We start from the raw sequence: 72,089 nt of genomic DNA on the forward strand, positions 1-72,089 counted from the left end.
ACAGGATTAACACATCTGTATACGTACAGGATTAACACATCTGTACAAAAATCGAAGTACTAAAGCATCCAAACTCTCAGGATGGGGGTCGTTAGTGCCCATAGATCTATCTTTAGGATTCGCGTCAATTAGGGGCCAGTTCCCTAATTCTTAGGTTACCAAGCTATAAGGGGGTGATATCTGGTATAATAATTCAGTCGTAGAATGTTTTTAAGTACTCGTGTCTATTTCGTCAAACATTTATAAAAGCAGCGCATGTATTCTCAGTCCCAAAAATATATATTGCAAAAGCATTTAAAAATAGAGCAAATGAAACTCACAATAATGTATTTTGTAGTAAAAATACATATGACGACATTGAACAAGTGTAGGGTTGGCCTTGGATTCACGAACCTATATCATTTGTGCATATATTAAAACGTATAATCGTAATCGAACAAATATATATATATATATATATATATATATATATATATATATATATATATATATATATATATATATATATATATATATATATATAGTGGTTCAATCCATGGATAAGCACTAAATGGGGTACAAACTGGATAAGTGAATATGGACCTCACATTTCATATTTTTACAATTTTGTATTAAAAAACGCAGAAGGGTAGTATGGTCTTTTAATAAAAGTCCTCAAACAACTTCCCATTCATCACTTGAGCACGCATCTGATACCATCGTCTATATCGTCTCCTTCATCTTCCAGATCAATTCCACCTCTGATGACTTCAACGAAACCTGCAATCATCAAACAATCACTGCTCGATGGCTCCTATGATTTGTTAACGGTAATTTCTGCAGCATCAACTCCCGACGTTGACAAGAGAACTAATACAAAGAAACCTTAATTTAATTTTGTTTCTTACTGCCGACGACCGTGTTTTATCGTGGTATATGAGATCTGAATGTATTAATTATGGTTATACGTATGAATCTCCGCTTCCTGTTGGACGTTTAGTTGTTCAACTCGCCGATAAAGCTCAGGTTATTTTTAATTTTGTTTCTTACATGATGAATTTGCAGAATATGTTTATTTCCCCTTCTAATTGCTTCAATAATTGTATATATTTTGTGTATTTGTATGTATGTTAGGTTATATAGGTGCTAGGGTTTACTTGATAAAATTGAAATTGAGAAATATTTATGTAGTTTAAGCCTTACTTTAATTATATATGTTTCTGTTGTTTCAATTAAATCAATTAGGTCACTAACTGAATCTGATATATGCTTTTGAGGAGATTAATGATATGCTTCTGAGGAGAATAATGATATGTTCATTTGATCGGAATCTAGGGCTGATATACTCTAGTAATCCCTGATTGTTTCAGAATCTAATTGAGTTTTGAATCTATAAGAGAGATCATTTGTCTCATATAACTCATATGGAACGGATATTGACTATTTGACTTATTAGATCGTGAGTTTGTGTGCGATCATAGACTAAAATATACCAATCACTTGCACCCAAAATAGGCATATAATTCATGAACTTGAGCTGGTAGAAGTAGAGAACTTGAAATAAACATCAGTAAAGATAACGAGAGGTTCGACTTAGTCAGGCTACAAGGCATCTTTCTAATGTCGCTTGAAGATCCCAGTCGTTATAGGTTGGCGGCGGCTGGCGCTTGCTGAGGTAGATTACTATAATGATACCACTTAGGGTAAGACTCATATCAATTAAATGAATACATAGGGTGACATACCCTTTATGCCATAAAATTTAACATTAAGTAACTATTGTTCTATTTTGGTGGCGATAGATTATGTGTTTTTGTTATTATATTGATTGATAATTTATATTGTTACTGAAGCATCGACGTCACTGAATTAATTTTTATATGCTATGCGTTAAGGTTTTGAGGAGGGACATCCCATGGGAGACCTACATGACAACTAAGCTGATCACCGGAACATCTCTTCAGCTATTAAGACGCTATGACAAAAAGTCTGAAAATGAAAGGGCACCACTGCTTGAAAACGTAAGCCTACACCTGCTTATGCTCCTTCTCTTTGCTAATACCAAAACAGTAAAGTGGTATTATACTTGTTAGATTCTCAATTTCTATTTGTTTAGATATTTGTTTGAAAATAATGCATCTCAACCTTAACAAGCCATTTCTCCGTAACTAGTCTTTGTAGGCTAAAATGAACCCCATATATATAATCAATTTCTATCTGATTTAAGTGTCATTGAATCATTGTTGCAAGTGGTTTATTAAGAGACCCTTGTTGGGGATGGCACATATATTTCTTCTCTCTGTGTTCCCAAGCTCCCTGTTGCAAGACTACCATTAAGATTTTGTACTTATATTGGCTTAAGATTAAAATTAAATGATAAGTAACGTACGTTGCATGTTGTCACTTATTAATGAATTTGGTACTCAAGAATATATTGTATGACTCACATTAATCAGTTTAAAAATTTCTGATCTCTATAGTTGTTGTCACATAATGAACATATATACTAAATGTCACCACAAATTGTGTCATTTTCAGTAGTAGCAGCAACATCAATCGAAGGTCGGGAGCAGCAACAATCGGAGGAGGGGAGTAACAGCAGCAAAAGCATCCCAAGGCCGAAAGCCGAAAAACATCGACTAAATGCAACAACAAAGTTCTGCCGCAACGCACTAAGTAGATCAGAAATGTTTCAAACATTTTAAAATAATTATGCATCTCCTAATTTTTAAATATATGCAGTTTTTGCTTAGAAAGAACAAATGTGATCAACCATAGGTACGTAACAATTTACTACCTACAATACACTACACACCACATCACCATGTCAGTTGTGTTTAGATGTCATCAGAGGTTGTTTACTATGGTTCCGTAGCTTCATTGTTTAACTATATATGAGACTCAGATGCTTACTTCACATTTATACATCATAAAAGTTACAGTATATTTATTGTTTACTTCCACAGGTTAGTCATTTGAAAAAGGGTTTGCATCCACCACCGGGCCTTAAACATGCTCTATTTTCATGGTGAATTTCTAGGTGTCGCTATTAAGACACGTATCATTACCATTGAATACTATCATTCACAGTAAGTATCAAACAGGTTAAACATAAAGTTTGGTTGAAAGGTAAACGTGTTTTAACGGTTTCAGTGCGTCAAGGGAGGTCAAAGTCCATTTTGGTTGCAACTGGGATATATGTCAATTTCTTTTTTCTCAGTTTTATGCTCCTGTTGTCATCAATTGTCTATTTTACTGGTCATGCAGTTATCTGCATGATAGAGGAGCTGATTTAGTTCGAAGAACCGTGCAAGGGGAAAGATATACGGATGAATGTTCAATTTTGAAAGTAATCCACTATTTTGGGTGATTTCACGTTTCAATCTGTTTCGTTGCAAGCTAACCATTTTTAATTTTTTATTTTACACGTTTGTTCTATTAAAGATAAAGCAGAAACCTACATACCTATTTATAAAATGCAGTACTTTATTGGTTGGGAAATCTAATCATAAAGATGTGAAAGATAGCACGAGTTGGTTATTCAAGTTGTATTACGGAAAGAGGATGTTTATGGGATTCTGTTGCATAGCTTGTGAGGTAGTTTGTTCATATATTTTTTCAGATTTCTTAATACAATATGTACGTAAACTGAATTTCTGATTTGCAGGTTCTTTACATAACTTTGTTTCTCGTAGCAAAGGAGTCTGCAAATATAACCGAAGTAAGCTTAAACCTTTTATGGTGAAGGGGCTTATATTTAACTTATCAGGGTTACATTTGTCATTTGTCTTTCAATGAATAATTAGGTTCTACTGGCTGCTGTATAACAAAGTATAGTATATTCTGCATTACTTGCTCTGCTTCTATTTGGATGGGCAACCAAGCAATTAGTCAATTTTATGCAGGTACCATTATTGTTTTCTACACTAGTTTACACACCTTGAATTGTCTTCATTTAGTGATCTAGAGGTCGTGCTATAATATTTACTTGGTTTTCACCATATGTTCACTGATCTTGTTAGTGGCAATTAGAGAATTAATGATATTAATGTGGTATTAAATAAAAACAAAAATAATGCAATATATGAATATATTTTTTTTGTTTTATTATTATTATTTATTTTAGATTAATATGCATAAAAATGCTCTCCGAATCTATATTTTTATAAGCCAAAAACATTCGAAATCGTTCAAAAATTGGTGACGAATGATAAATTTATCATTCATCAAAACGAGTGATGAATGATAAATTATCATTCATCACCAATTTTATCCTTCATCATTTTTTTTCTTATTCATCATTTTTTTTTATCATTCATCAGTTGTTTTATCATTCATCGGGTATTTTATCATTCATCGGGTATTTTTATCATTCATCGGGTATTTTTTTATCATTCATCGATTATCATTCATCAGCTATATTTATCATTCACTGCATATTTTTATCATTCATCGAATATTTTTTTTATCATTCATCACGTTCTCCGATAAAAGATAAGTGTTTTTTATATGAATGACAACAATCAGGTGAATGATAATTGTTTGATAATTGGGCATTTGGTCTAGTGGTATGATTCTTGCTTTCGGTGCGGGAGGTCCCGAGTTCGATTCTCGAAATGCTCTATTTTTATTATAAAAGTAATCATGATAACGGTTTGATGAATGATAATGGTTTGATGAATGGTAACATTTTGATGCACGATAATTGTTTTGTGATGAATGATAAATTGATAATTGTTTCCTTTTGAATGATAATATTTTTTACTTCTAATTGACATGTGATTGTTACAAAAACTTTTATCATTCATCATATTTGTTTTCTCATTCATCTTATTTTTATATCATTCATCAATTTTTTTTTTATCATTCATCATATTTTTATAAATAATAACTGTTTGATGAATGATAACTTAGATGGATGATAACTTTTTCCAATGAATGATAATTGTTGCTTTTATGAATCATAACTGTTTGATGAATGATAATTGTTTGTTGAATGCTAAATGGTTTAATGAATGATACTCATTTTGTGATGAATTGTTATTGCATTCTTATGAATAATAATTGTTTTTAAAAAAATGATAACTATTCGATGAATGATAGTTTCTTCTGATGAACGATCATTGTTTTTCTGATGAATGATCATTGTTTTCTTACGAATGATAACTATTTGATGAATGATAAATGTTTTTCGATGAATATTATCATTTTCTTTATGAATGATAATTGTTTGATTAATGATCATATTTTAATGAATGATAATTCTTTCCTGATGAATGATAATTCTTTCCTGATGAATGATAATTCTTTTAATGAATGATAATCATTTTATGATTAATGGTTATTGTTTTCTTTTGAATAATAACTTTTTTTTTTTAAAAATGATACCTAGCTGATGAGATAAATTAGATGAATGATCATTGTATTCTGATGAATGATCATTTTTTTCATACGAATGATAAGTATTCGATGAATTATAAAAGTTATTTGATAAATGTTATCATTTTTTATGAATGATAATTGTTTGATGAATGATAATATTTTGATGAATGATAATTCTTTTTTGAGGAATGATAATTATTTCTTGATGAATGATAATTATATCATGATGAATGATAATCTTTTTAATGAATGATAATCATTTTGTGATGAATGGTTGGTCGTGGTGGGTGGTGGTAGCTGGTGGTGGTGGGTAGGTAGATGGTGGGTGGTAGTGGTGGGTGGTGGTGGGTGGTGTTCGTAATGGTGGTGGTGGTGGTGAGTGGTTGTGGTGGTTGGTTGTGGTGGTTGGTGGTGGTGGTGGTAATTGGTGGTGGTGGTAATGGTTAGTGGTGGTGGGTGGTGGTGGTGGTAGTGGGTGGTAGTGTTAGGTGGTGGCGGTTGGTGGTGTTGGTGGTGGCGGTTGGTGGTGGTGGTGGTGGCGGTTGGTGGTGGCGGGTAGTGGTGGATGGTGGTGGGTGGTGGATGGTGGTGGTGGTGGATGGTAGTGGTGGTTAGTGGTGGGGGGTGTGGTGGGTGGAGGTGATGGTTGATGGTGGTGGTTGGTGGTGGTGGTGTGTGGTGGTTGGTGGTTGGTGGTGGTGGTGGAAGGTGGTGGGTGGTGGTGGTTAGTGGTGAGGGTGGTGGTAGTGGTGGTGGTGAGTGGGTGAGGGTGGTGGTTGGTGATGGTGGTTGGTGGCTGGTGGTGGTGGGTGGTGGTGGTTAGTGGTGGTGGTTGGTTGTTAGTGGTGGTTGGCGGTGGTTGTTGGTGGTGGTTAGTGGTGGTTGGTGGTGGTGGATGGTGGTAGTTGGTGGTGGTTGGTTGTGGTTGGTGGTGGTGGTGGTGGTGGTGTGGCGGTAGTGGTTGGTGGTTAGTGGTGATGGGTGAGGGTGGTGGTTGGTGGTGGTGGTGGTTGATGGTGGGTGGTGGTGGTGGTTGGTGGTGGTGGTGGAGTGTGGTGGTGGGTGGTGGTGATAGTGGTGGCTAGTGATGGTGGTTTGTTGGTGGTTGGTGGTGCTGGTTGGTTGGTGGTGGTGGTGGTGGTGTGGTGGTGGTGGTTGATGGTGGGTTGTTGGGTGGTGGTGGTGGTTGGTGGTGGTGGTGGAGTGTGGTGGTGGGTGGTGGTAGTGGAGTGTGGTGGTGGTTGGTGATGGTTGGCGGTGCTGGTTGGTTGGTTGGTGGTGGTTGCTGGTGGTGGGTGGTGGTGGTGGTGGGTGGTGGGTGGTGGTGGTGGTTGGTAGTGGTGGTGGTTGGTAGTGGTGGTGGGTGGTGGTGATAGTGGTGGTGGTGGTGGGTTGGTGGTGATAGTGGTGGTGGTGGTGTGTGGTGGTGGTGGTGTGTGGTGCTGGTTAGTTGGTGGTGGTTAGTGGTGGTTGGTGGTGGTGGTGGATGGTGGTGGTTGGTGGTGGGTAGTGGTGGTTAGTTGTGGTTGGTGGTGGTGGAGTGTGGTTGTGGGGTGGTGGTGGTGTGGTGGTGGTGGTTGGTGGTTAGTGGTGGGGGGTGGTGGGTGGTGGTGGGTGGTGGTGCTTAGTGGTGGGTGGTGTGTGGTGGTGGTTTATGGTGGTGGTGGTGGAGTGTGGTGGTGGGTGGTTGTTGGTGGTGGTGGTGGTTGGTGGTGGTAGTGGTGATTGGTAGTGGTGATGGTGGTGGTGGTTGGTGGTGGGTGGTGGTGGTGGTGTGTGATGGTGGTGGTTGGTGGTGCAGGTTGGTTGGTGGTGGTGGTGGTTGGTGGTGGTGGATGGTGGTGGTTGTGGTTGGTTGTAGTAGGTGGTGGTGGTGGGTAGTAGTGGTAGTGTGTGGTGTGGTGGTTGGTGGTTAGTGGTGGTGGGTGGTGGTTGTGGTTAGTGGTGGTGGGTGGTGGTGGTGGTGGTGGGTGGTGGGTGGATGTTGGTGGGTGATGGTGGTGGTGGTGGTTGGTAGTGGTGGTAGTGGTGGTGGTTGTGGTTGGTGGTAGTTGGTGCTGGTTGGTGGTGTTGTTAGTTGGTGGTGGGTGGTGGTGGTGGTAGTGGTAGTGGGTGGTGGGTGGTGGTGGTTGGGTGGGTGATGGTGATGGATGTGGTTAGTGGATAGTTGGTGGTGGGTGGGTGGTGGTGGTGGTTGGTGGTGGTGGTGGAGGTTGGTGGTTAGTGGTGGTGGGTGGTGATGGTGGTGGGTGGTGGTTGGTGGTGGTGGTTGGTGGTGGTAGTGGGTGGATGGTGGTTGGTGGTGGTGGGTGGTGGTTGAAGGTGGTGGGTGATGGTGGTGGTGGTGGTGGTGGTGGTGGTGATGGGTGGTTGGTGGTGATGGTTGGTGGTTGGTGGTAGTGGTGGTTGATGGTGGTGGGTGGTGGTGGTGGGTGGTGGTGATGAAGGTAGTTCATAATATGTTAACTACGGCACCTATATTGTCATTGCCTGAAGGGAATGATGATTTTGTGATTTATTGCGACGCATCAAAGCAAGGTCTCGGTTGTGTATTAATGCAACGAACGAAGGTGATTGCTTATGCGTCTAGACAATTGAAGATTCACGAACAAAATTATACGACGCATGATTTGGAATTAGGCGCGGTTGTTTTTGCATTAAAGACTTGGAGGCACTACTTATATGGGGTCAAAAGTATTATATATACCGACCACAAAAGTCTTCAACACATATTTAATCAGAAACAACTGAATATGAGGCAGCGTAGGTGGATTGAATTATTGAATGATTACGACTTTGAGATTCGTTACCACCCGGGGAAGGCAAATGTGGTAGCCGATGCCTTGAGCAGGAAGGACAGAGAACCCATTCGAGTAAAATCTATGAATATAATGATTCATAATAACCTTACTGCTCAAATAAAGGAGGCGCAACAAGGAGTTTTAAAAGAGGGAAATTTAAAGGATGAAATACCCAAAGGATCGGAGAAGCATCTTAGTATTCGGGAAGACGGAACCCGGTATAGGGCTGAAAGGATTTGGGTACCAAAATTTGGAGATATGAGAGAAATGGTACTTAGAGAAGCTCATGAAACCAGATACTCAATACATCCTGGAAAGGGGAAGATGTACAAGGATCTCAAGAAACATTTTTGGTGGCCGGGTATGAAAGCCGATGTTGCTAAATACGTAGGAGAATGTTTGACGTGTTCTAAGGTCAAAGCTGAGCATCAGAAACCATCAGGTCTACTTCAACAACCCGAAATCCCGGAATGGAAATGGGAAAACATTACCATGGATTTCATCACTAAATTGCCAAGGACTGCAAGTGGTTTTGATACTATTTGAGTAATAGTTGATCGTCTCACCAAATCAGCACATTTCCTGCCAATAAGAGAAGATGACAAGATGGAGAAGTTAGCACGACTGTATTTGAAGGAAGTCGTCTCCAGACATGGAATACCAATCTCTATTATCTCTGATAGGGATGGCAGATTTATTTCAAGATTCTGGCAGACATTACAGCAAGCATTAGGAACTCGTCTAGACATGAGTACTGCCTATCATCCACAAACTGATGGGCAGAGTGAAAGGACGATACAAACGCTTGAAGACATGCTACGAGCATGTGTTATTGATTTCGAAAACAGTTGGGATCGACATCTACCGTTAGCAGAATTTTCCTACAACAACAGCTACCATTCAAGCATTGAGATGGCGCCGTTTGAAGCACTTTATGGTAGAAAGTGCAGGTCTCCGATTTGTTGGAGTGAAGTGGGGGATAGACAGATTACGGGTCCGGAGATTATACAAGAAACTACCGAGAAGATCATCCAAATTCAACAACGGTTGAAAACCGCCCAAAGTCGACAAAAGAGCTATGCTGACATTAAAAGAAAAGATATAGAATTTGAAATTGGAGAGATGGTCATGCTTAAAGTTGCACCTTGGAAAGGCGTTGTTCGATTTGGTAAACGAGGGAAATTAAATCCAAGGTATATTGGACCATTCAAGATTATTGATCGTGTCGGACCAGTAGCTTACCGACTTGAGTTACCTCAACAACTCGCGGCTGTACATAACACTTTCCACGTCTCGAATTTGAAGAAATGTTTTGCTAAAGAAGATCTCACTATTCCGTTAGATGAAATCCAAATCAACGAAAAACTTCAATTCATCGAAGAACCCGTCGAAATAATGGATCGTGAGGTTAAAAGACTTAAGCAAAACAAGATACCAATTGTTAAGGTTCGATGGAATGCTCGTAGAGGACCCGAGTTCACCTGGGAGCGTGAAGATCAGATGCAGAAGAAATACCCGCATCTATTTGCAGAAGATCCGTCAACACCTTCAACAGCTTAAAATTTCGGGACGAAATTTATTTAACGGGTAGGTACTGTAGTGACCCGAACTTTTCCATGTTTATATATGTTAATTTAGATTGATATTTACATGATTAAATGTTTCCAACATGTTAAGCAATAAAACTTGTTAAGACTTGATTAATTGAAATATGTTTCATATAGACAATTGACCACCCAAGTTGACCGGTGATTCACGAACGTTAAAACTTGTAAAAACTATATGATGACATATATATGGATATATATATAGTTAACATTATACTATGATAAGTAAACATATCATTAAGTATATTAACAATGAACTACATATATCAAAACAAGACTACTAACTTAATGATTTTTAAACGAGACATATATGTAACGATTATCGTTGTATATACATTTAATGTATATATATCATATTAAGAGATATTCATACATGATAATATTATGATAATATAATAATTTAAAATCTCATTTGATATTATAAACATTGGGTTAACAACATTTAACAAGATCGTTAACCTAAAGGTTTCAAAACAACACTTACATGTAACGACTAACGATGACTTAACGACTCAGTTAAAATGTATATACATGTAGTGTTTTAATATGTATTTATACACTTTTGAAAGACTTCAATACACTTATCAAAATACTTCTACTTAACAAAAATGCTTACAATTACATCCTCGTTCAGTTTCATCAACAATTCTACTCGTATGCACCCGTATTCGTACTCGTACAATACACAGCTTTTAGATGTATGTACTATTGGTATATACACTCCAATGATCAGCTCTTAGCAGCCCATGTGAGTCACCTAACACATGTGGGAACCATCATTTGGCAACTAGCATGAAATATCTCATAAAATTACAAAAATATGAGTAATCATTCATGACTTATTTACATGAAAACAAAATTACATATCCTTTATATCTAATCCATACACCAACGACCAAAAACACCTACAAACACTTTCATTCTTCAATTTTCTTCATCTAATTGATCTCTCTCAAGTTCTATCTTCAAGTTCTAAGTGTTCTTCATATATTCTACAAGTTCTAGTTACATAAAATCAAGAATACTTTCAAGTTTGCTAGCTCACTTCCAATCTTGTAAGGTGATCATCCAACCTCAAGAAATCTTTGTTTCTTACAGTAGGTTATCATTCTAATACAAGGTAATAATCATATTCAAACTTTGGTTCAATTTCTATAACTATAACAATCTTATTTCAAGTGATGATCTTACTTGAACTTGTTTTCGTGTCATGATTCTGCTTCAAGAACTTCGAGCCATCCAAGGATCCGTTGAAGCTAGATCCATTTTTCTATTTTCCAGTAGGTTTATCCAAGGAACTTAAGGTAGTAATGATGTTCATAACATCATTCGATTCATACATATAAAGCTATCTTATTCAAAGGTTTAAACTTGTAATCACTAGAACATAGTTTAGTTAATTCTAAACTTGTTCGCAAACAAAAGTTAATCCTTCTAACTTGACTTTTAAAATTAACTAAACACATGTTCTATATCTATATGATATGCTAACTTAATGATTTAAAACCTGGAAACACGAAAAACACCGTAAAACCGGATTTACGCCGTCGTAGTAACACCGCGGGCTATTTTGGGTTAGTTAATTAAAAACTATGATAAACTTTGATTTAAAAGTTTTTATTCTGAGAAAATGATTTTTATTATGAACATGAAACTATATCCAAAAATTATGGTTAAACTCAAAGTGGAAGTATGTTTTCTAAAATGGTCATCTAGACATCGTTCTTTCGACTGAAATGACTACCTTTACAAAAACGACTTGTAACTTATTTTTCCGACTATAAACCTATACTTTTTCTGTTTAGATTCATAAAATAGAGTTCAATATGAAACCATAGCAATTTGATTCACTCAAAACGGATTTAAAATGAAGAAGTTATGGGTAAAACAAGATTGGATAATTTTTCTCATTTTAGCTACGTGAAAATTGGTAACAAATTTATTCCAACCATAACTTAATCAACTTGTATTGTATATTATGTAATCTTGATATACCATAGACACGTATACAATGTTTCGACCTATCATGTCGACACATCTATATATATTTCGGAACAACCATAGACACTCTATATGTGAATGTTGGAGTTAGCTATACAGGGTTGAGGTTGATTCCAAAATATATATAGTTTGAGTTGTGATCAATACTGAGATACGTATACACTGGGTCGTGGATTGATTCAAGATAATATTTATCGATTTATTTCTGTACATCTAACTGTGGACAACTAGTGTAGGTTACTAACGAGGACATCTGACTTAATAAACTTAAAACATCAAAATATATTAAAAGTGTTGTAAATATATTTTGAACATACTTTGATATATATGTATATATTGTTATAGGTTCGTGAATCAACCAGTGGCCAAGTCTTACTTCCCGATGAAGTAAAAATCTGTGAAAGTGAGTTATAGTCCCACTTTTAAAATCTAATATTTTTGGGATGAGAATACATGCAGGTTTTATAAATGATTTACAAAATAGACACAAGTACGTGAAACTACATTCTATGGTTGAATTATCGAAATCGAATATGCCCCTTTTTATTAAGTCTGGTAATCTAAGAATTAGGGAACAGAAACCCTAATTGACGCGAACTCTAAAGATAGATCTATTGGGCCTAACAAACCCCATCCAAAGTACCGGATGCTTTAGTACTTCGAAATTTATATCATATCCGAAGGGTGTCCCGGAATGATGGGGATATTCTTATATATGCATCTTGTTAATGTCGGTTACCAGGTGTTCACCATATGAATGATTTTTATCTCTATGTATGGGATGTGTATTGAAATATGAAATCTTGTGGTCTATTATTATGATTTGATATATATAGGTTAAACCTATAACTCACCAACATTTTTGTTGACGTTTTAAGCATGTTTATTCTCAGGTGATTATTAAGAGCTTCCACTGTCGCATACTTAAATAAGGACAAGATTTGGAGTCCATGCTTGTATGATATTGTGTAAAAACTGCATTCAAGAAACTTATTTTGTTGTAACATATTTGTATTGTAAACCATTATGTAATGGTCGTGTGTAAACAGGATATTTTAGATTATCATTATTTGATAATCTACGTAAAGCTTTTTAAACCTTTATTGATGAAATAAAGGTTATGGTTTGTTTTAAAATGAATGCAGTCTTTGAAAAACGTCTCATATAGAGGTCAAAACCTCGCAACGAAATCAATTAATATGGAACGTTTTTAATCAATAAGAACGGGACATTTCAAGAACCATACACCAAACTAAAAGGTGTTTTACCTGTACTCTTTTTGAAAGTAGTGCGATGTGCCCATAACACATTGGGTAATTCATCTACCCAACCAGTTCGCTTTTCACATAACCTCTTTTTAATACCGCTGACAATATCGCGGTTGGTTACTTCGCACAGTCCATTGGCTTGCGGGTGCGCCACTGACGTAAACTTTTGTATTATATTTAGATCAGCGCACCATGTCTTGAAAGGATCTTTCGCTATTTGTGCACCGTTATCGCTAACCAATTCTCGCGGAATACCAAACCTGCAAACAATGTATTCCCAAACAAAATTTCGCACTTGCACACCAGTAATAGTGCGAACCGCCTTAGCTTCAACCCACTTAGTAAAATAATCGATTGCAACGATGAGAAATTTAACATTGCCGGGCCCTATAGGAAATGGCCCTACAATGTCAATAGCCCATTTATTAAATGGCCACGGCGAATTAACGGGGATCATGTCATGTCGCTGCATTCGATTCTGCGGAGCATGCCGTTGGCAACTTTTACAGCGTTTAACAATTTTAGCTACATCGCGGTATAGGGATGACCAAAAGTATCCCATCCGCATAATTTTTGCTGCTATAGTTTTGTAACCAGAATGCAGTGCATAAGTACCATTATGTACTTCCTCAACAATTATTCCTGCCTCGATTGGGCCAACACATCGCATCATTGGTCCGCAGTATGATTTGCGATATAAGATATTATCTTGAATGATATACATTGGCGCTCGCTCTCGCACTAAACGAGCTTCGCGACTATCCTTTGGTAGAATATTACTGTAGGATTGGCTCCATCCAGTTTGGCTGTTCTTCTATAACAGATGCAACCATCAAGTCACTATCTATCGACTTACTTGGCAATTCTTCAACCCATACTTGCTTTTAAAAATGCGAAAAAGTTAAAGCGGCTAATTTGCTTAAAGCATCCGCTTTCTTGTTTTGACTTCTTGGCACTTGCGCGAGTTCAAAATGTTCAAAACGCGCTGCAGTTTCCTTTAATAACTGCAAGTACTTCTGCATAGAAGGATCATGTGCTTCAAAAGATCCGCTAATCTGATTCGCTACTAGCTGCGAATCCGTAAATGCACGCAACTTAACAATATTCATTTTTCGCGCAATATTTAAGCACGCGAGCAATGCCTCATACTCTGCCTCATTGTTTGTTACGTCAAAATTAAACCGCAGAGCATAAGTATGCTCCTCACCGCTTGAACTTGCCAAAACTAAACCCGCACCTGCACCTTCTGCACACGAAGCACCATCGGTAAATAAATCCCAAGTTTCGCCGTGTTCAGGTTTTAATGCGGTTCGCTCGTTAATCACCTCCAACTCTCCAGACAGTTCAGCGAGATAATTCGCCATAACTTGTCCTTTTTCAGTGCTACGCGGAAGGTAAGATATTTGATAAGCACCTAATTCTACTGCCCATAATGCGAGTCAACTAGATATCTCTGGCTTTGTTAAGACTTGCCTGATTGGCAGATTAGTTAATACATGCACCGGATGCCCTTGAAAATATCTTCGTAGCCTTCGCGTTGTTAAAATGAGCACATACACAAACTTTTCAATCGGCGCATAGTTTATTTCACTTCCCGTAAGAGCTTTACTAACAAAATACACTGGCTTTTGTATTTTGTTCCTTTCCGCGATCAAAACTGAGCCAAAAGCTTCGTTTGCTACTGAGATATAAAGATAAAGAGTTTCGCCATAAACCGGCGCTGTTAGTGTAGGCAAAGTTTTTAACAACTTTTTCATCTCTTGAAACGCAGATTCTGCTTCGCTGGACCAAACAAAATTCTTTTGCTTCAAGCAACCTTTTAGGGTTTTGAAAAATGGCAACTGCCTTTCAGCGGCTTTAGACAAAAAAAGCGTTAATGCTGCTGATTTGTCCGTCAAACTTTGCACTTCCTTAACCGTTTTTGGCGCGATCATATTTTCTATGGCCGCGATCTTTTTTGGATTAGCTTGAATACCTTGTTCTGTAACAAGATATCCCAAAAATTTCCCCTCCGTTTCGCCAAAACTACATTTTAACGGATTAAGCTTCATGTTTATTTTTCGCAACTTGTCAAATGTTTCGCGCATATCTTCAATGATTCGCTCTTGCGTCGTGCTTTTGATGACTAAATCATCTACATAAGCTTCAAGATTACGCCCTATTTGTTTATCAAACGCGGTATCAATCAACCGTTGATATGTCGCACCCGCATTGATTAACCCGAAAGGCATCATTATATAGCAATATATGCCTTTGCCCGTATGAAATGCGGTTTTATCTGCGTCTTCTTGCGCCATAGGAATCTGATGATAACCTCTTGCTGCGTCCAGAAAACATTTATATAGAAAAGCATGTAAAGATTCTACTTTTAAATCGATTTCTGGAAGCGGATAGTTATCCTTGGGGCACGCTTTATTCAAATCTTTGTAATCAATACACATTCTCCAGGAACCATCAGCTTTTTTCACCAACACTGGATTCGCAATCCAAGATTGGTATTGGACTTTGCGCAAAATTCCAGCTCGCACCAATTTTGTGACTTCTCCACACAGCCATGTTACGCGTTCTGGAGCCATACCCCTTCGCTTTTGCACTACAGGCTTTAGAGCCGGATTTACATTGAGCCTGTGTTCCACAATATGACGCGGAACACCAGTCATATCGTTTTCACACCAGGAAAAAACATCCATATACTGGACAAGTAAGTGTACAATTTGCTTCCTAATATCTGCGCTAACATTGCGTCCTACTTTGATTTTCTGCTCTGGATATGCGGGATCAATTATTTCCATAGCATCCGTACCTTCAACAGGTTCTTGCCCTGTGGTTTTTACGTTAACAGCCGCACAAATAGGCATTATGCTCATTGAACATATTGTGGCGACTCCCTTATATGTTGGAAACTTAATCATGCCATGAATTGTGGACGGGACAATTCCAAATTTACTTATAGCGGTCCTTCCCAGCAACATGTTATAGCGAGATGAGGCTCGCATAACATAAAAATCTAATCGCGCTTATCACACCAAAGCATCATCATTAACATCAGCTAACTCGATGTTTAATGACAAAACACCTATAGGTAATGAAGATTCTCCTACAAAACCAGTTAGCGAAACTGCGGTTGTTTGCAGGTTTATTTTAATACTTTCTGGCAATTAAGCGAAGCATTGTTCGTAAATAATATCGACGCTACTGCCATTGTCAACATGAACTTTCATGACTGTAATATCAGCGTCCGCGATTTTGCACGATACTACTATCGGCATTTCAGAAAAATCATCGCTCTGCATTTTCGGGAAACTAATTGGCGCAAATTGCCAATTATGATACATTTTAGCGGACTTTCGCTTTTTTCCTCTTTTTTGGGCATTCGCTCGCACAGCGACTACTACATCACTATTATTTCCAATATTACTCATTATTCTGAGCAATCAAGCAATTCACCGCCGATTTTAGATGTATGCACCTGCAAATAATCACAACAAAAACACGATTGAAATTAAACCGACAAATTAATTGTTTGATGGCACGAAACAAAAAATTTTCAGTTTAATTTGTAAAACGTGTCCCACGGATGGCGCCAATTGATCAATCCTTAATTAATGAGATTACATAATTACGGATTGAGTGCAATAAGATTATAATGGAGAATGGGATGTTTGATGATTATTTTGGGCCCCGATGATCGTCTTTCACTTTAACTATCAAGTGATCAACCACTCCGACCCGGTCTTGATTGTTAATTAGCATATTTCACCTAAAAATCCCTTGGGCAAGATCACAAGTGGAAATTACAAAGGCTTGGGCGAAATGGCAGAGAATCAACAACCTATAAATGAGAGGCCAAGCTCCCTATTTATAGGATTCGAAATATTCGCGGTCTGCGAGTTACTTAACTATCCGCGGAAACTCAGCGGATTAAACCGCGGTCTTGCATTAATGCGAAAACATAACCGCTGTGCTTATTTTCAGCGAATATTGCATAGCTTTGCCTTATAATTCGCGTAGTTCTGCCTTTGGCTTTTAGCCAATAAAATATACATATACAATGCTATGTATATGATCATATATATATATATATATATATATATATATATATATATATATATATATATATATATATATATTAGTGATATAATTTTTATATTAGTAACTTTTATATTTTATTTTTAATATATATTAATTATATATATATATATATATATATATATATATATATATATATATATATATATATATATATATATATATATATATATAAGTTTTATTATGTCATATGTATTAAATATTATATATATATATATATATATATATATATATATATATATATATATATATATTTCATTTGTTTGTTAAAATAGTGATTATAACAATACTATAATAATATTAGTAGTGATTAAAATAATAATAATGAAAATACTAGTATTAATAATAATGATAATAATATTAATGATTCTCATAGTAATAATATTAATGATAGTTTTATTAATAAATCTTATAATAATGATAATAACAGTTTTTAAATGAAAAGTTTAGTAATATTACTTATAAATAGATTAATAATACTAATGTTTAAAAATGATACTAATACTAATATTAATTAAAAATAATGATAACATTAATAAGCATAATCATAATAATAATAATAATACCTAAATGATAAGATTAATAATAATGTTAATAATACTTATAAAAAAATATACTAATGATAATAATGTCTTTAATACTTATAAATATAAATATGATATTAGTAATAATAATTATAATTCTAACAATCATAATAATAATAATAATAATAATAATAATAATAATAATAATTAATAGTACACATAATAATAATAATAATAATAATAATAATAATAATAATAATAATAATAATAATAATAATAATAATAATAATAATAATAATAATAATAATAATAATAATAATAATGAAGTGATAATAATCATAACAATAATAATAACAATAATCATAATAATTAATAATACTAATAATAGAAATAAAAGTAATTGTGTATACCCTTAAAACTTTGTCTAAAAAAAATTACCCCAGACCGGGCTCGAACCCGAGACCTGCTCACAAACACAACCCCTAACCGTCCCTCAATCTGGTTCTATCGGTTTTAATAATGATTCTATTTCCTTTTATCATGTATCTCCTTTTCCTTCTTCTTCTTCTTAAAACGAAATCGACCAGAAACAATTCAATCATAACAACGAATTACTAAATTGATTTTTGACTTTGAATTTGAAACAGACACGGCCAGAAAATGGGTGTTCTTGTTCACAGAAAAAGAAAAAGAGAAAGAAAAAATGCAGTAGCAGTACCCGTCAAGAACACGACGACTCCAAATTCGAATTTAACTTTTTAGACTGTTTTAGATATTGATTTCTACATGAAATATGTTCTAAATCAATCCTAGAAACTTTAGGAATCTTCAATTTCAACAAAGGTGTCCTTTAAAACGTTAATTTGATTGTAGAACATACGTTTGACTTTTTATTTAGAATCTTTGACTCCAAAATTCGTACTCGATATATAGAATTGAAACCTAAGATTTTGCAGAATGATTTAGTAAAGAATTTCTAACACTTCTGCATTTAAGGATTTTTAAATTTAATTCTTTTTCGAAGCTTTAAAAATTTGAACCCAAGACAGAGATATTGATTGTTTTTCTCAAAAACTCATCGATTTTTAATTTAAATTGTAGTAATGTGAAATGGTAATTGATATAGGAGATGAAGAATTGATTGATTGTCCATAACACTTTGAGATAAACAATCATTAAATAGGGATGAAGGTTCGACAGTTTTAATCCCTCAGACAGGGAATAAAAATACAAATATACAAACGAATATCAAACAAGTAAAAAGGAGTCCACCATCCCACTAAACCAAGTCACCTTCATCCCTGAAACATCCACCACCAAAAATGTCATACAACAATCACAACGAACGCGACACCATTCCCTTAAACCAATCATCATCATCCCAATCCGACATTGATGAAATTGAAAACCTAATCAATTCCACCATCACTCACACCGTCCTACCGGCACGGCCACCGTCACCGCCACGCGCTTCAATCCCAATCTCATCATCTCCTTTCATCTCCTCCAACCTCCCTCCACTTCCGCCGCCGCAACCGTCTACAAAACCACCACCACCGCCGTCTGTACCATCCGTACCTCCACCAAACGCCGCTCCACAGCTGACTGGATTCGGATCCCCTCCGAATACGTTGACTGAACCTGTTTGGGATACGGTGAAACGAGATCTGTCTCGGATCGTTAGTAATTTGAAATTAGTTGTGTTTCCAAATCCGTTTCGTGAAGATCCGGGAAAAGCGTTGAGAGATTGGGATTTGTGGGGTCCCTTTTTCTTCATTGTGTTTTTAGGACTTGTTTTATCATGGTCTGCTTCGGTTAAGAAGGTCAGTTTCTGTTTAATTGTTCATCTTGATCTCGAATTGATTCTGTTACTTGTAAAATGTTGTTATGATCTGCATTCTGTTAGACGGTTTTAAAATCAATGTATATAGATCTATTATACAATAGGTAGTTGATGTTAATAATTATTTCCAACTGATAATTGCTAATAGTGGATACATTCGTTTTGGATTAGCGAGGAAACCCCTGTGAACGAGCACATTGGCTCCCCATAGAGGGTAAACCTTGGGTAATCAAGCCCCCCGAGCACGAGACCTGGTACCGGCAGAATTGCACATTATGCGCACCCTCTGGTCACACTCCCTTTCTGAAAAATTTGAAAAATTTGGCATAGCCTGCCAGAAAAATGAACCCGGGTGCTGTGCTTCATTGGGCAACTCGGTGGCCACTAATAGTGGATACATTGTATCTAGAAAGATACATTATTTGACCTTTATTGTACTTGTATATAGGGCAGGCTAACCACTGCCTATGGCATCTGGCATAGGGATCATTATGCTTAGCTATGATGATGGCGCTATAGGCACCATTCAGCCATGGTTGTAACGATCATGAGAAGGGAAAAAAGTAGTGTTCAATTAATTTTTTTGGGGATAAGAAGTTATTATGATAATTATGACATGTAGTGTTAAGTTATGGGTTAGTGATAGTGGGTAGTGTTGATTTGGTACTAATGTGGCAATTAAGAAGTTCAGTTATGATAGTTTCTTTATGTTGCATAGCTTCTTGCTAGGCGCTTCATGTTTTTTGAATGAATTGCTGTTAACAAAAACAACTAGCATTATACATGGTGGTGATAGTGCTGGAATGATAGGAGGATGATAACGTCAATATGTTATGTTTATGTGGTAAGACTGTAAGAGTGACAAATGAGGTGTTCAGTTTAAGAATTTTTACTACGTGTGTTATATATACTCCGTAATACTAATAACACATACTCCGTAATACTAATACTATGTAATATGAAATTTTAGATATATTCATCAATGAATGGATTGTATTTTGTAGACTTACATTCCCTCTGATAATGCTACTTTTCTGTTAGCGGTAAAGGGCAAGGTCACTCTTGTTTGTTAATAGTGTATTTTGGCATATTGTATGCTTTGGCATTATACTTGAACACTCTTGTTTGTTGCTATTTAGATAATGACACCAGTGCAAAAAAAAAAAAAAAAAAAAAAAAAAAAAAAAAAAATTTACGTACCTACTAGAAATATTTGAATAAATGGTGTGTCCTCTGAAACATCTAAAAAATGGATGTAAGAATATGGTTGAAATATATATACATATGGTAGATAATATATTTATTACTCCGTATATGATAGTTTATATCAAAGAGTATGCTTTGAGAATGTGCATACATGAGGATGTAAGTTTGTTTAAAGTAAAAAATCTGAAGAACGGATAAATATAAGCATGTTGAATGATGAAGGAAACAGGATCTTGACCGAAATTGAGAATGGAAAATTAAAACTGAAAAGTGATGTATGTGTGTGAAAATGATGTTGGTCTAGGTAGTTTTTGATAGTTCTAATTTGTTACGTTATTGTATTACAGTCTGAAGTATTTGCCGTGGCCTTTGCACTACTTGCAACTGGTGCTATCATTCTGACATTGAACGTCCTGCTGCTGGTATTTCTTCTCTTTTACTTTTGTGTGTCTTTATTCGTATACAAGGTGGTTGAATGTTCGTTATGAAACTAATTATTAAGTTGCAAACTTGCAAACAGTAGTGTCTAGTGGTTGGATAAAATGGCTGGTTATGTTTATATGATTACTAATCAGTCAAATAATTAGCTTTAGATAATAGAATTCATACCAGCTTTAACAAAAATGAATGTTACGGTGAACTAGAACTACTTACTATCACGTTTACCTTATTTTGAAAGACCAACTACATACTTTTCACACTGTTTAATACAGAGTAATAGTATTCGAAAAAGTATTGCAAGAATTATTGACACAAATATGTTTAAATAATATCTTTTTTGATATAGTTTATAACAACAACAACAACAACAACAATACCCAATTCCACTAAAGTGGAGTATGGGGGAGGTTAGATGTAGACAATCCTTTCCCTCTACCCTAAAGTAAAAGGGAAGTCATTCCTCCACCCACGGATACCTATCGGTCCCAAGGTAGAGGAAGTCGTCCCTCCCTATTCTGTAGAGCAGAGAGGCTGCTTCCTAGGGACCTCCGACCAGAAAGAACCATGAATCCCGATATGTGAAGTAAAAATATACAAGTAAAGTTGATAAAATAGAAATTTTACCATGAATAATGTACTTGATATCAATAAAATTTAGATATTTAACAATATATAAGTGTGTCAAATTTTGGTCATTTTGTTCTGTTTATTAGTAATTTTGATAATCAGAACTTACTACGCAATTGAACAACTGACTATCTACATTCTAGTAGTAAGAACTTGAAGCAGTAGAAACACATCTTAGCACCTATCTGTTGAACCACATTTTTATTACTGTTGGCAAGTCTTATCTGATACATGAATTGTGAATACTGCACGATTACTTCAAAAATGCAAGTACAAACATTCCCGTAAATAGCTATAGCAGAATATTACGAATACGTGAGAATGTATGTATACAAGAGATTTGAGCGACCCCCTTGCTCACATTTTTTATTGTATGTATGTAGGGTGGTCATATAATCTTCTTCCAAAGTCTCAGCTTATTGGGTTACTGTTTATTCCCTCTTGACGTTGGAGCCCTAATCTGCATGTTGAAGGATAATGTGATTTTAAAGATTGTGGTGGTGTGTGTTACATTGGCATGGAGTGCATGGGCTGCGTATCCATTCATTAGCATGGCTGTTAACCCTAGAAGAAAAGCTCTCGCCCTTTACCCTGTTCTACTCATGTATGTATCTGTTGGTTTCCTTATCATTGCCATCGATTAGCATCCACTAAATCCAAACCTTGTTATACGAAATTCTTTGATTACTTGATGAATGATGGATCAAACTCTAATATCATTTTTAATGTGCTATGTGTAAGAAAGTTTTGAATGAACATTAGTGATCAGGTTAATGAGATAGCATACATGTAGGAGTGTGGAAAGCCATTGCAGCATATCTTGTTTTTTGATGAAATAAACCAGTATAGTCTCGACTCGTAGTTAGTAAGAATATTGACCCTGCATTGTAAATTGAGGATTAAGAATGATGACATTCAACTGTATGTATGTGACTATGGAGACATAGATGTTGGACAGTTGGTCGCAGGAATAAGCGCAAAGGTGTACTTTATCCCATTTCAAATTTGAACCTGCATTCAATTTGAAAACATGGATTTTCGGTTTAGTTGAGTGGTGCGTCTGTCAGTTGCCAAAAGCTCACTTTATGGGATATTTGGTTGCGTAGGTGGCACAATGATATCCGGATCTGTGGTGGTGTGTAAAACGCTTTCAAGATTTTGGCGCACAACCGATAACTGTCACTTTATAGAAGTTTTCTTTACCAACAGTTATCAAGTTAACGGTTTTCCTCTCGTTATCATCGTTGAACAGTGTCTATAAATGCCAACCTTAGCAAATCTTATAGTCGTTGATTTCCTCGAATCTTTATACGACGATCAAATTCTTAAATCACTCTCGATTGGTTACACATCGAACATAGTTTGCCCGTCTATCTAGAGTGTTCAAGACCGCTCACCTATAAATCTCTCAACCATTATCATATTGCATTCAAGTCAATTTTGACTTATCATTATTATTATTGGAGTGGTCAAAAATGAAATCTTGTTTAAACTTTTAGTACTAACTACTAAAACGTATAATTTTGATTTTATTTTTCGAACGGCGATATCAACATCATCCAGAAAGACTTAATCACTTTCGCGATTATATGTCACTCACATACACGTTAGGAAGAAGCCCAGTTCGCAACGATATTGACAATACCTCAAGTTGGATCCTACTCATACCACTCGAGCCAAAGCTTTTTGAGTAGTGTCTAGTGGTTGGGGACTTCAGAATCTTACGATGTCTCCAGTTTAGATTGTTTTTTGAAAAGAATGACATTGCGAATTTGATCACGAATATAATTTTTAGAAGGTTGCTATGTCTGTTTAGAGCATATTATATAATCAACTTACACAATTAATATATTAAATAATCAACTTACACATTGTATATATAACTAGCAAAACTGACCCGCGAGATGCCGAGGGGTCTTCGGGTTGCATATCATAGCTGATGTAAAAAACGTTTTGGTACGGTTGTGTTTGGATACAAGAGGTTAGTACCTAGTATACATAATGGTTTGTTTTTTGAAAGACGTTCGTTTCGCGTATTGTTAGTTGCGTTGGGTTCGCAAGATTATTTCGAGTTGAATGGTGGTGTCGAAAAAATTTAACGCGTGTCGAGCACTCGAGCGAGAAGGTATGCTCCGTTAAAAATTGGGGTGGAATTTATTAATTAAAATGGTGAAATGGCCGTTTATACCCCTCTTGTGGGGGTTGAATTTGCAAAGTGTTCAAATTTTGGGGGGTGGAATTTGTTTTTTTTGGCATTGTCGTTTGTGGTGGGATTTTGGCCCAAATGACCAAATTTCGCGTGGGATTTAGTGTGTTAAAAATATATATATATATATATATGCCAAATTCTCATGGGATTTAGTATATATAGGGTAATGCATATGTATAATTATTTCTTTGCCGAACATTGACTAAAGAATTTTTAAGCAAACATAATCATTTTAGGCATTACTTTTATACCAACAAAATTAAAAAACCAGAATTTAACCAAATGATATAATAATCAATATTGTATTACACCAATTTTAAGGTTGAATACTCTTGTTTTAAGTGGAATCATAAACACAACAGTACTTGCGTGACAAAAATCTTCTCGTTGATTACAAAATAATCCTTCATGATATCATCGCCATGATCCTCGTGATTTTCATTTAATGTCTTTTTGTCCACCACCAAATAAAGGACATAAATGTCTTTGCACATACCAACTCTAGAAGAGGATGTATTCAAACACGTTACACGCATAATAATCATCCATCATAAATTGTGATCTCATGACTGCTCATGTCACCATACGTCCACTTATACCATAAATGTCAGTTTTGTATTAGAAAACGCATCCATTTCATCCTCTTCTAGATGAAATTGTTTGTATGGATGTGATTTCAAACTCGAAATGTCAGTTTTGTTGAAATTAGTTTTCAAACCAGAAACAAACTAGGTAGAATATATGAAATATTCTCATCATATCAATCATTTTGCATTTGTTCTATTCTCATAAAGTTATATCTTCCTTAAAAATATGCAAACGGCAATCAAATTATAATTCTTTTTTTTTTCAATTTTTTTTAAAGACAAACTCACACACACACTTTACACGAATTATTTACAATAATCCACTAAATATGTCTACTACGTGACTTAACCTTCAACCTCTTGATTAAAAAAGCCGCCTCATACTGTCATGCCAATTGCCCTTTGGTTTTTTCTTTTTTTCAAGTAAATAATTTAAATATTCTTTTAGCATTGAATTGTATATTGTAAATATCTTAATCTACATAAATTTAAGATACATTTCTAATCACATATAAACACATTCAATATAATAAACGTGTAACAAATAATATAGATAAATTAAATAAACAAACGTTTCATACACAATCTTAATTATCATAGTTTTCTTCGAAACTACTGGTTAGCATATAAACGGCAAACGAAACCTGATATAATTTGATAACATTTCATACACAGCCAAAAACAATTAATCCCTTTCGGCATTACTACAACACTTTACAAATTAATCTTTAAACATAAAATAGACGAAATAAAGGTATATCATACTTAATTCCATAAAATGTCCAAAAGTATATATACAAAACCCATTACAAAAAAAAAAAAAAAAAGAGATAGTATACTCGTATACATTATACATGCTATTGCTAAGATACAAATATTCACCTAATACTCCGTAGTACTTAATGAAAAAGGAATATAACATTGAATTTAAAATGACAAAGATCCTTAAACTTTGGGCACGTAACGTAACGGCGTCGTTAAGACATCATCAGTAGAAGATTTGCAACTAAGAAAACCAAGTAGTCTTGATGAACATGCCTTGTTATCAACACTTTGGTTAATCGGAATTACATCACAAAAATCAGAATTAGTACGGCGAAGTTGTCGGTTCTTCATGTCTCTAAGATCTATTCCTGATGGTGGTACTTTTACTAACCCGAAAAATAAAACGTACCATCGTGATGAAGAAGATTTCTTGCCCGACCCTTCACGATGAACTTTGGGGGTCGTTGGTTCGGATGTCATGCTCGAGTTCCGTTTTAACTTTTTGTAGTCTAATGAACGACTGTTTAGAATCAGCCCTGATTTCGCCGTGGTGGTTTTGTTCTTCGACGTTGACTCGGATCTAGACCGCCGGCAACCATAATTAGGCACTACATAAAAATATGTAAACGGGTACATAAATAAGGTATTTTCTATTGACCCTAACTTGGGAACGGGAATCAGATTTATTTTTATTTACATGTACGAAGTCTAATCGAATAAACTGAAAAAAAAAAAAAAAAAAAAAAATTGTACTCCGAGTATATATACATTTGTAAATGAGAAGTGGTTCATTACCTTGATGATCATTTATAAGTTGATTTTCTCTTGGTTGTGGCGAGTTTGTACAATGTTGTTCGTTAATGGGTACAAGTTTACCACAAAATATGATGTCTTCTGCGTTAGACATCATTTTTTCGTCGCTTAAACCTCCTCGAAAAAACTCAAAAAAGTCATTGGCAACAGAAGACGAAGGCGAATTCTGGTGATCATTATTATGCTCATGTGTTCTTGGCAAATCAGTAAGTACTGAAAGTGTGTTCAATACTTCTGATCTTTTATCAACATCTTGAAGATTGTTGTTACTCATTTCACACAGTGAGATGGTGTATGTACGTGTTTTTAGACTGTGTGGAAGTTGAGAAATGGAATTTAAGGAAAAAGAGATGAATATAAAGGACTTGAATTTCTACTTAAAATAATCAATATTTTAAGGGGTTTTTTTTTTTTTTTTTTTTTTTTTTTTTTTTTTTTTTGAAGTAGTTATATAAAACAATGAACCCTTTATCAAAACCACCAAGATCAAAACATACAAACAAACAAAGGGGAGAAACCATGAGCTCAACCTAAACAAGACAACCGAGCTAAAAACCCGAGCACCCCAACACAACCGAAACCAGAAAAGCAAACAAGAACAAAAAGGAAAAACTAAAACCAACACACGTCACCACACACCTACGACGAAAAACAAAGACCAAATTCTACGTCTCTGGAAGATTAAGAGCTATCTTTCACACAACTCGAAGAAGCCTTCTACTAACTAAACCCGAAAGACAACCTAAGTAACCAACACCATAGCGAGTGAATAAAATTACATGTCGTCTACGTTAAAAGATAATCAATGAGGGCTCCTTACAATTTTAACGTATGTTGAATTTTCTATTTGCGTTATAGAATATAACACTAATAAATTTAGTTTTATAAATTTATTGAAAATGCTAGTTTAGTCATTAGTTATTGGTTTTAAAGTTTTAGGAGGATTATAGATAGTACGTGAATTTTCTTTTTAGTTCGCTCAAAATGAGCGGAAAATATAATCAACAAAGAATTCATATACTTTTCAAGCCAATGGGGCTTTGCCTCATTGGTCACCATGTTAACATGGTGTTCGAGGAGACCAAGGGTTCGAGTCTCGGGGGGGGGGGGGAATTTTCGTGAATTAACTCTAACCACTAACATTGCCTTTCAAAAAAAAAAAAAAAAAAAAAAAAAAAAAATTCATATACTTTTCAAAGTCAACCTGCTTTCTTTTCGATTTTAGAAAACACTCAAGTAAAAAAGTTCTTCAAAAGGATAAATAATTTCTTATCCAAAAGCTTTATACGTAGTACCATTTTATTATTATTATTATTATTATTATTATTATTATTATTATTATTATTATTATTATTATTATTATTATTATTATTATTATTATTATTATTATTATTATTATTATTATATTATTATAAATTATCAGTTAATAATAAAAGAAAAAGTTGAAAGATGAAATTTATGTTCTTGAAATTAACAATATTTCTGGAAATTTATGTTTGACCAAATAAACGCTAAAGTTAACAAAATCAACAATACATATGGGTGGTTAGTATTTGATTTAAAACTTTTTAACCCAAAAACTAAAGTAAAATCAAACCAGTAAAAATCAAACCGAATTTAAAAAACATTTTTCGAATCGAGTAAAACCCGAAACCGATTTGAATACGATTTTCGGTTTTGAAAATTTTGAATTCTGTTAAACTGAAAACCGAATTCAAAACCAAATTTAATATTTTAATATATTTAATTTGTATAAGTATATTATAATGTTATTATATTTTAGAATTCAATCATCTAAATAGGTTATTTAGATTATATGACGAGTTAGTAGCTTATATTATAATTATGTTAATCAAAGTTTTATGCTCTTTTACTTAATAACGAAAGCAATCAACGTCACAATTAAGTTGTAAATATTAATAAATCATCGAATTCTTGATAATTTAATTGTACATCATTCTTTTAGGTTGTAAATAACTAAGGCAACAGTAACGCCATAATTAAACTACCATGGTTCTGAATTTAGTGTTTTGAATATTTAAAAAGTTTACCTCGCAAACGCGAGATTGGGTATTGCAGTTGTTGCTATCGTGAAATATAAAGATTTTGTTTAGAGTTTAAAATTCATATACATTGATATATTCATGATATGTGTAAATTTGGTTAATAAGTAGCACTTAATAATGATTATATTTATGTATTATGTATCATATAATCATACACATTTTGTAACTTTGTATGTTGAATGGTGTTATCAATGAAATTTTTATTTTGTTTGATATATGGTTTAATTGAAACCGAACCGAAAAACCGATTTGAAAAGTCAAAAGCATACCGAAACCGATTCGAATTCAAATTCGGTTTTCGGTTCAATTTTTGTTGGTGATGGGTGCTTTTCTCCGTTCTTGATGCATTTAAAAAGATGATTGTGGTGATGGGTGGGAATAGAACAAACATTATAAAGGACCCATGACATAGAACTAAATATAAATGACTAACATGGAATATATAACAAAGATGAGGGATCAATGATGTAATTTTGTCTTAGCACGTGACTTGAAGTTTACCTTTTATAACAAGTTAAATACATATAATAGAACAATTTTAATAGCTGAATGCATACAATAGAAAATCTAAAAATTTGAATGCATACAATATGAATTTGATAAAAGTTGGATCCATTTTCAAATAATTTTTTCATTAATATATTATAAGATCCGGTCCACCTAGACTTTATTAAACTCATTTTCAATCCATTTCAATTTAAAAAAATAAAAAAATACAGTAGAAAGTAAAAGTATATATATATAAATTAAAAAATAATTATTTAAAAAGAGAAGTAATAAAAAATTTTAAAAATTAAAAGAGTAAACAATATATCATTCTAAAATTTTTGAGTGTCAACGACCCAACCGGCTTGAAGCCGACCTTTTCGAGCCGTTTGAAAATTGAGACCTGTTCGATCCGTTTGAAAATTGAGACCCATTCAAATCATGACTTGTTTTGTCCCAAACCCAATTCGACCCGTTTGTCAAGCATATAAGCAAATTAGAAGTAAATAATGTATATGGAAGATGGAAGAATCTAAAATATACTACGTAGTCATTAACCTTTGTTTTCATATTCCGATGAAGATATACATATTAATTTCATGACACGTTCATGACAGACACGTCCAAAAGTATGCAAAACCCGTTACAAACTAACAAAAAAATAGTACTCGTATACATTATACATGCTTAGATACAAACGCACCAAAATAGTAGCTAATGAAAAGGAAAAATAACATTGAAGTCAAACTCCCTTAAATTTGGGGCACGTAACGTAACGACGTCGTTACGACATCATCAACAGAAGATTTGCAACTAAGAAATCCAAGTACTCTTGATGAACATGTCTTGTGATCAACACGTTGATTAACCGTACTTTTATCACACAAATCGGAATTAACACGACGAACATGTCGGTTCTTCATGTCTCTAAGATCTATTCCTGATGGCGGCACTTTTACTAGGCCGAAAAATAAAACGTACCACCTTGATGAAGACGATTTCCTGCCTGATCGGTCACGGCAAACTTCGTGGGTTTGTTCGGATGTCATGCTAGAGTTCCGTTTTAACTTATTGTAATCTAATGAGCGACTGTTTCTAATGACGGAGTTTGCCGTGGTGGTTTTGTTCTTCGACGTAGACTCGGATCTAGATCGCCGACAACCATAAGGAACTGCAAAAAAATATGCATATTCCGTAACTGTAAGGAGTTTTGTAACGACAACTTTAATGACTATTGTTAACATGAAATAAAAGTGTTGCAACATATTGACTATATATAAAATGACGATTATGTACAATACTTTTATGCAGATTAACGACAATTGAAAAAGAAATCCTATTTTAATTTTTTCATATTTTCAGGAAAAACAGATTCTCTTGTGACCTTATTCTTCACATTTATAAACATGAAAATTAAAGTTGTATTCTTGTAATGTTGTAAAGAGGCAAACAATGTAACGTATAAAGTTTTTTCTTTTCGGGGGTATTCAGGAAGAGTGGATATATTTTTTAATAAAATGTACCTGGTTTAACTAGGTTATTCCATAATCGTTTAACGAAACTGAAATAGACATACTGCATGTGTGAGATAAAAATGGTTAATTACCTTGTTGATCATTCTTGTGTTGTTTTGCTATTTGTTGTGGCGAGTTCATACGATGTTGTTGTTCATTGATGGGTACAAGTTTACCGCAGAATATGATGTCTTCTGCATCGGACATCATTTTCTCATCGCTTAATCCTCCTCCAAAAAACTCGAAAAAGTCTTCGACAACCGAGGATGAAGGTAAATTCTGGTGATCATGATGGTGTGTTAATGGGAAATCAATAAGTGAAAGTGTGTCTAATACCTCTGTTCCTTGATCATCATGTTGAAGATTGTTGTTAGTGATGTTGTTACTCATTTCACACAGTGGGATGGTGTTTATTCGTGTTTTTTGAGAATGTGTGTGGAGGGTGAATAATAATAATACGTAGTATGATAATAATGGAATTAGATTAGATGAACAATAAAAGAATATAAAGGGTTTGAAAGGAGAAAAAAACTCACCGAGGGTTCTTATAACCTTTAATGTGATTTGAATTTTCAATCAAAGTTTATGGAATCTAACATACTTTTATAAGTACTCTGAGAGACGTTCATATTACTATTTTAAATTATTCCATTAGATTTTAACTATCCATCATGTGTTACTATTATATGAGTAGTAATAGTATGTTACTTATAGTATGTAACATCCCAGGTAACACGTTCCCCGTAGAATGATATTGTCCGCTTTGTCTGTAGACGCACGGATTTTTCTTGGCGACCAAACACGACGAGCACTTTCCCAGGAGGTCACCCATTCTGGTAGTGTTCTCGTCTGAGCACGCTTAACTGCAGAGTTCTCATGGGATATGCTGCGCTTGTGGTCTCAAAACGCGTCATGCTAGGAAAGGTCTCCACACCCTTATAAGACATGCTTCGTTCCCCTCTCCAACCGATGTGGGACGGATGTAACACGGATGTTACAATCCTCCCCCCTAATGGGACACAGCGTCCCCGCTGTGCACGTTTAGTCCGGGGCCTGGCTCTGATACCATCTGTAACATCCCAGGTAACACGTTCCCCGTAGCATGATATTGTCCGCTTTGCCCGTAGGCGCACGGATTTTTCTTGGCGACCAAACACGACGAGCACTTTCTCAGGAGGTCACTCATCCTGGTAGTGCTCTCGTCTGAGCACGCTTAACTGCAGAGTTCTCATGGGATCTGCTGCGCATGTGGTCTCAAAACGCGTCATGCTAGGAAAGGTCTCCACACCCTTATAAAACATGCTTCGTTCCCCTCTCCAACCGATGTGGGACGGATGAAACACGGATGTTACATAGTATAATATACTTATTGATTGATGCTATACACTAATTAGAGAATAATAGATTTGTTGTAACAATTTATTTATTTTCATTATTTATTTATTTATTTATTATTATTATATAATGTGGTGAAGGAGATAAAAACACTAAATTATTTCATTCTTTAATTAAAAGGAACAATAATAAGTATAATATTCGGGGATTGTCAATTAATGAAGTATGGAATGATTTTCCTAAGGATATTAAATCCGAGGCACATAATCATTTTAGCAACATTTTTAAAGAGGATAATTGTGAGAGGCCGAGTCTTGAAGATCTATCTTACCCGACTATTTAAATAGATGAAGCAAACGCGTTAGAGGTATGTTTTGATGAAAAAGAAATCCACGATGCTATTCTTGATTGTGGTAGTTCTAAAGCCCCCGGGCCCGACGGTTTCAACATGAAATTCTTCAAAAAATATAGGGATATTATTAAGGTCGATTTAGTGGAGGCGATTATGTGGTTTTGGAATAAGGCGGAATTTTCAAGGGGATGTAATGCTTCTTTTGTTACTTTAATCCCTAAGAAAATTGATGCGCTCGGTTTGGGTGATTTTCGATCCATTAGTCTTATCAGTAGTTACTACAAAATCATTTTTAAGATCCTTTCCAATGGGCTTAGAAAGATTATACCTTCCTTGATCGGTTCGGAGCAAATTGCGTTCTTGAAAGGTAGATATATTCTTGATGGGGCCTTGATTGTCAATGAAAGTATTGGTTTTTTAAAATCGACTAAACAAAAGGGAGTTCTTTTTAAAGTTGTTTCCAAAAAGCCTTTGATTGTCTTAATTGGAGTTCCCTTTTGGAAGTGATGAAATGTATGGGATTTGGTGATAAATGGAGAAAGTCGATATATTCTTTTTTGAGTTCGGCTTCTATTTCCATTCTTATCAACAGTTCGCCTACTAATGAGTTCAACTTAAGTAGGGGGTTCGTCAAGGTAATCCTCTTTTTCCATTTTTATTTATTTTAGGCGCCGAAGGTTTGAATATTTTAACCAAAGCGGCTACGGATTCGGACCTCTTTAAAGTGATTGAAATTGGAGCTGATAAAGTCTTGTTGTCACATCTTCAATATGCCTACAACACGATTTTTCTTGGTGAATGGTCTAGATCGAATGCTTATAGTATTCGGAATCTTCTTAAAAGGTTTTGAGTTGGCATCGGGGTTAAAAGTCTTCTTTCAAAAAAGTTGTCTTTACAGTATTGGGGTAGATTTTGATGAAGTTATGTGGTAAAACGCATTGGATGTCAAGTTGGTGAATTTCGTTTTTACCTACCTTGGATTGCCAATTGGGACGAAGATGAATAAATTAAGCGATTGGAATCAGTTATTGACAAATTTAAAAAAAGATTATCGAGTTGGAGAATGAGATCGATGTCATTTGGAGGAAGAATTGTCCTTATTAATTCGGTTTTAAGTAGTCTCCCCTTGTAATTTTTCTCACTCTTCTGTGCTCCGCATTGTGTGTTGAAACTACTTGAGAGGTTACGTCGTTCTTTCTTTTGGGCGGGTCGGAATTGAGCTCTAAAATTTCTTGGGTTAAATGGGAAAATGTCATGATTTCTTATGAAAAGGGGGGTTAAATATCGGGACTTTATAAAGCAAAAATCTTGCTCTTTTGGGAAAGTGGTGGTGGAGGTTTAAAACCGAAACCAATGCACTTTGGGTTAGAATCATTCGTAGTATTTATGGGTCGGGGGTGGGTTGGACGTGGATCCTGAATTAATTCGGGTTCCATCTCCGGGAACTTGGTATAATGTTATTGTTGCAGGATAAGCAATTGAAGACATCATTGTTTTCTTCAAAAACTCCTTTGCTAAAACAATTGGGAACGGGAACTCTACTTCTTTTTGGGATGACATTTGGATCGGGGATACTAAACTCAGCTCAAGATTTACAAGATTATATCATATGGAAAAGTCGAAGGCTGCCTCAGTTTGTTCGCGTGTTACTTTCACAGATTCAGGTATCTCTTTCGCATGGGAGTGGGCTCGCTTGCCTACTGGTCGAAGTTCAGGTTAGCTGGAAACATTAGTCAACGTGCTGAATTGTAACATCCCAGGTACACATTCCCCGTAGCATGATATTGTCCGCTTTGCCCGTAGGCGCACGGATTTTTCTTGGCAACCACACACGACGAGCACTTTTCCAGGAGGTCACCCATCCTGGTAGTGCTCTCGCCTGAGCACGTTTAACTGCAGATTTTTCATGAGATCTGCTGCGCTTGTGGTCCGAAAACGCGTCATGCTAGGAAAGGTCTCCACACCCTTATAAGGCATGCTTCGTTCCCCTCTCCAACCGATGTGGGACGGATGTAACACGGATGTTACAATCCTCCCCCCTAATGGGACACAGCGTCCTCGCTGTGCACGTTTGGTTCGGGGCCTGGCTCTGATACCATCTCTAACGACCCGCCAAAATCGCTATTGACGCGGTACGTTATCTACGGTCCCACAGCGAGGTTTCGACCTCTATATGATACGTTTTGATAAAACATTGCATTCATTTAAAAAAAACATACTTTGTATACATAGAAAGTTTACCAAAATATAGACATATCCCAATTATATATGACAACTTATACAAAATGACTAAATCATCAATTTATTTAATAACAGATTATAACATTAATATTTGAATGCAATGTCTTTTTGAAAATATGGCATAAAAGACTCCATGCAGCACCTTGAGCAAATAGCAAGCAAACAGCGGAAGCACTTTTGAAAGACCTGAGAATAAACATGCTAAAAGTGTCAACCAAAAGGTTAGTGAGTTCATAGGTTTATCGTAACAATCGTTATCAATTGTTTCAATAGACCACAAGATTTCATAATCATAAACATAATACACTCGCAAGTGTATGTAAAGCATTCTAAGTGGTTGAGCACTTGGTAACCATACTTAACATTTAATCGACGTCGCATATTCCCTTTATTATGAAATCTCACTACACCGTACCAAGTGTAGTTACCGAAACGAAGTACTGTGCAACCTTTGAATACTGGTCGTCCAGTCCGGTTGGGGTTGTCAGGCCCGATAGATCTATCAACAGGATTCGCGTTTACAATACCCATGTAAATAGTAGTTACCAAGCTACAGGGAAGTATGTCAGTGGTACAACTCAACGTAGAATATATTTTTAAGTACTTGTGTCTATTTTGTAAACTTTTATAAAAGCAGCGCATGTATTCTCAGCCCAAAAATATATATTGCAAAAGCAATTAAAAAGGGAGCTAATGAAACTCACCTTTGTAGCCCAATAAACAATTCACGTAGATGTAACCAATACTCGGAATGCAAGTAACCGTAGACCTCATCCTAAAGAATATATGTTGGTTAATAAATGTCTAACAAGCTAGGTCAGGTCATAGGGTTCGTATAGTCCTATTGCTCAAGTCCGACTCATAAATTTATCAAAATTTAGCAAAAGTCAACAAAAGTCAACGCAAGTCAAAGTAAGTCAAATGTAAGTCAAACGCAAGTCAAACACAGTCAACATGATTAACACAAGTCAACAACCGCATAAAATTACACAAGTTGATCAAGTAGTCAAACATAGGTCAAACTTAAGTTATTCATTTTTACTTAGAAAAATTTATATTATTTACATATATGTATTTTTTAGTATTTTGCAGCTGATTCCGGGTCCCACCAAATTTGATATAATACCTTAGGTCATGACCATTGGAAAGTATGTCATCCCACCTTTCTATAGACAGTTTATTTGACAAAAATGGAGTTACGGTTTTAAAGTTATGACCTCGCGAAAACAGTCTCCCGAAACATAAAATGCTGATAAAATTTTTGTTGTGTTCAAAATCAGCAACGCTTGCCCATTTTCTCGCTTGTTTTATACCTGTTTAAACTCAACAAAATTATACAAATAATATATCGTTTTAAAGCTTGTCGCAAATACTTTCAATACCAAATAATAGTTTTTATCTAAACTTAACTGATTTCAACTTGCGAGTCCTCAAAGTAGGTCCGAGAGTTATTTTGACAATTTTGTTAAAATACTAAAATTTTCGGTTGACGATCCAAATTTGAATCCGGCTGACCTGACTTAACCAAATTTTTATCACAGCTCAAAAATGACATTTTAGATGTGTTGGTGACTTTCGTTTTCCAAAATTATGCATATGGGTCAATTTATGCACGTTTGACCCGAATGAGTCATAAAACTTTCTTTAAATCAAATTTGACCCAAACTCATTTTTAAAGCACCAAAACTTGCAAACATACTTAAATCAATATACGGGATGTGTTACATACCTTTGGTTCTCAAAATTTCGCATATGGGTCAAAGTAGGCTCGTATGACCCAAATGGGTCATAAACACCCATTTTGACCAAAACATGCCACAACTTATTTTTTAAACACCACAACCTTTAAACTTACTTAAATCGACGTTTGGGACTTTTCTACACTGACCGTTACCCATTTTGACCCATTAAACCCATTTGGTCAAACAAAGTCAATTGCACATATTATTTAGCTTAAATAATGTAGTCAACTTCCAGAATTTTTATAAAAATAAGTACATGTCCATTTGACTTGAAATACGCGCCAAAATCTCCGAAATTTAGTCGAATATAACATATCCGAAGCACAACCTCTAACTCTAAACAGAAAGCTCGCAGTGACTAAAAACGTACCAGGCTTTAATGCTGAATCGTTTCGGTACTCATGTATAAACTTTGAAAAATCATATCAAATCCAAAAGGTATCCAAATGACGCGTTTCTGGAGTCTAAACTTATTAATTTTTCGATACGCACGCAACCGTGAACCCAGAATTCTGAGATCAGGTCGCACGCATCCCAATGAAACTGTTCTGTCCGGTTTTAAATAATATAAAATTCTAACTTTGATTTGGCCATAGATTTTGACTCTTTTATCGGAATTGGACAATATCTAAATGAAAACCAAATGTTTTTTTTTCGCAAGCAATACAACTATATACCTCTCCGGACCTGAATATATAGCATACTTTCCCAGATTCACAGTTTCAATTACGAATTTTTAAACCGAAATAAATTTTTAAACATCAAAATCACAAACCTTTAATTAACCATAACGAGGGCTATACATATCCGATTAACATGAATCTTAAGTCTATCTTGGGTGTTTTTCAATTATCTATACATCTAATATCAGTTCACAAACTCAATCATAAAGCATTCATCTCAGAAAATTCGGATTCATAGCAAGATCACATGAAAACTTCAATTTAACATATCGGGAGCATACGATAACGAAATCAATTGATTCTTGAGCCTAAAATTAGTAGTTTTTTAATAGTAATCCATCTACATACTTATATTTACAGATAACAAAGTCAAAATTCCAGAAACATGGCAAAACAATTCGGATTTCATGTAATATCATGTTAAACTTCAATTAATCATACCGGAAGCAATTCTAAACGAAATCAAGTGATTCTTGAGCCTAAAATTAATAGTTTTTCACAAGGATTTCATTTATAAGTATTTCATAAACTGAAAATATCATGTTCATATCAGTAGCATACCATTCAAATTCGTGATTCATCAACAAGTCAACAAATGATCAAATTAACGAACAATATCATGCATACATACAAGGACTTGAGCACTAGACACTATATCTACCCTAATATGTAACAAAAATATGAAAACTAGAAAATTAGAGTTTTTAAAACTTACACAAATCAAGAAATTGTTGGTATGGCTGAGTAGAGCTCTTCGAGAGGAGTCCGAATATGTAAACGATTTTATGATCAAGTGATTTCTTGAAGGTGTTTATAAGGAAAGAAGATCGATGATGATGATAAATAGTAATGGGTATTTTAAGGAGAGAGTCTATGTACGTGTGTGTTAGATGAAATGAATTAGGTTTAATAATATAGATGGGATAAAGAGTCACGGGTGATAAATCTATCTCAATTATTGATATCACGGACGTAATAATGTGTAGTCACGGGTATAATAATTAAATACGGGTATTACTATGTAATCACGGGTTATAATTAAATTTTTATCCGATATCTAAAACCCAATGTATTTTATTTTAATATGATTCAATAATTGGTAACTTTTTATATTTATAAAATACATTTACATATATATTGTTCGAAACCTTTTAAATTCTAGACATCGTACCTAGTTGGTGTTTTTCATAAATACTTATTTAATATATTTTTAAACTAAATAATATATGTCTTTTATTGAAAATATAAGTGTTTAAAATAATCCCCCGAGTTTAATTTAAGAGTATACTAATTAATTAAAATGATTTTAGAACTCAATTATTGTAAAATATAATATTTATATTAAGTACTCATACGTTTCGTTCTCTGGAAAAAAAATTATTTTATTTTATTATTATTTTATTTATTATTTTTTTCTGGTTACACTAATTGTAGTGTTTTATTTAACGCCTATAAAACTTATGTAATAATATATATATATATATATATATATATATATATATATATATATATATATATATATATATATATATATATATTTAAAAAAAAAAAAAAATTTAGCGTGGAAAAACGTTGAATTTAACAGACAGTTGTTAAGTTTTTAACGAAAAAAGTCGGGTTATTACATTACCTACCCCTTAAAGAAAATTTCGTCCTGAAATTTTGGTTGGTGTGATTAAACGGCGTTTAGGAAACAAGTGAGGATAGATTGTTGATGTTAAAGCGAAGGGGTACGAAATAGTATTATATTTTTGATACGAAAGCCGATACAGATTACACAAGTTTTAATTATTTATTTACAAATGGGATATACCTAAACCTTGCTACAACACTATAGGCAGTGTACCTAATCGTAGAGTAGTATAGTTTTTAGCAAGTCCGGTTCGTTCCACAGGGAGACGGTTACACTATATTTTTATATAATTACATTTGAACAAAAATATATAAATATATATATATATATATATATATATATATATATATATATATATATATATATATATATATATATATATAATATAATAATATATAAAAGGGGGTTTACCGTTTAATGACTGGTTTGTCGATTTTATATTTTAAATTACAATTAAAACCTAATGCAAAATATAAATCACGATAATTAAAGTAGCGAAAAATAAATGACAATAAATAAATGACGTTAAATTAAATAGCGAGTAAATAAAAGTACGATGAAAAATACAATAAAACAATTATACTTATTTAAACTTCCGTAATCATAATGTTTGACGTGTTGATTTTGGTTTTATGCCCATGGATTAATTGTCCTTTGTCCTGGATTATTTAATATGCCCGTCTGGTTTTTATCCATAACAGTCCATCAGTCATAAATATAAAGTGCGAGTGTCCTCGTCAAATTATCCTTATACCCGAAGTCAAATATTCCAACTAATTGGGGACTTAAACTGTAACAAGGTTTTAATACTTTGTTTAATAATTACACCAGGATATCAACTGCGTGTAACCCAAGATTTTAATACTTTGTTAACAATTATGTCAAGTGTCCTTGTACATAATTTCACCCCTGTTTTAATAAATTCATAGACTATTAATCCATTCCCGTGTCCGGTTAAATGAACGATTATTCGTACATATAAATACCCTGCCCATCGTGTCCGATCAAGTGTATATGGTTATTTATAGGGACGTCCAATTGTAAATCTTTATATTAAAATTAACAAACTATCATTTAGTTAAACAAATATAAAGCCCATTAATAGCCCATAGTCTAATTTTCACAAGTGTCGTTCTTTTGTCCAAACCCCAATTATGGTACAAAGCCCAATTACCCCGTTTTTAATATTTAGTCCAACATCATGATTACTTCGGCTCAAATAAGCATAATAATAACTTAAGTACGAGACATTAATTTTAAAAAGGAGAACATAGCTTACATTGATTATTTATCGCGTAGTGTTACACGGACAGAATATCGACTTCAAAACCCGTAAAATAACCTTTACATAACCCGAACTAATCTAATATAAAACTACCCTATACTATATATATATTTATTTATTATTTAGTATTATTATTATTATTTATATTTTTTATATATTAAAATCGAACGAATGCATGGCCTTTTATAGGCATTTTGATTTCTGACAGCTCCGCGAGTCATGGAGTTTTATGCCTGCAAACTCCGCGAGTCGTGGAGTTTGAAAATCCAGCTCACAAACTTTTGGCTCCTAGCTTGTCGACATAATAAATATATAAATATAAAATATAAATAATTAATATAATTATTTATATATTATATTATATTCTTGTGCATAGTTGACTTGTAATTTTTAGTCCGTTGCGTCGAGCGTTGAGAGTTGACTCATGTCCCGGTTCCGGATTTTTGAACGTCCTTGCGTACAATTTAATATCTTGTACTTTGCGTTTTGTAACTTGTACTCTTGTCATTTTTAGACGTTTTTCATCAATAAATTGAACCTTTTGAATTGTATCTTGTACATTTGAGCTTTTTGGAAGTTTGTGTCTTCAAATCTTCGTTTTCGCCTTTTGTCTTCGCACTTATTTATTTAAACAATTACAATGAAAATATAATACAATTACATATGAAAACCTATTATTTAGGAGGGATATTGCTATGAAATATATGTTCCTTTTTAGCCTTATCAAATATCCCCACACTTGAGCGTTGCTTGTCCTCAAGCAATACAGAACTTGAAATAAAAACATACATGAATCACTTTTTTATTCATCACACTTTGTACATCAGTGATTTTGATATGGTGGTATAAACAATGATAGTAACGATAGAACCATGGTTAAAGGTGGGTGTGTCATCCATAGTTGCCTAGGGTTTAGGTCAACGACACTTGCAATCAAATAGCCAATTTACTTTCGGTTTCCAAAGCAAAGTGCACATTTGAAAGGCGGTTTACAGTTCCACATGACTATGAAAATGTAGATCCGTTAGGAAATTGGATCTTTATGAAAACATTTGATCTTTTAAAAATTCAATCTAGCTTTTACCCTAGATAAGTTTTTCGGAATAACCCTTCACCGGTGTTTGCAAAATATTTTTGTGGGTTTTGTGGGTTTTGTGGGTTTTAGATTTGAAAATTTTAGCTCAAAACTTATGGTTTTGTGTCACCCACTTGCTAACCTTGTATTAGGAAAACAACACGTCCAGTTTACTTGTCCCGTATATTACCTTTCGGCAAACTACCGTCCGGTTGTAAAGGAAAGCGATGAACAAGCAACTGTTAAGGCAATGTCCAATGACATGCATTTGATTATGGTCCAAAAACTTGTCGGATGCTATTACTATCCTTTGTAGGAGCAATAGTAAAGATCATCCTATGATTTTTCGGTCTGACACAAGGTCCTGTCTTCGATCATGCTATGCAACCACCGTTCTTACGGTTGACACCCGATTTGGTTCAGGTGACCTAATGAATTCCAGGTGAATTCCTAGGATTTTACGTTCAATGGTAATGAATGCATTGAAAATGGGTTTTCAGAAAACAAATCAGTTTATAATTTGATCAAAATATTTTCTCGTTCAAGCTCGAGTTTAGATATAATTGAATTCCATGAGTTTTAATTCTCAATCTTTAAGGTCAATCTCAAGGATTGAGTAATATCAGTCTTAAAAGCGGATTTTTAATCTTTAAGGAGATTATCCTTTTTGGGGATCTGATTCATTAGTCTTATCGAGCTAATTTGCACGGTGCCCCCCATTGTACGAGATAAATCCTTCTCATGATTAGGATAAATCTGACCACTTGGCGACCCTGTTTAATGCTGAGGTCCGTGGATTTCCTGCTGATTTTAGAGATGACTTTTCTAGATTTTTCGTCAACCTACAGCTGGTCTGGACGAAAACTTCTTGACCTAAATCAAGAAGCGCGTGTCTTTTTCGGAAGACTTTACTTCCTTTTAATGATGGAATTGATTCATCGTGTAGATCCATCTTTTCTTTCAAATATATTACAGTAAATCGGGTAAAACTGATTAAAATCGTCCAAAACAAAAGTACCTGCAATAACTTTACAGAAACATGTGATAGATAGTTTTTAATTGAATAATTTGGTACATTCTCCCCACACTTAGTTTCTTTCTTTGCCTTTTTATTCTCTTATATTCCATTTTAAATGAATTCAAGCGTTTTGGGTTGTTTCTCAATTTATGTCCTTTCCGAGGTAACGATAATTTCGGTATTAACACCTAGTTTTCATCGTTCATAAATATGTATAAACATGATTTTGAATTCATTTAGTTGAAAATTTTTCAAATTTACACAAAATTTGGCAAATAAAACCAAGTGTAAATCCGAGAGAATTTATAGCCCTTCCCCACACTTAAGATCATGCAATGCCCTCATTTGCATGAAATCAGAATATAATTATAAATTCATGAGGGTGATTAGTGTAGAAAGTAGTTAAAGATACCATAAAATTGCAGGATGATAGATGGTGCACCTCATCGTTCATTCCTTCTTGTTTTATCACACATGTTTTTCTTCAAAAACGGTTGCTTTTCTGAACTGTTTGATAATTTTTGAAAATGCGTCTTTTACCCTAATCGTGCATTTTTATTAACGAGTTATGCACTAACCCGAACTCCTAATTTAACATTAAGTGGGGTTAAACTTCCCCACACTTAGCTGACGACATGTGAAGTCGGTAGAATAAGTTCCACGAATTAGAGTAGTGAGCCAGTTATTTACATCTCGGGTGGTGTATAATATATCAATGTGTTTAAAGTTTAGACTCGCCCGATTGTCACTACTTAATTCTTTTTTAAGTGTAGCTTTTAGTAAATGGATATATCTCTTTTCTGGTTCTTGGTCAAATGGATCGATATACACCAACATACATACTATAGGGTGGACAATTCCTAACATTTCCTTCCGTTTATTCTCGGGATCAAAGTTTTCACCTCTATTACCCGATTGGGTGAAATCTGAGGTGTCATTATCTATTACAGCTCGTAGTTCATCTTCGGTAGATGACTCTTCTATTGAGAATATTGGGTTGGAAGGTTGTTGAATAGTGAATTTCGGATTGGCCTCGGGTGTAAAATTTTCAACGTTATCGTTTTCCCATGAGTACCAATTTGTCACCCTTACTTCTTCTTCATCCATTGATGGATCGATGATTTCGTCGGTAGAGGCTAATGTGACGATATGTCGTGAAATTGGTAAGACTGAATAAAAAGTATCATCTGGATAGTTGGTGATTTCGGAGCTCTCGAATTTATCAAAATTTGATGATATGAGATTTTCTTGCACAATACTCCTCAGATCAACAGGTGTGTAGTCTGATAGAGTTTCAGCTTGCCGGTTTACAAACTCTCTCATTTGTTCATTTTGAGCATTGAGTTCTTCGAGTTTGATTTTCATATTGTCTAATAAATTTTCAGACACGTAATTTTCCTCATCTACTGGTTGTTGAGTTTGAAAATATTCTTGGGAATAATCCCAATTTGAATTGTATTCTTCATAATCATTCCATTCAGGTTCCGTGGGTGCGTAATTTTCCATAAGAACGTAATAATAACATTCCCATGTTGAGTAATAATCTCCACAGATTTCACAACCAGTTATTGTTTCGTCATTCGTGATCCAAGATTGACCGAACGAATTGTCATCAACACCCGTTTGAGAGTATTGATTTAATTGATTTTGGATATCAAAAAGAGTTTCCATAGCCTTGTTTTCAAAATTTTCCATTTTATTGCGATGGCCAAATTTTAGCTACAATGTGGTGCATTTACTAATTATCCTATTAGTTATAAAAATAGAAAAACTTATATAAGTTGTCCAATTAATAGACTTTTCTGCTTTTGCCCACGTTTCGAATAGCCAATAGATGCAGCAGGGAGCCAGAACCCTTTAAATCGGAAGCTCACAACTCAGCCACTAACAAATCCAACTATTACTACGAAGCAGAAAATTTGGATGTCTATCAATTTAACCACTTAAAATAATTTTTCGTTGAAATTTAAAGAAATTTTAGAGAAGAAGTAGAGAAAATTTCTAAGTCCTAAAAACTAGCGTGTCGAGAAATAAGAAAAAAAAAGAGTGCGCGTCGAAAAACGTCAAAAAATAAAAGTGTCGAAAAATAATAGGCGTCGAAAAATAAAAATAAGAAAGTAGCGCGTCGAAACTTAAAAAGGAATTAAAAACTAAGAATTAAAAGTTGCGTCTAAAAATATTAAAGCTTAAAAGAAAAACTATATCCCAAATGGTAATAACTTAAAAAGGGTACTAAAATATAAAAACGGCGTCGCAAAATTCTAAAGCATCTAAATCTTAGTCTAAAGAAAAAGCACTTAAGGGATTTTACGGTAAAGCCTAAAAATCTAGAAATAAAAATAACTACGGCAAAAACTATATCTTAAAACTAAATACGAGCGAAAAAATACAAATATTACGCTAAAACAAATAAAAAGATACAAAATATAAAAATAATCTTAAAGTTAATAAAATTATTTATTTTTATAAAAATATAATTTTTATATTTTTATTTTATAAAAGTATTAATTTTTATATATATTAAACTAATTAAACTTAAAATTCAAATTAATTTAAAAACTAAAACTAAATATTAATAATAATAAATTAAATAGGGTTTATAAATAATAATAATTAATAATTACCCGTAATAAATGCTAAATTAGGGTTATGTCGGTGTCAGAGTGTCTCCGCGAGTCGCGGTATTCCAAGCAGCAAACTCCGCGAGTCGCGGGGTTCCAAAATTCAACTCTGGTACAGTTTTGAAATTCGACGTTTTTTTTCTTTTCTTTTTTTGTTTTGAATAAAAACAAAATACTTAAATAAAACTTATATAAAAATAAAGAAACTTTATAAAACTTAAATATTTAACAAAATCTTAAAAATACTTATATTTTTGTTTTTCTTTTTATATTTTCGAATATTTAAAACGTATTTTTATAAAAACGAATTTTAATAAAAGTAAACTAAAAATCTTTTTTTTTTATATTAGCGTTGCGCTTCCGGCTTTTAAGCGGTTCCCCGGCAGCGGCGCCAAAAATACTTGATGTTAAAGCGAAGGGGTACGAAATAGTATTATATTTTTGATACGAAAGCCGATACAGATTACACAAGTTTTAATTATTTATTTACAAATGGGATATACCTAAACCTTGCTACAACACTATAGGCAGTGTACCTAATCGTAGAGTAGTATAGTTTTTAGTAAGTCCGGTTCGTTCCACAGAGAGACGGTTACACTATATTTTTATATAATTACATTTGAACAAAAATATATAAATATATATATATATATATATATATATAAATATAATAATATATAAAAGGAGGTTTACCGTTTAATGACTGGTTTGTCGATTTTATATTTTAAATTACAATTAAAACCTAATGAAAAATATAAATCACGATAATTAAAGTAGCGAAAAATAAATGACAATAAATAAATGACGTTAAATTAAATAGCGAGTAAATAAAAGTACGATGAAAAATACAATAAAACAATTATGCTTATTTAAACTTCCGTAATCATGATGTTTGACGTGTTGATTTTGGTTTTATGCCCATGGATTAATTGTCCTTTGTCCTGGATTATTTAATATGCCCGTCTGGTTTTATCCATAACAGTCCATCAGTCATAAATATAAAGTGCGAGTGTCCTCGTCAAATTATCCTTATACCCGAAGTCAAATATTCCAACTAATTGGGGACTTAAACTGTAACAAGGTTTTAATACTTTGTTTAATAATTACACCAGGATATCAACTGCGTGTAACCCAAGGTTTTAATACTTTGTTAACAATTACGCCAAGTGTCCTTGTATATAATTTCACCCCTGTTTTAATATATTCATAGACTATTAATCCATTCCAGTGTCCGGTTAAATGAACGATTATTCGTACATATAAATACCCCGCCCATCGTGTCCGATCGAGTGTATATGGTTATTTATAGGGACGTCCAATTGTAAATCTTTATATTAAAATTAACAAACTATCATTTAGTTAAACAAATATAATGCCCATTAATAGCCCATAGTCTAATTTTCACAAGTGTCGTTCTTTTGTCCAAACCCCAATTATGGTACAAAGCCCAATTACCCCGTTTTTAATATTTAGTCCAACATCATGATTACTTCGGCTCAAATAAGCATAATAATAACTTAAGTACGAGACATTAATTTTAAAAAGGAGATCATAGCTTACATTGATTATTTATCGCGTAGTGTTACACGGACAGAATATCGACTTCAAAACCCGTAAAATAACCTTTACATAACCCGAACTAATCTAATATAAAACTACCCTATACTATATATATATATATATATATATATATATATATATATATATATATATATATATATATTATATATATTTATTTATTATTTAGTATTATTATTATTATTATTTATATTTTTTATATATTAAAATCGAACGAATGCATGGCCTTTTATAGGCATTTTGATTTCTGACAGCTCCGCGAGTCGTGGAGTTTTATGCCTGCAAACTCCGCGAGTCGTGAAGTTTGAAAATCCAGCTCACAAACTTTTAGCTCCTAGCTTGTCGACATAATAAATATATAAATATAAAATATAAATAATTAATATAATTATTTATATATTATATTATATTCTTGTGCATAGTTGACTTGTAATTTTTAGTCCGTTGCGTCGAGCGTTGAGAGTTGACTCATGTCCCGGTTCCGGATTTTCGAACGTCCTTGCGTACAATTTAATATCTTGTACTTTGCGTTTTGTAACTTGTACTCTTGTCATTTTTAGACGTTTTTCATCAATAAATTGAACCTTTTGAATTGTATCTTGTACATTTGAGCTTTTTGGACGTTTGTGTCTTCAAATCTTCGTTTTCGCCTTTTGTCTTCGCACTTATTTATTTAAACAATTACAATGAAAATATAATACAATTACATATGAAAACCTATTATTTAGGAGGGATATTGCTATGAAATATATGCTCCTTTTTAGCCTTATCAATTGTTCATCTTGACGTAGTAAGATCGAGCATCTTGTAGTTAAGTATGAAAGTTGGGTAAAACGGAATCATGTTCCTTTAATGACGAATACCTTCGGATGAACTGTTCGGAGTACAAGTATGATATGACAAATACGGAAAATCATATGTGACTTCAAATGATGTCACATATAGAGTCTTAGTATATTCAGATGTCAGCAGAGAAAATAAAGGAGTCATGTAACATGATACATGGTAAGGGTAAGATTGATCAAACTTTACCACCATCACGTTCCATTAGAACTTCCGCATGACTTACTGTAATATAATCACGCGATCAACTGTCATCATATTGCACTAACTCATGCTTCTATTCCAACATTACTCCAGAATATTTATGGATATAAAAAGTGTCGTTTTCCAGAATTTATAAATCAAAATGATTTCAAAAAAAAAAGGTGCACTAAAAATAGTACGAGAATATAATATTATAATTGATAATATTGAAAGGGAACGTCATAAGAATGTCTTGGAAAATATGAAGAATCTTTGTACATCAGAAATGATGCCTTTCGGTTCACAAATCGAGATGTTCGGAATTTCTTAATCGAAGCACATAAGCACATAATATATCACAAATGATAACTCACGTAGGAATGTCGGGAATTTCGAAAGTCCTGAATGACGCTTCCTGGCTTCACTAATCGGGGCGTTAAAAATGAACTCGTATGAGCAGGAAAAGTCTTGAAATCGAAAGGAGAAATACTTTCTCACCGATCGTAGTAATAATATTATATTAAAGTCAGAATATGCACATAATCACATATAAGTATAACGACACGGTTCTAGACTAGATCACTAATGTATCCTAACGGTCCAGGTCAGACACACTAATGCATCTAATTCCCTAGAACCACCGCTCTGATACCACCTGTGAACAGTGGGGACGCATCCCACCCAGTGCCTTCCCAGCTAACCGCCTGGTGACCACTGAGCGTATCTCAGACACTGATTTTACGGCCCGCCTCTCGGCAACGTACAGCCAACCCTAATAGGGACCGCGAGGAGTAAGAGCCAATGCTTCGTCACAGGTAACACTGTGAGAACCCCCTCTACGATTAACCCGCTAATAAACGGAATTAAACCAGCTCTGATACCATTCTGTAACACCCCAGCTTAACATGACCACAATATTGTCCGCTTTGCCCGCAGGCGCACGGCTTTTTCTTGGCGATCACACACGATAAGCACTTTCCCAGGAGGTCACCCATCCTGGTAGTGCTCTCGCCCGAGCACGCTTAACCATAACGTACTCGCACTTTTACTCAGCCTGTGATCTCAAAACGCGTTGTGTCATTTAAGCGTGGGTATTACCTTATAATCCCATGATCACTCATGTCTGTGGGCGATGTGGGATTTGTCTAGAGTGTTACATTCACCCCCCCTCAGGGACTCATCGTCCTCGATGAGGTTTGCCCCACCACCCCCAACGGCACATGAGTGGCTCTGATACCATTTGTAACATCCCAGGTACACATTCCCCGTAGCATGATATTGTCCGCTTTGCCCGTAGGCGCACGGATTTTTCTTGGCAACCACACACGACGAGCACTTTTCCAGGAGGTCACCCATCCTGGTAGTGCTCTCGCCTGAGCACGCTTAACTGCAGAGTTCTCATGAGATCTGCTGCGCTTGTGGTCCCAAAACGCGTCATGCTAGGAAAGGTCTCCACACCCTTATAAGGCATGCTTCGTTCCCTCTCCAACCGATGTGGGACGGATGTAACACGGATGTTACATGAATTGCTTCACTTTCCAACCAGAATTTTGAGATCACTGGAGATGGTCTTTCAACTCGTCCGGTTATTTCTCAGTTATCAAACTTTTCAAATTAATTGATGAGCAACTACTCGCAACTCACGTCGATAATATGGAAACAATGCAAAATAATTTGGTACCGAGAAAGCTTGAAATTTTTGTATGGTGAGCACTCAAGAAGCGACTTCCGATTAGATGTGAATTTAATAAAAGAGGCATTGATTTGGATACCGTGAGATGTCCATTATGCGATGATGATTTGGTATCGGTTGAACACTCCTTAATTATTTGTAAACATTCTATGGAGCTTTGGGAACGTGTCTTTGGATGGTGGAACTTGGGTCAATTTTCTAATCTTAGTTTGGGAGAAATACTTCGTAGTAACATATCAAGCATGACTTCGAGTTTTGGGAGAAACATTTTTATAACAACCCTCACTTTTTGACTTCTGAAATTACTGAAATGACCCTAGGGTTTACTGTCTGACTATACGTATTAATTATTTAAGGGTTGTTATATACACAATCAATTTAACGTTGACCAAATAATAAACTTTTATTCGACACTCACTGCTAATTAAAATTTATGCATTTCAATAATATTATTTATAACTATTAATCTATAAGTAATAAATAAAAAGTGACATTTATATAAATAATAAAACAATTGGGAACTAAATAAAAATAAATACAAGTCATGAATTAGTAAAAAGAAAATAATACTTATCATGTAGTAAATGTAAAAATAATAATAAACATAATAATAATAATAATAATAATAATAATAATAATAATAATAATAGTAATAATAATGAGACTAAAGAATCTTAAACAATTACATCCTTATGTTGACTAAAAATAAAGTATAAACTAGTACATCCTTATGTTGACTAATTATAAACTAGTACCACCTTTTGTTGACTAAAAATTATAAAACAAAATAAAATCAATAATTAGAACATCCTTATGTTAACTAACACTCTAATACTTGCACTATATAAACACTCCCAGACTCCTAGTTTCTCATTCACAAATCACACCAAAATCCTCTCTCAAAAACAATCTCTCCCTCTCCCTCTCTTGTGGTATTCGGATCTTCAAGCTTGTTCTTCGTGTTCTTCAAGAATCTTCAAGGAGTTCTTCAAGATTTTTAAGGCTTTGATCTTCCATCTTCATCGTGTTCATCTTTTCTTTGTTAATTATCTTGAATCTTCAAAGGTATAACATAAACCCTAAACTATTTACATAAACTTTAATCTTTGTTAATTCATATTCATATTATAAACTTGTTATTCATAAGTATATACATAAACACTCCTAGATTTATATATACATATATACATGTAAAAAAAATATTTTTATGTATATATACGAATTATATATACATATACATATTAAAACCTTAAACCCTAATACTACTTATACTAGTAATTAACATGTATACACTATTACTATTACTAGCACCTATAACCTACTACTTATATTGTAGCACAAAAATATTTTGGGATATGTATTAGAGATGTATAGATCTTCGAACTTTCTTGACGAATGGTTTCTACGAGATTCTAGGCAGAGGGTTTGGATTTCCGATTTAAAGGGTCCTATGGCTCAAGCCCCTAGATCTAAATTAGCCATTCGAAGGGAAATGGGTGATTGGAAGCTTATCTAATACGCCAAGTATCCTAAAATGAAAAACACTCATAAAAGTAGAAACTCTCTAGTCATAGAAACTTAGTAAAATAAGAAACTTTCTAAAAATGGAAACTTTATAAAAATAGTAACTTACTAGGAATAGAAACTTAGTAAAACAAACTATACTTAAACACATACTTAAACTTAAACATGGGCAAAACACTTAACTACTCTTAAATGTCAATAGGTTGACTTTCCTGCTCACTCGTTCAACTCTTTATTCTGAGGAATAACTCTCTCTCTACTTACTAAGGTGACTTTCATAGCCCCACTCTTATTGCTATAGCACTTTTTATACTTACTGGGGTGAGACACATACTGCTTTTATACTTTAAACAACTTAGACACAAGTACGAACCTAAACTGTACTATGACTAGCTTATGCTACTAAGACCCCACAGTGATATTTTTTTAATTGCTTTCAGGATAAGGCATTCTTAATTATTGGGGGTAGGCCTATCGGGAGTAACGTCCCCGATACATTTGACCGTGATGTCTTTGTATTACTTAATAATGATTTAAACATGGTGATAAGGTACTGCCAACTTATCATCGGGGCAACAAAACAAACGTTTAGTCTAAAATATCACGAATCAGTACTACTTTTGGATCTGCGAGATCTACTTTTTGATCCTGCGGGAGATCAACTTTACAACTAAATCTTGTGGTCTAAAAACAACGATAACTACTTTTGTTAAACCTATGAACTTCACTCAACCTTTTTGGTTGACACTTTAGCATGTTTTGTCTCAGGTGCTGTTTGATTCAAGCTTTCTTATCTACTACTTATGTGATGCTATTTGGACTTAGGATCAAGAGATATCGCATTTATTACTTCTGCATATGAACAATTACTTTATCGTTATTTCCATTATTGTAACGACATTTCATTTTCCGCTGCGTACTCAATAAAGTTAAATTTTCTCATTTAGTATTGTTCTCGTATTATAATATGTTGGTTTATTTAATATTAGTAACGTTTCTTCCAGACCCTATTGGGAGGACGTTACAGATTTGTATCAGAGCATAACCAGGCTGTTATAGAGAACCAGGATTGCATTTTTATGTGTGCCTTACTTGCTAGCTAGGGTGCCTTAGCAATCTAGGAAACTATAACCTTTCCTGCCTTAGACTTAAAGCATTTAGAATTGCCTTATAATCTTAACAATCATGCTTTACCAAACTTGACTTAAAGATTCTAATCAAAGTCTCTTTCCTAATGTAGGACTACAACTTTCCTTGACCATAGTGCCTTTAATTGTTGCCTTTAACTGTTAAATGCTACACTATACTTTAGAAACTTTACTTATCTTAGAATGCCGAGCTAATCTAAGAACTCTACTCACTTTCCTGAGTACTATCCAATTACACCACCGCATCTAAATGCGACACAATGATTTCAGAAATTCTTGACATTCATAAGTCATCTATCATGGTTATGTGTATTATATATGTATTACATGAAATATTATCCATGATTTTGAAATTCTTATAATTGTTACTACTCACACTCAAACGTATATAACTCTATGTTATATCACGTACCTATATGCCTTATGCCTTTATGCATCGGTTTGCGAATTGAAAAATGTCATTGGGTTATCACAGTATACGAATTGAAAGTCTTTAATCAAAAGATTATTAGATTACATACTTATCACTTTATGATCTCGACACGTCATACTGCCATTATTAAAGTAAAGACACATCATATCTTATTATATCTTATCGTATCTATCCTAATAGATTTTGTCTAACACTTTTTCTAAATTCCCTCCATAAATTACGGAAATCTTTTTGCTATATACACGTATTCGAGGAGACGAATATATCATCCAGTATTCAAAACTAATCTCATATCAAAAACCCTAATTCCAAACACATAATATGGATTCCTCGAACTCTTCGAGCTCCAATGGCAGCGTAACCGGAATGAACCAACCAATCAGCCATCATCTATTTTGGATGAATTGGGGATGGGTTCGTAGTAAACTTAATCAATGGAGACAAGAAGAAGGTGATCCCTTCCACCAACCAAATTCACCTCTTGGTGAAGAACCTGAAGCACTTACTGGCGAACCCGTTCGGAACACTATTTTCACCCTCATTTCTAGGATATCCAGTCACGAATATATAATATCTAAAATTTTAGATCTTATTCATCCACTTGTCCGAACCGTCAATCATCCCGGAATAATAGAAGAAGTCAACGAGCTTCGCGCTCGAATAGTGGCTCTGGAGAATATGGTGCGAAACCTACAAACACCAGCAGCAGCAGCAGCATAACCAGTACCACCAGTACCATCGGCATCACCACCAACATCACCAGCTTCACCAACGAAAACATCCGCATTCCACGCCTCAACATCACACTCAGTACCTCAAACATCAACATCATATGCCCCATAGATACCAAGGAATATTAGTAATAATGAGTTAAGATGTATTGACTCATTCTTCCTGAAGAATTACATATGTATACTTTATATATATGGATTGGAACAATAATAAATCTTTTCATACTAAGCTATTACGTGTGAATCTTAACTAGTATGTACTGCTTGATTAATTCATATCATTAATATGCTATGATGAACATCCTTCGTTAATGACTTAACAATCGTTAATCACTGCTTCAACACAATAAACTCCATTTCATAATAAACCAAGTGTATTACTCAAATACATGATTGATTGTATACTTTCATTTTCGATGTACTCGAAACTTTCTAGAAAACATCATTCGTGCCTTATGAATTTCACAAGAATTCCACGAGCACCAACATCATATACTGAGGTATATCAATAACAATGAACGATGAAGTATTGATTCATAACTTCATTAGCGAAATATTTCGCGACAATTATGAAATCTTTAAGGTTTTGGAGATTATTTATTCTCGTTTCAACCGCAAATCAAATGAGTTTAATATTATATTAACTCATTAAATCTATATTATATCTGAAGAATACATATATGAACGTATATCTTCTCTTTTGTACAAACTGTTAATTGTGAAAATATTTTAATGGGTAGGTAATACCCGAGAAATATTTATATCTCACATTAATATGTTACATTCTTCAAATTCTGATTCAATAATCAGTAACTATACTACTTACATCCACATATGTATCCGCGCACCAAAGAACAACCATTTTCATTCAAATCAAATTACATATTCTGAATTTGACATATCAGAATTCAAGTAAAGCTATAGCAGATGTTATCTTCCTAAAGATCACTACATTCATGAATTATATTCATTCGTATTCTATGATGAATTATCACATCAAACCACCAAAATTATCATTCATTACTTTTGAAATCAACAATGCCTATTCGTCAACCATTAGATCCATTGACGATTACAATCAGCGTTTAATCATCTAAAAATAAAATTTCTTGAAACCATCTCGGGTTGTCAATCAATGATTCAGATTCGTTAACCTTGAGAATGCTGATGAAGCAGCAAATGCTATAGATGTTCTTAAGGGCTAACAGTTTGATAATAAAGAATGGTACGTTGGAAAAGCCCAAAAGAAAATTTGGAACTGAAAAACGGATTGAGCTAACCATGGAGGAGACCAAGGACAAACACAAGGGCCAAACCCTATATTCAAAGAATCCAGGAAATTCTGAATCCGGTGAAATCTTTAGAGAATATCTTGCTCCAAAGTCATGTTAAAAGCTTGCGGAAAATTTTTCTTCATCAACTTTCGAACTTAGAAATTCCAAAATATCATCATAAATATCCTCTATATTTTGGAAGATATCTTCATAACGATTCATGTCCGCAATTAAGTATCTCTTTACGATATCTTTATAAAGGAAACTGTTTTAGTTTCTATATTCTGTAAAATTCGAGTTTAAATTATAAATGCTTTGAAGAAGTGATTGGGAATTGAAGCATGAGTTAATATAATATAATGATGTCAGGCCAACGTGATTATATTACAGTAAGTCATGCTCAGTTTTTAATGGAAGATGATGATTCATAGATTTTATAATCATCATTTGCCATGTTACACGACTCTTACATTCTATTTAACCTCTAAACATATCAAGAAAATATTTTTCTTGATGATTCGGTCTTTTTCGGATATTCTGGTAATATGACAAATCAAATCGTGCTATTACCTTTCCTTTCTACTTTATATATTATGATCATTCAAAACTTCATACCTATGAATTCTGGACCATTACTCGCTTGACTTGAAGTCGGGAAGAAGAATCAAAAACATAAAGCTCCGTTATATAAGGGAAAATATAAAGCCCGATAACGACTCCGAAATTACAAACCGTGTATATCAATGCGTAAAGCAATATAAAGACACGGGATAATTAAAAACACTATAACCCCAAGAGCATAGAAGAAGTAAACAGATTCCTCTAGCGGTAAAAGAAAAAGAAGAATGACTGCATAGATGGTCAATATAATAACCAGGATCAGAACTGGATTTAGCATTTTCTTAATCTTTTGGAAGTTTGAATTGAGAAAGAAAGTATAGAAGTGGTGAAGATAATGAAACGGAAGAAGCTAATTTATAGCAAAATTCCAAACACATCAATCGAGGCAAATCACCGCATTTAATCAAACAAATCTCAAAATTTCGTAAATACCGGAGAATCAAATCTTATAGATTACGAAGATTTCCTTTAATTCCTTGAATTCCGGAAATCAATCGTGACTACGTCAAAAGTTAAGGCGAACATTTAATTTTCTCATTTCACTCTTTTATGATAGCTTCGTTTATACTCTTCCTATAAACGAATCGTTTTATCCATATTATTCAATAGTGATAAAACTTTATTTTTCAACTTATATTCATCATTAAAATATTCTTGTTGTAAACAATGAAGATCTCTATCAAATTTCATGACTATGATTTTCACGAACTCCTCTCTGTTTGTCTGTCCTAATATTGTGGCATAAAATGCTCAAGGTTTTAAATGAGCTCAATACCATTCATAACACATTTCATGTATCCAATTTACTGAAATGACTTGTATAACATCATCATTTTGAATGATCTTCGCATTAATGATAAAATGCACTTCGTTGAAGAACCTATAGAAATCATGGAAAGAGAGGTCAAACAAACGCGTAAAAGCAACATACCTATCATTAAAGTCTGTTGGAATTCGCGTAGAGGCCCCGAATATACCTGAGAACGCAAAGACCATATGAAACGGAAATATCCCCATCTCTTCTCAACTACTGATGCATCCGAGAAGTCTACCTAAAACTTCGGGACGAAGTTTTTATTAACGGGGAGGTACTATAACAACCCTCACTTTTTGACTTTTGAAATTACTGAAATGACCCTAGGGTTTACTGTCTGACTATACGTATTAATTATTTAAGGGTTGTTATATACACAATCAATTTAACGTTGACCAAATAATAAACTTTTATTCGACACTCACTGCTAATTAAAATTTATGCATTTCAATAATATTATTTATAACTATTAATCTATAAGTAATAAATAAAAAGTGACCTTTATATAAATAATAAAACAATTGGGAACTAAATAAAAATAAATACAAGTCATGAATTAGTAAAAAGAAAATAATACTTATCATGTAGTAAATGTAAAAATAATAATAAACATAATAATAATAATAATAATAGTAATAATAATGAGACTAAAGAATCTTAAACAATTACATCCTTATGTTGACTAAAAATAAAGTATAAACTAGTACATCCTTATGTTGACTAATTATAAACTAGTACCACCTTTTGTTGACTAAAAATTATAAAACAAAATAAAATCATTAATTAGAACATCCTTATGTTGACTAACACTCTAATACTTGCACTATATAAACACTCCTAGACTCCTAGTTTCTCATTCACAAATCACACCAAAATCCTCTCCTAAAAACAATCTCTCCCTCTCCCTCTCTTGTGGTATTCGGATCTTCAAGCTTGTTCTTCGTGTTCTTCAAGAATCTTCAAGGAGTTCTTCAAGATTTTTAAGGCTTTGATCTTCCATCTTCATCGTGTTCATCTTTTCTTTGTTAATTATCTTGAATCTTCAAAGGTATAACATAAACCCTAAACTATTTACATAAACTTTAATCTTTGTTAATTCATATTATAAACTTGTTATTCATAAGTATATACATAAACACTCCTAGATTTATATATACATATATACATGTAAAAAAAAATAATTTATGTATATATACGAATTATATATACATATACATATTAAAACCTTAAACCCTAATACTACTTATAATAGTACTTAACATGTATACACTATTACTATTACTAGTACCTATAACCTACTACTTATATTGTAGCACAAAAACATTTTGGGATATGTATTAGAGATGTATAGATCTTCGAACTTTCTTGACGAATGGTTTCTACGAGATTCTAGGCAGAGGGTTTGGATTTCCGATTTAAAGGGTCCTATGGCTCAAGCCCCTAGATCTAAATTAGCCATTCGAAGGGAAATGGGTGATTGGAAGCTTATCTAATACGGCAAGTATCCTAAAATGAAAAACACTCATAAAAGTAGAAACTCTCTAGTCATAGAAACTTAGTAAAATAAGAAACTTTCTAAAAATGAAAACTTTATAAAAATAGTAACTTACTAGGAATAGAAACTTAGTAAAACAAACTATACTTAAACACATACTTAAACTTAAACATGGGCAAAACACTTAACTACTCTTAAATGTCAATAGGTTGACTTTCCTGCTCACTCGTTCAACTCTTTATTCCGAGGAATAACTATCTCTCTACTTACTAAGGTGACTTTCATAGCCCCACTCTTATTGCTATAGCACTTTTTATACTTACTGGGGTGAGACACATGCTGCTTTTATACTTTAAACAACTTAGACACAAGTACGAACCTAAACTGTACTATGACTAGCTTATGCTACTAAGACCCCACAGTGATATTTTTTTAATTGCTTTCAGGATAAGGCATTCTTAATTATTGGGGGTAGGCCTATCGGGAGTAACGTCCCCTATACATTTGACCATGATGTCTTTGTATTACTTAATAATGATTTAAACATGGTGATAAGGTACTGCCAACTTATCATCGGGGCAACAAAACAAACATTTAGTCTAAAATATCACGAATCAGTACTACTTTTGGATCTGCGAGATCTACTTTTTGATCCTGCGGGAGATCAACTTTACAACTAAATCTTGTGGTCTAAAAACAATGATAACTACTTTTGTTAAACCTATGAACTTCACTCAACCTTTTTGGTTGACACTTTAGCATGTTTTGTCTCAGGTGCTGTTTGATTCAAGCTTTCTTATCTACTACTTATGTGATGCTACTTGGACTTAGGATCAAGAGATATCGCATTTATTACTTCTGCATATGAACAATTACTTTATCGTTATTTCCATTATTGTAACGACATTTCATTTTCCGCTGCGTACTCAATAAAGTTAAATTTTCTCATTTAGTATTGTTCTCGTATTATAATATGTTGGTTTATTTGATATTAGTAACGTTTCTTCCAGACCCTATTGGGAGGACGTTACAATTTTGCAAGCAATTGAGTGGATTTGTGTCTATTTTATTTGGAAAAATCGGAACAACATGGTCTTTCGTGGTAAATGTTGAAACGTTCCGGTGACTCTAAATGAAATACAAATCAAATCCTTCGAGTGGATTTCAAGAAGATCTAAGGGAAAGAAGTTCGATTGGTTGACTTGGTTACATAATCCTAGTGTGTATCTTAATTTGTTTTAGATTCTTGTAACACTTGATATACAATCTTTGTCGCGTTTCATTATATTTTGTGTGGCCATATCATTGTAGGCTCACGCATTCTTGTACATTTCAATATCATTTGATGAATATATAATAGCTTGCTCTTCAAAAAAATCATTGTTTCTTTCTAGTTTTGAAATTTGCTATTGTACACACTAGTAAATGTGAATATTTTTTTCAAAAAATTTTATGTGTGAAATCATGATTATATTCAACACTTATATATGTAACAAATTTAAATTTATAAATGTGATGAATTTTAAAAAAAATATAAAATTGTTTATAAGTGTGTAAAAATACCCGTAAACAATTACAGTGGTTAATTTGTTACATTGGTTGTATGACTTGTATCACAACAATCTTCATTGTTGTCGTCTAAACAAATACTCTGTAAAACGAAACAGGATATACAAAGTGTTTGACTTATTTTTATGGCTGTTAAAGATATAAATGCCATTAAGAAAATTTAATAATGTATACATTTCACATCTATCTATTGTACATCCTTTTCTATTATCTATATCTATATCTATATCTTCAATCTACCTATAATCTATATCTATGGTCTATGCCTATGCCTATGCCTTCTATTTCTATCTATCTATCTATATATATGAAACATGAATATGAATATGAATATGAATATGAATACGAATATATTACTGTATATGAAGTACCGTAAAAGTAAGTCCACCTAAATACGTTAGATGGAGACAAAAGAATATTCATTTTCTTATTCCTGTACGGAATATATAGTTAAGAGCACTGGGAGTGGTGACTGAGGTCAGTTGGCATGTCTGGCGTGACTTGGTGAGTCAGAAAAAGTGGGGAGTGGTGACCTATGTCACTGGGCATGTCAGTTTTTATTTTTATTATTTTTAATGATTTTAAATATAACATAAATTAATAAAAATAACTTTCATTAAAAAAATTACATTTCCTAAGAAAATAAAAAAAACATACGATTCCTAAAAATTAAAAAAAAAACATTAGGATTCCTAAAAAAAAGAAAAACATTACCAACCTAAAATTAAAAATAAAAACATTACAAGTCCTAAAAATAAAAAAACAAACCAAAATTTCCTAAAAATTAACTCGTCCGATCGAGCCTTTCACGAGGTTTTAGGACTATTGTATCCCTCATCACTCTCGTTGTGCGGGTAATGAGGATGTGGGCGGCGGATGAATTCTCGGGACCATATGTGGATACAATACAAGTCGATAGACTCGTCGTTGAGTTTTGCTTTCTCAGCTAGTTCTTCCCATTCTTGTTCAGTCGTGAGAAACTCAAAGGTTTAAGTTTCTAGAACGATGTACATAAAATCCGAGGCCTTGAAGTCGACATGCTCTCGTATGTAGTCGAACAAACGCCCTGTGTCCCACCCATTAACGTCGAAGGACTTGAATGGAGTATATTGCGAGTTGGAATACGATTTTCAATCCTCGCTGAGCTCTCCACCGTGGTAAACATTCAATGAAACAATGGAAGAATTCATATATTTTTAAGTATACTCGTGTGTTTAAATTGAGAAGGGAGAAGAATGTGTGGTTGTTTAAATTGAGAAGGAGTAGTATATATAATAAAAGTGGTGATAAAAAAAGGTCGTTGCATGCGTCGCAGCCTCGACTGACTGGACCGAAACGAGCTCAGGCAACGGGAGTGGGGAGTGGGGAGACCAGTGACAAAGCGTGCGACGTGGGGGTGACTGACCTCCACTCCCACTGCTCTAATTGTTCAATTTTTTGTGGGGAACAAAATTAAAGAGCTACATATTTTCATGGGCTACAAATGCTATCCATATTTGAGTTTGGGTTTGAGTTTGGTTTTGAGTTTGAACTTTTGTTAATGTTGAGCTAGATGCCCAAATATATGACATGATGGCATTTTTTTAACAGCAGTACGAGATCATTTAGGAAATTTAATCACCTCACGCGTTCATCTCTCTGCAGTTGCATAACCGCCCAAACTGCTACTCAGGAAAAAACTCGACCCAATCCGAGAGCATGGACAGTAAAACCCCCTTCTCCCACTGTCCCCGCAACACGAAGTACTAAAGGCATCCTTGAGTGGAATTAAAGGGTAAATGGGTAACATTATGACAACAAGATGGCATGATGCCATTATTTGGACAAACAAATAAAAGTAAAACCTGAAAGTAAAAATGATACACTTTTTTATAATCTTGTAACATATAGAGTACTAAATAAAAGAACTTACAGAAAGATTCTTTAAATGGATATAATAAATAAATGGGCAAATTTCATGAAAAAATAACATATTATACCAGTTTTTCTATTTTCGGTAATACATTTCATTTCGCTATTAAAAATGAGTGTACTTTCGAAAGTTAATCAAAAATAGGGGTTCGTGAACTTTTGTTTACTTTCTCAGTTAAGTGTCAACTTTGCATAATATGTCAATTCCTTTATCGATCAACATTTTCAAATCGCGATTTCGACGTACGTTTGATTCTGACAAGCGTTTTCGAGGAGTGTTTTTCGATGCGTCTTTTTCGATGCGCGTTTTTGAGGTGCGTTTTTCGGTGCTCGTTTTTCCCATATAAAGTAATTGCCAAAGACATGATCGAAAATGGCAACATTTTGATACGCGTCGAAATCGTGCCTTGAGAAAGTGCGTCGAAATTGCGAGTTGAAAACGTGCCACGATCGACGCGCATCGAAAATGCTCCTTAAAAAACGTGAGTTGAAAACGCGCATCGAAAACACAGGTCGAAGACGCATGTCGGAATCGCGGGTCGATAACGTGCGTCAAAATCGCAAGTCGAAAATGTTGGTCGATAAAGGACTTGACATGTTATGTAAAGTTGTCACTTAACTGAAAAATTTAACAAAAGTTAACGACACCCCTCTTTTTGATTAATATTTAAAAAAGGACTCCTTTTTTTATAACGAAATGAAATATATTACTGTAAATAGGAAAACTAGTATAATATGTTACATTTTTATGGAATTCGTCCTAAATAAATTACCCTTATATACTAAAAGACCCCCAGATTTTGGTCGTTCTATTTACAGATACTCCTAAAACGACATCCCCTAAAAACATTCCCATCTAATTACCAACCTTTCACCCGTAACACAAAAAAAAAAAAAAAAAAAAATAACCTCTTACCTCCAATTTGTTCACCACCATCATCGCCACCAGCGACCACCCCATCGCCGCCGCCGCCACCAGTGATCACGCCATCGCCCCACCATCCACTTCCACTCATCCAATTTGTCTACAATGCCACCATTCAACTCATAGGATTGCTCTACAAGCCGCCGTAACCAGATGGCCGGAATGAACGAACAAACGACTTGAAATTATTGTTGCCAAATGAAGACTTAATCATGGGTGTGCAATTAGATAAATCATATGTCAGGTTTTAGGGCATTTTATATCAAAAGGTTAGTATTTTTTTTTTATGAAGTATTAATTTTTTTTTTATCTTTATTCTTGATTCGATATACTTTTGATTTGTGTTCATTAGTTGATACATATGTTATTGATAATGATAGTACGATTTTAATTTCTAGGTGAGCAATTTGCTTTCAAAATTGGTCACCGACAACTTATTAAAGGTAATTATTCAATTGTAATTTGTATTTGTAGTTGGTTTTTATGTTACTTAAAAGTTGAAACATGGTGAGATGACAGTTATATGTTAACAGATTATAGTGGAATACTTTACATTAGATATGGTGCTAAAGAGACTATAGGTTAATTTTTCTTTCTAGCTAATGTTTGTTTTTTTATTACTGTTAGCAGGTGGTAGTGTTTATGATGAGGTGGTTGTTCTATGATGTGTCTTATTCTAGCTTTTTTTGAATCGTTCAACTACTAAATATTGCTTTAAAGTGACTCACTTTGATATGGAAATAATTTGTCAAAAGGAAGTTGCATTCATTCTTGAAGTTAGTGATGAGTTAAACACTTAAAACTTTGAATAGGTATCTTAATTTGAGGTTGTTAGGAAATGTCAGGTGAACTTAATCGTGATTTAGACATAAAAAAAATTAAATAAGTATGTAAATTTGAGGTTGTAAGGGCGTTGGGTTGGAAAATGGGTCAAAATATGTTCAAGTTGACTCATGCACTGTACTTTCCCATTTGACGTTATCCATAATTCGAAGTAGAGTTGTTGGTTTTTAGGTTGTCTTTACATAAAAATAACCGTAACATTTCCTTATATACTAAAAGGCATACCGAATTTGGTCGTTTTATTCTTTCCGGAGTCGTTTTGATGTCTGGCCCTGGGCTTATCCCGGTTAAACCCATTTTATTCTCTCCTCTTCTACATATGTTACGTATACCGCCTCTTACCCTCCCTTTTCTATGTGCTTCAACTTTCTTTACATTGGGGGTAAAATTAACGCTTCTGCTCCCATCTCCATCGTGATTATAAATTTGCTGGATGATCGTTTCATACTGGTTGATTTCAGGTTTGTACCAAATTGGAAGCGAACCCTAATTTGTGGTCGCGATTGAACGAAAAAAATTTGGGTTTCGCCACTAACGGGATTATTTGTTTATTGGATGAGTTTTTTATTCCGTTGTTTTAGGGTCGCACCAAATTGGATGCGACCTGTAATTTGTAGCTAACATTGAACGAAAAAATGCTGCCGTTCCCAAGATCTCCTGTTGTTTTAGCTTGGTTGGTGGCCTTTGATAGTGACGGTGTTGGTTTGCCATCTTCCTTCAAGAGTGAGTTTGATTATCATTTTCTTATATAGTTTTTGTTGGATGGTATGCTTATGATTTTGTTAATGGTTGTGGTTCTATCGACAGTAGTAGCGTTTGTCTGTTTGGATACCCTAACTTCATGATTGTCACACCCCCAAAATGGACCAGAGGTAATTGTGGCCAATCATATCATAACACAGTTGTATAAACGAGAACGACTATATATGAGACTTTTTAAATAAAACCTTTGTTAATAATACAGCGGAAGCAGTAATAAATGTTTACATTATTATTAAAATATAAAATAAATGTTTATGAACTAAAATATAATATGCGATGTGGACTCCATGCAAGCATCAAATCTATCATCACAAAGTTGCAAACAGCTAGCTCAATCATCACCTGAGACAAAACATGCTTAAAGTGTCAACCAAAAAGGTTGAGTGAAATTCACAGGTTTATAAATAATATCCAAAGTTTTAGACCACAGATTTAGTTTAAAGTTTATCAATATAGATATATCAATCTAAAAGTGTTGTTGCAGTTTGTAATATCGCTACTAAACAAGTTTACCTTATGACACCTTGTACTGTCAGTATCGTGAAATCATTATTATGTAACCAAAGACCAGCGGTCAAATGGTTAGAGACGTTACTCTCAATAGGCCTACTCACAATAATTAAGTTTGCATTTATACGTAGCAATTAACGATAGTACGGTAGGGATTTAGCATGAATCAAAGCAAGACAGCATAGTTAACAATATAGTACTTGTGTCTAAGCATAAAACAGTTATAAAGCAAGCATGTGTCTCACTCTAAAAGTTATAAAAGCAGTTATGAAACAGTAAAAAGTGGGGCTATGAAGTTCACCTTAGTAGCAAGTAAGTTATTCCATGCAAAGAAGAATGAACGGAGTAAGTGATCAGAGATCTTAACCTAGAGATATAATCTTTGATTAGTTAATGTCTAACAGACATAAAGTTTGTTTATTAATATAGCAACTATATTAACAGTGACGGTTTTCGAGAAAAGTTCCTATTTCTCAAAAGTTTCTATTTTTGGAAACCTACTGTGATGACCCGGAAATTTCTGACCAAATTTAAACTTAATCTTTGTATGATTAACATTTTCGACACGATAAGCAAAGTCTGTAAAACTGAATCTCAAAATTTTTGAACTACTTTCATATATTCAAATACCTTTCGGTTGTTCTTGACGATTCGCGAACAATTATATGTATATAGATACATATATATATACTATAACTTGAAAACGTAACAATGTATTAATTGTTTGATACCGTACATTAAACTTATTGGTTTAAATATTTATTTGAATATATATGATAAGTTAGAATATTAATTGTATGAATAACTTGCGACGTATATTTAAAACGTGTTTATGAATGTTGAAAATATATATTAACTTGGTCATAAAACGATTTGTTATTATATATATATTAACAAATAGCGAGACAATGATTTATAGAAGTAAATGACCAAAACACTCGAAAGTTTAAGATACACTTTGAATGATATAGTTTATTGATAATTTAAGATTATATTTTGACAAAGGTACGAGTCACAAAACGTAAATTGCGAGTTTTCTAAGCGTACGAAAATGCGTTCGAGAAACCGAAACCGGGACATAAGTCGAGTGACAACGTACGAGTCATCGGAACGAAAATTACAAGTCAACTATGCACATGAATTTAATATAATATATAATTAATTATTTAAATTATATATATTATATATATTATATTTAAATATGTCGACAAACAAAACAACAAATGATTGTGAGCTGGATCAGAGGGTCATGCGATCGCATGAGAAATAGGCATAAAACCCATGCGATCGCATGGGGGTCAGAAATCAGAATTCTTCTATAAATTGGACAGTTTGTCGACACACACACACACACATATATCTCTCCATCTATGCTCTCTATATTTATTATTATTAGTATTATTATTATTATTATTATTATTATTATTATTATTATTATTATTATTATTATTATTATTATTATTATAATTATAATTATTATAAATCTTATTATTATTATTAGTAGTGTTAGTATTATTATTAGTATTATTATACATAAAATACTACGACGAGGTCATGAGCAAGTTATTTTCAAAACAAGTTTTTCGAGCGGGATAGAGCTAAGGAAATTATGGGTTATAGCTATGGAGGTTATGGGTATTACTTGGGGGTTATGATCATGAATCAAAGGTCAACCTAGCATTTATCATTTTCGTCGCGTCTACGTACTTTCCTACAATATTGAATCACAATATTGATACGTAAGCATTTATATCTTATCTATTATATATTAATAGTGTATCCCTGACTAGTGCTCGAGTATATAGGATTATGCATGCTAGTACGATTAATTTTGTCGTTAAATAGTTTATGATAGATCACGAATTTAATACATATATTACTGATATAAGGTATATGATATGCATGTTTTTGGAAAGCTGGTGAAAAATCAATAACTTTTCATTTAGATATCGAATAGTTTCGATGAACGGATTAAAAGATATGATCAACTGAATTATGATTGACGTTAATTGAAACTGCTTTTGAATCTGCAATTAAGATTTAAACAACTTATTTACGAGATTTATAAAATGGATTTTTAAATATTACCAGCCGAGTAAATGAATTCTTATATAAAGCACGTATCGTTTTGTTGAACTATTGTCAAAATTGACTTTTTGAAACGACTTTGGATAACTTTTGTATGTCGATCTCGAGCATTAGGATTGTGATACACTATGACCAGACCTAGTTTGATAGACATTTATTGACCAACATATGTTCTCTAGGTTGAGATCTACGGTTAATTTTGCATTCCGAGTTTCGGTCACATTTTGGTGAACGACTTTATATGCTGCTAAGGTGAGTTTCATATGCTCCCTTTTTAATTGCTTTTGCAATCTATATTTTTGGGCTGAGAATACATGCACTTTATTTTAAACGCAATGTGTAGTGACCCAAACTTTTCCATGTTTATATATATTAATTGAGATTGATATTTACATGATTAAATGTTTCCAACATGTTAAGCAATCAAACTTGTTAAGACTTGATTAATTGAAATATGTTTCATATAGACAATTGACCACCCAAGTTGACCGGCGATTCACGAACGTTAAAACTTGTAAAAATGACATGACGATATATATATGGATATACATATGGTTAACATGAGATTATGATAAGTAAGTATCTCCATAAGTATATTAACAATGAGTTATATACATATAAACAAGACTACTAACTTAAGGATTTCGAAACGAGACATATATGTAACGATTATCGTTGTAACGACATTTAAATGTATATATATCATATTAAGATATATTAATATATCATAATATCATTATAATATAATAATTTAACATCTCATTAGATATAATAAACAATGGGTTAACAACATTAATTGAGATCGTTAACTTAAAGGTTTCAAAACAACACTTACATGTAACGACTAACGATGACTTAACGACTCAGTTAAAATGTATATACATGTAGTGTATTTAGATGTATTAAAATACTTTTGGAAGACTTCAAGACATATATCAAAACACTCATACTTAACGAAAATGGTTACAGTTACTTTTCCATTCTTTTCTTTCATCAAGAATTCTAGTCGTATTCTTACCCGTATTATACACAGCTTCAAAACGTACTTACTATGAGTATATACCAATAGGAACTAGCATGGGATTCCACTCTTGATTATGTCATGTATGAATAATCAATTTTAACTTCTACCATGAGCTAGTCAACTAACTAGAACTCCTTTTAACCCCACTCACCACTCACCAATTACCACTCATCATTCACTCCATTTCACTTCCAATTCTCTTTCTAATTCTCTCTCAACACACATACACACTATTATGAACGTATTTTTCCAGTAGTTAATCATCATTTTCATCAAAAATCACTTCAAGAATCAAGCTATAATCATCATAGGAAGAACACTTCAAGAACACTTCAAAAATCCCTTCAAGTTTACTAATTTACTTCCAAGCTTTCTAATCCATTCCAAGTAATCATCTTAGATCAAGAAATCTTTGTTATATACAGTAGGTTATCTTTCTTATTCAAGGTAATATTCATATTCAAACTTTGATTCAATTTCTATAACTATAAACTATCTTAATTCGAGTAAAAATCTTACTTGAACTTGTTTTTGTGTCATGATCCTACTCCAAGAACTTTCAAGCCATCCAAGATCCTTTGAAGCTAGATCATTTCTTGTCACTTCCAGTAGGTTTACCTACTAAACTTGAGGTAGTAATGATATTCATAACATCATTCAATTCATATATATAAAACTATCTTATTCGAAGGTTTAAACTCGTAATCACTAGAACATAGTTTAGTTAATTCTAAACTTGTTCGCAAACAAAAGTTAATCCTTCTAACTTGACTTTTAAAATTAACTACACACATGTTCTATATCTATATGATATGCTAACTTAATGATTTAAAACCTGGAAACACGAAAAACACCGTAAAACCGGATTTACGCCGTCGTAGTAACACCGCGGGCTGTTTTGGGTTAGTTAATTAAAAACTATGATAAACTTTGATTTAAAAGTTGTTATTCTGAGAAAATTATTTTTATTATGAACATGAAACTATATCCAAAAATTATGATTAAACTCAAAGTGGAAGTAAGTTTTCCAAAATGGTCATCTAGACGTCGTTCTTTCGACTGAAATGACTACCTTTACAAAAATGACTTGTAACTTATTTTTCCGACTATAAACCTATTCTTTTCTGTTTAGATTCATAAAATAGAGTTCAATATGAAACCATAGCAATTTGATTCACTCAAAACGGATTTAAAATGAAGAAGTTATGGGTAAAACAAGATTGGATAATTTTTCTCATTTTAGCTACGTGAAAATTGGTAACAAATCTATTCCAACCATAACTTAATCAACTTGTATTGTATATTATGTAATCTTGAGATACCATAGACACGTATACAATGTTTCGACCTATCATGTCGACACATCTATATATATTTCGAAACAACCATAGACACTCTATATGTGAATGTTGGAGTTAGCTATACAGGGTTGAGGTTGATTCCAAAATATATATAGTTTGAGTTGTGATCAATACTGAGATACGTATACACTGGGTCGTGGATTGATTCAAGATAATATTTATCGATTTATTTCTGTATATCTAACTGTGGACAACTAGTTGTAGGTTACTAACGAGGACAGCTGACTTAATAAACTTAAAACATCAAAATATATTAAAAGTATTGTAAATATATTTTGAACATACTTTGATATATATGTATATATTGTTATAGGTTTGCGAATCAACTAGTGGCCAATTCTTACTTCCCGATGAAGTAAAAAAAAATCTGTGAAAGTGAGTTATAGTCCCACTTTTAAAATCTAATATTTTTGGGATGAGAATACATGCAGGTTTTATAAATGATTTACAAAATAGACACAAGTACGTGAAACTACATTCTATGGTTGAATTATCGAAATCGAATATGCCCCTTTTTATTAAGTCTGGTAATCTAAGAATTAGGGAACAGACACCCTAATTGACGCGAATCCTAAAGATAGATCTATCGGGCCTAACAAACCCCATCCAAAGTACCGGATGCTTTAGTACTTCGAAATTTATATCATATCCGAAGGGTGTCCCGGAATGATGGGGATATTCTTATATATATGCATCTTGTTAATGTCGGTTACCAGGTGTTCACCATATGAATGATTTTTATCTCTATGTATGGGATGTGTATTGAAATATGAAATCTTGTGGTCTATTGTTACGATTTGATACATATAGGTTAAACCTATAACTCACCAACATTTTTGTTGACGTTTAAAGCATGTTTATTCTCAGGTGAATACTAAGAGCTTCCGCTGTTGCATACTAAAATAAGGACAAGATTTGGAGTCCATGTTTGTATGATATTGTGTAAAAACTGCATTCAAGAAACTGATTTCGATGTAACATATTTGTATTGTAAACCATTATGTAATGGTCGTGTGTAAACAGGATATTTTAGATTATCATTATTTGATAATCTACGTAAAGCTTTTAAACCTTTATTTATGAAATAAAGGTTATGGTTTGTTTTAAAAATGAATGCAGTCTTTGAAAAACGTCTCATATAGAGGTCAAAACCTCGCAACGAAATCAATTAATATGGAACGTTTTTAATCAATAAGAACGGGACATTTTAGTTGGTATCCGAGCGTTGGTCTTAGAGAACCAGAAAATTTGCATTAGTGTGTCTTATCGAGTTTGTTAGGATGCATTAGTGAGTCTGGACTTCGACCGTGTTTTCTTTAAAAATGATTGCTTAACATTTTTGTTGGAAACTATATATTTTTAACATATGAATATTATGTGATATATTAATCTCTTAACGTGTTTGATATTATGTGATAGATGTCTACCTCTAGAACAAGTTCCATTGACTCACCTAATAATAATGAATAGTCAAATGTAAATTGGAATGATTCGTGGACTGATTCACAAGTTCTCGAAGAGGAACCGGAAGAAGAGTCGGAACCGGAAGAAGAATCGGAACCGGAAGAAGAATCGGAACCGGAAGAAGAAATAGAACCGGTGGGGGAAATAATAAAGCGGTTAAGTAAAAGAGAATCCTCAACCAACCGACCAAGGTTAATTATGGTCAATGGTGTTTCCGCCAAGGAAGCAAAATATTGGGAGGATTACCAATTCTCCGATGAATCGGATTCCGACGAGAATTCCGATGATGTTATAGAAATTACCCCAACTAAATTTAAAAAGGCAAAAGAAAATAATAAGGAAAAGGGCATAAAAATAGAGAAATCTAATTCCAACCCCGATGAACTTTATATGTATCGTCAACCCCCGAAGTCCTTAAGTTGTAACAATGACCCGGGAACCTCTAAACCACCAAGTTTTTCTAAACCAATGTGGACAACGACGGCTCGTATTAGGGGAACATCATATATCCCTAGAAACTTGGCAAAACGAACCAAAACCGAACAAGAAGAAACGAGCGAGTCGGAATAAGATAGTTGTATTCGTGTGGTGTAATATATGTAATATAGTGTGCTTATGCTTTATGATATATGTAAAAATTGCTTGTATTAATAAGTATTTTTTTTATGAATCTAACTCTTGTCTATTTTACAGTATAAAAACACAAAATGGATAGACAACCCAATATTTTAAGAGACCTACCCGGAGACATGATTGATGAAATCTTGTCTAGAGTCGGTCAGAATTCCTCGACACAACTATTTAAGGCGAGATCAGTTTGTAAGACATTCGAAGAACATTCCAAGAATGCCTTGGTTTATAAAAGGCTTTCGTTCGAAAGATGGGGGATATCACATTGGAAAATCCATAAGTTACGATGTGTTTACTTTGACGCATATATTGCGGGGAACCCAAATGCTATTTTACGCAACGGGTTAAGAAATTATTTTGACTCAGTATATCCGAATATAGGACTTCGTGATTTAGAAAAAGTGGCTAACATGCAACATAAAGAAGCATGTTATGCTTACGGGTTAGTAATGTTCGCTTCTCACCAAAGTGAGAACAAGAACATCGGGCTACAACTATTAAACAAAACGTTCCCACAAGTGACGGAGTCGGTAATTGGGGTAAGAAATGAGGTTTTTAGGTTATTACGAGACTGTTGGTCATTACGTAACCCTCGTCCCTTTGACGACGTTACAACACGCTGTCTTATCAACGGCCATAACGGTTATGTTCCACAAGACCAAGGATGGGAAGTAGTCCTAGTAAAACCAGAATGCATGACTTGTTTCTGGACGTATGAATTACGTGTCTTTATTGCCTTTGCTGAACGACTTGTGTACTAGCTAGAATTATCTTCACAACTATCTTGTATCAAAGTTATTGTGTGCTATATTTCATGCTTTATGTAAAATAAGCGGTATTGTAAGTTTGTAAAATATTGTATAAAAGTTTGAACGCGAAATATTATTACAATCAGTTTTTCATATAGAATTGTAGTAGTTGAATTGTATATTAGCTACTAAGTATGAACTTAACGGGTAGGTACTACCCGAATTTAAACTTATAAAACGCTAATATGAAGAAAAAGCTTTTATAAATGAGTTCATATTATGCTACGAAATACTATTAACTACTCTTAATATTCTGTATGATTAACTTGTTCCATTTGACTATTTTGAAGGAAATGGCACCGACTACTCGACACACCATGAATATGAATGAAAAGGAATTCCGTACTTTTCTAGCTTCAAACATAGCCGCAGTACAGGCTGCGCTACATACCAACAATAACCTTGGATCTGGCAGTACAGGAAATCGTGTAGGATGCACCTACAAAGAATTCACTGCCTGCAAACCTTTGGAATTTGATGGAACCGAAGGACCGATCGGATTGAAACGGTGGACCGAGAAGGTCGAATAGGTGTTTGCCATAAGTAAGTGTACTGAAGAGGACAAAGTGAAGTACGCTACGCATACCTTCACAGGTTCTGCGTTAACATGGTGGAATACCTATCTAGAGCAAGTGGGACAAGATGATGCGTACGCACTACCGTGGTCAGCATTCAAGCACTTGATGAACAAGAAGTACCGTCCCAGAACCGAGGTCAATAAGCTCAAGACAGAACTTAGAGGGTTACGAACCCAAGGATTTGATATTACCACGTACGAAAGACGATTCACAGAATTGTGCCTATTGTGTCCGGGAGCATTCGAAGATGAGGAAGAGAAGATCGACGCGTTTGTGAAAGGATTACCGGAAAGAATCCAAGAAGATATAAGTTCACACGAGCCCGCCTCCATACAACAGGCATGTAGAATGGCTCACAAACTAGTGAACCAGATTGAAGAAAGAATTAAAGAACAGACTGCTGAAGTGGCCAATGTGAAGCAAGTCAAAAGAAAGTAGGAGGAAAACGGTGATAAGAATCACCAATACAACAACAACAGCAATTACAACAATAATCGCAACAATTATCCCAACAATCGCAACATCAATCGCAACTACAACAAACGGCCCAACAACAACAACAACAACAACAACAACAACAACAACAACAACAACAACAACAACAATAACAGCAACTACAACAATCATCCCAACAACAATAATAACCGCAACAACAACAACAATCAGAAGCAACTATGCCAAAGGTGTGAAAAGTATCACTCGGGGTTCTGCACCAAATTTTGCAACAAGTGTAAAAGAAATGGTCATAGCTCGGCGAAGTGTGAGGTCTACGGACCAGGGGTTAATAGAACGAAAGGAACAAATGGTGTCAGAACGAGTAATGGCAGAGCAAGTAGTGTCGGAGCAAGTTATGCCAATGTAGTTTGTTATAAATGTGGAAAACCGGGCCACATTATTAGAAATTGCCCGAACCAGGAGAACACGAATGGACAAGGCCGCGGAAGAGTTTTCAATATTAATGCGGCAGAGGCACAGGAAGACCCGGAGCTTGTTACGGGTACGTTTCTTATTGACAATAAATCTGCTTACGTTTTATTTGATTCGGGTGCGGATAGAAGCTATATGAGTAGAGATTTTTGTGCTAA

General features: G+C 33.9%; 3 protein-coding genes across 3 annotated transcripts; 1 reads left to right on the plus strand and 2 right to left on the minus strand.

Moving 5' to 3' along the window:
• The first annotated feature begins 18,801 nt into the window (after positions 1-18,801).
• On the plus strand, positions 18,802-22,632 carry LOC139890661 (protein YIP4b-like). The gene is made up of 3 exons (XM_071873565.1): positions 18,802-19,474; positions 21,048-21,122; positions 22,152-22,632. Exons 1-3 carry the CDS (start codon positions 18,974-18,976, stop codon positions 22,410-22,412), a joined length of 837 nt encoding a protein of 278 aa, XP_071729666.1. The 5' UTR covers positions 18,802-18,973; the 3' UTR covers positions 22,413-22,632.
• Positions 22,633-25,366: 2,734 nt separating this feature from the next.
• Positions 25,367-26,433, minus strand: LOC139890662 (uncharacterized). Its single transcript, XM_071873566.1, has 2 exons — positions 26,125-26,433; positions 25,367-25,937 (listed from the first exon to the last, which is right to left on the minus strand). Exons 1-2 carry the CDS (start codon positions 26,414-26,416, stop codon positions 25,510-25,512), a joined length of 720 nt encoding a protein of 239 aa, XP_071729667.1. The 5' UTR covers positions 26,417-26,433; the 3' UTR covers positions 25,367-25,509.
• A 3,013-nt stretch (positions 26,434-29,446) lies between these two features.
• Positions 29,447-30,598, minus strand: LOC139887740 (uncharacterized). Its single transcript, XM_071870801.1, has 2 exons — positions 30,301-30,598; positions 29,447-29,865 (listed from the first exon to the last, which is right to left on the minus strand). Exons 1-2 carry the CDS (start codon positions 30,596-30,598, stop codon positions 29,447-29,449), a joined length of 717 nt encoding a protein of 238 aa, XP_071726902.1.
• Positions 30,599-72,089: the final 41,491 nt, after the last annotated feature.

This window comes from Rutidosis leptorrhynchoides, chromosome 2 (genome assembly GCF_046630445.1).
Source record: "Rutidosis leptorrhynchoides isolate AG116_Rl617_1_P2 chromosome 2, CSIRO_AGI_Rlap_v1, whole genome shotgun sequence".
Taxonomy (NCBI): Eukaryota; Viridiplantae; Streptophyta; class Magnoliopsida; order Asterales; family Asteraceae; genus Rutidosis; species Rutidosis leptorrhynchoides.

Coding starts and splice junctions, on each gene's coding strand:
- LOC139890661 (XM_071873565.1), top strand. CDS start 18,974: ATGTCATACAACAATCACAACGAACGCGACACCATTCCCTTAAACCAA. Junction 19,475..21,047: donor GGTCTGCTTCGGTTAAGAAG/GTCAGTTTCTGT, acceptor ATTGTATTACAG/TCTGAAGTATTTGCCGTGGC. Junction 21,123..22,151: donor CATTGAACGTCCTGCTGCTG/GTATTTCTTCTC, acceptor GTATGTATGTAG/GGTGGTCATATAATCTTCTT.
- LOC139890662 (XM_071873566.1), bottom strand. CDS start 26,416: ATGAGTAACAACAATCTTCAAGATGTTGATAAAAGATCAGAAGTATTG. Junction 25,938..26,124: donor ACTTATAAATGATCATCAAG/GTAATGAACCAC, acceptor ATTTTTATGTAG/TGCCTAATTATGGTTGCCGG.
- LOC139887740 (XM_071870801.1), bottom strand. CDS start 30,598: ATGAGTAACAACATCACTAACAACAATCTTCAACATGATGATCAAGGA. Junction 29,866..30,300: donor ACACAAGAATGATCAACAAG/GTAATTAACCAT, acceptor ATTTTTTTGCAG/TTCCTTATGGTTGTCGGCGA.